Source organism: Manihot esculenta, chromosome 3, assembly GCF_001659605.2.
Source record: "Manihot esculenta cultivar AM560-2 chromosome 3, M.esculenta_v8, whole genome shotgun sequence".
Lineage (NCBI taxonomy): Eukaryota > Viridiplantae > Streptophyta > Magnoliopsida > Malpighiales > Euphorbiaceae > Manihot > Manihot esculenta.
This window is the reverse complement of record NC_035163.2, coordinates 15586293-15658381: the sequence shown is the minus strand read 5'-3', so window position 1 is coordinate 15658381 and position 72089 is coordinate 15586293. Positions and strand designations below refer to the sequence as shown.

At 37.6% G+C, this 72089-nt stretch overlaps 2 protein-coding genes across 3 annotated transcripts; one reads left to right on the top strand and one right to left on the bottom strand.

The window, feature by feature from the left end:
- The first annotated feature begins 19098 nt into the window (after window positions 1–19098).
- Window positions 19099–32773, top strand: LOC110611463. The gene is made up of 12 exons (XM_021751829.2): window positions 19099–19845; window positions 22632–22748; window positions 22877–23069; window positions 24065–24231; window positions 24341–24515; window positions 26518–26579; window positions 27620–27701; window positions 28171–28228; window positions 28403–28527; window positions 31376–31459; window positions 31549–31619; window positions 32351–32773. The coding sequence occupies exons 1-12, from the start codon at window positions 19382–19384 to the stop codon at window positions 32478–32480; spliced, it is 1728 nt and encodes a 575-aa protein (XP_021607521.1). The 5' UTR covers window positions 19099–19381; the 3' UTR covers window positions 32481–32773.
- A 19406-nt stretch (window positions 32774–52179) lies between these two features.
- LOC110610979 (importin-4) lies at window positions 52180–62548 on the bottom strand. 2 transcript variants are annotated; one of them, XM_021751063.2, is made up of 21 exons: window positions 62167–62548; window positions 61520–61652; window positions 60502–60638; window positions 60354–60399; window positions 59379–59591; window positions 58600–59103; window positions 58336–58470; window positions 57768–57983; window positions 57601–57690; window positions 57273–57517; window positions 57075–57163; window positions 56176–56216; window positions 55723–55753; window positions 55491–55613; window positions 55178–55395; window positions 54984–55079; window positions 54773–54885; window positions 54389–54548; window positions 54195–54299; window positions 52759–53056; window positions 52180–52432 (listed from the first exon to the last, which is right to left on the bottom strand). In XM_021751063.2, exons 1-20 carry the CDS (start codon window positions 62439–62441, stop codon window positions 52856–52858), a joined length of 3171 nt encoding a protein of 1056 aa, XP_021606755.1. In that variant the 5' UTR covers window positions 62442–62548; the 3' UTR covers window positions 52180–52432; window positions 52759–52855. The 2 variants fall into 2 exon arrangements, with proteins under 2 accessions (XP_021606755.1, XP_021606756.1); XM_021751064.2 differs by having other exon boundaries at window positions 54389–54524; window positions 62167–62547.
- Window positions 62549–72089: the final 9541 nt, after the last annotated feature.

Here is a 72089-nt window from a genome sequence, read left to right as displayed (position 1 = left end):
AATATTTATTAAAATTTAAATTTCATTGCAACACTTTTAAATCACTGTTGTTTTAATGCTAAGGTAACAATTTTATCATTGTTACTGTAATACTGTTACATAAACTTTGAAATGTAGTAAGGTATACACTCCGTTTATTAGGATTGATAATTGTAAATATAACTAATAAACAGACTGATAATTGTAAATATAACTAGTAAACACGATATGAAGTTAAACTTATTTATATTTGTGTCAACTCATTCAAACTCTGTTAAATATATCATATCATGTATTAATTCATTATTGAGAATAAAAATTACACATAAAAAATAAATGAGTATTAAATATTGATTATAAATATTAAATTTAACTTAATATTTTGATCCGTAAACAATTTAGTCATTTATATAAATCATATAAAATGATTTAATATTTAATATACTTAGTACTTTCTAAATTCAACACCACTAAGTCGATTTGATATTTGTATGATGATACATATTTAAAACCTTTATAGTATTTGATACCGACTCATTGAAATACAATTAAAACTTATTAAACATTTAAAATATAATTATCCTAACAATTAAATACAAAATTTTCATTTCATTAGTAACTTGTTAAAAATGTAAAGAATGATCTTATTTATTCTACTAAATGAAAAAAATATTCTCTTTTTATTGAATGTAAGTTTGTCATTTTATAATAAATTAGGCACAACTAGAAAGTTTAAAGTATATTTATCACTAAATGGAGTTTTTTATTTTTAATAAATATACTCAAAATCAATTTTTTAATTTGTTTGATTTTTAATTTTGATTCGATTTATTTATAATTTTGTATGATATATTTTTAAAAGTTGATAACTCATCTTTTTATTTTTATTTTTTTTTATTTTGATACGTATACACTTTTTGTATAGTTATTGATTATAAGCGTTGTGATAATAATACCACTAATAAATCAAGAATCACGATTCTCACCATCTGAAAAGATTAATTATTTATCATATTCCCTTTTTAATAGACCTAAAAGACAATCATCAATCTAACTAATTGAAAATGGCTAAATTTAATTTAATTTATGACTACAATTTATATATTATGCAATAAATTTAATCATTTTAAATTTATTAAATTAATTATTAACTTTCAATCTAGTTAGCATGAATATAATAAATATAACTAATTTTTTAAATAAAGAGAATCGTGCTTCTTGATCTACTAAAATTAACGTTATCAGAATACTTATTATTTATAATTATGCAAAAAGTTGCATTTATTGATTAAAAAAATTAAAAAATGAGTTATTGGTTTTTAAAAATATATCATCTGAAATTATAAATAAATCAAATCAAAATTAAAAATCAAACCAAACTAGAAAAATTAATTTGGATATATTTGTTAAGAAAAAGTTTTAGAGTATAATTGTTAAATTCATAAAACTTGGAGTTTTTTTTTAATAAGTATCAGTCATGTTAAAATATTAATTTTTTGTTCTAACTAGGATGATGGCATGACATTTCTATTAAATTTAACGATCAAATTTAACGGTAAGTCATAAATAAATTTAAGTGATTAATTTTAGGTATTGATGTTGTTGAGATTAGACCGATGATGTGCTCAGACTAGAACTGTACTGTGATTGGTTAGAACCTGCAAGAGAGAAAATATGAAACAGTAGTAAGTGTCCACGACAGTTACTCCAACGCTCAAGTCAGTATCTTGAATAATAGAGAGAATGCAATTGATTACTTAGAGTTTAAGTAGTATTAGAGATAACGTATCTTTGCCTATGTAATTGTTCATCTTTTATACTATAAAAAGATGAAAATAAATATAGTATTTTCTGAAAATTCGGCTATGATATGGCTGACTGCTCGATAAGGAACATCGCCAGTTAATAAGTCGGTGATTCCGCGATCACAGGTGAAATGGGGGTGTGCTGGATTGTACTTGATAACGGTAACTCTGTGCCAAGACTCAGTCTATTAGGAGAGGGCGAGTCTTATCGATAAAATGGGTGTTAAAGTATCTGGGTCTCTCTTTCTTGTGGTAGGACCGCGTTTCTCACTTATCAGATCCTTGCCACATGACTCCTATTTTGTGGTAACAACTCATAGTTTACTTTGGGCCGATGTTATATAACATCAGAGATCCTCCCGCTAGTCTTCGTCTCTTTAGATTCAAAGATGGCCATTTATCTTTTTTATTTAGGACACGTGGCGTGACCTCGGTTGTAAGCATCGTTTTCGCTTGCCTGTAGTCGCCTTATCTTCTACGCTGCATTCAAACCTTTGTCAGCTATTTCGCTGTATAAGAACCTTTCTTTCTTCTTTTTAACTCACAACAGTTTCTCATGGGAGAGAAGAATGGAGGTTCTTCTTCTTCTGTTCCTAAGGGTAACCAAATCTATATGGAGGATATCATCATGGTCTTTGAAGAGCAACTGAAGATGGATCTTCATAAAGATGCAAGCATATTACTTAGCTATGTGGATTGCAACCAATCTGACTATAGCAGCTTTTCAGCGCTACGACCCCCGGCGCAGGGGCTGGTTTGTGCAAGATTGATTCTGAGGGCAAGGTTAGGAAGGTAGTTGGAGAGATAACTCTTCTATTGGCCTTTTCGACAGCTCCCTTCCATAGGGTGGAATAAATTTTAAGGATTTTGATATAATAGAGATTTTTGATGTAATAAAGACTTTTGTCAAGTCTCTTTTTGACTCCTTATAACCTTTTATAATGAAAATATATGCTTTGTAAATCTTTGTGTATTTCCTTTATTGCCACCATTTTTGCAGAACGAAAGTGACTAAAGCGTATCTTCTTTAACACTCGTTTAGTCATAAAATAATTTTTAAAAAATTTACTAAAAAATAAGATTAATACTTGGGCCTATGGCCCGTGGACTGCCGTCTTTCCATCGTAAAACAACTTAGGGAGATTTGTTAATGAGGATCTTTCACTTGATCTAGTTCTTTGTTTGACACTTTCATCCTTTGTCTTTTTGGAGGCTGGCATATTCGCCTTTCCATTTGTTTGGCGTAGACGACTCGATTAATGGGACCAACGCCTAAATCCGTGGTCTGGCGAGAGTAGCCTCATGGTCTGGCCTTATTTAGTGGGACCAACGCCCGACTGACCTGGTGAAAACTATCTTATGGCTTAGCCTGATGAAAATTATCTTATGGCATTGCTTAATGGGACTAATGCCTGAATGGTCTAGCTGATATCGTCTTGCGACCTTGTTTAGTGGGACCAATGCCAAAAAAATGGCCTGGCCAAAACTACCTTATGGCTTGGCCTGGCAAAAATTATCTTATGGCCTTGCTCAGTGGGACCAATGCCCGAATGGTCTAGCTGATACCACCTTGCAATCTTATTTAGTGGGATCTAGTGGTCTGGCGGAGGCCGTCTTGTGACCTGTCCTAGCAAACATTGCTTTATGGCCTCAATTCATGGGATCAACGCCCAAGTAGTTTAGCAGAAATCACCTAGTGAACTGGCCTGGCGAAAACTGCCTTGTGGCCTTGATTTGTAGGACCAACGCCCAAGTGGTCTGCCGAAAATCGCTTTATGACTTGGCCTGGTGAAAATTGCTTTATGGTCTTGCTTAGTGGGATCAACGCCTGAATGGTCTAGTTGATATCGCCTTGCGACCTTGTTTAGTCTCTCTTTGAGGGCAGCAATCCCATCGTTCCTTGTTACTAAAGAACACCACATGTGAAAAATACCTTGTTAATTTATTATTGATAAAACTTTCTCAGATTACAGATATTCCAAGAATAGGGAATGACTTAACCATCTAACTTGGCCAGCTTATAACTACGAATACTAACTTTTTGAGGGAAGGATAGTTCAATTCTATCCCCTTCAACACCTAGCTAGCATAGTACACTGGGCTTTGCTCCCATTGTTTTCACGAACAAGTACCAAGCAAACTGTTTCCTTTGTCACAGACAAGTATATTGTAACGACCCGAAAATCAGACCGCTACCGGCGCTAGGATCTAGATCGACTTAAGGTCGCCGGGACCCGTAGCAAGCCTAACATACATCCTGTACACCTGATAAATCCCATACATGATCAAACATATACATAAAATGTAATACCCGGCTAGACTCCGGTGTCGGAATTCCTACCGTCTAGTGGAATCTCGGGTGTCGGAGACCTCTAGAAGGGTAAAACCATGTTTTTATAAAATGTTTTAATGTGTTTCATGATTTTAAGAAAAAAGGAAATTGAGTTTTTAATGAAAATAGCCTTGGAGGAAGATGCAGGTTCGGCCGCCGAACCTCAAGTTCGGCCGCCGAACATGCATGTGTTTCGGGTGTGCCTTAGGCCCCCGAAGGCATAAGTGAGGGAAACCAGGTTCGGCCGCCGAACATGGCATGCATGCAGAGGCACGTTCGGCTCCCGAATGTGGCCTGGCCAGCCACCTATAAAGGGGTCCCTTAGCCGAAATGGGCGAGCTTTTCTCCCCATTTTCGGCCAAGGTGAGCTCTCCGCCATCCCTCACCGATTTCGAGTTTCTTCCTTTAGATCTTTCACGATTTTCACAAGTTTTCACTTTGTTTTGAAGATTTTCGAGTATAAAGCAAGTTTTGGAGCTTTGAGGTTCAAGAAACTCAATCCCTCCCATCTCCGAGCTAGGGTCGTTTTCCTCTCGATCTTCAAGAGGTAAGGGCCGATCTTGAGCTCACTATATGTTTTAAACAAGTTTTAAGTTGATCCATGGGGTATAAATGTATGTGTAAGTTAGATGAGAATTATTAGGTTTTATGTGTTTTATGGACAATGTAGGTTGCTGTGATGCTTGTGATGTGTTGTAGTTGGGGTTTAAGATAGTTTGAAGCCCCTAGGAGCTTGTATGCTTGAGTATGCATGTTGTAGAATAGGAAAATGCATGTTTGGAAGGTTTGGGAGGCATTTGAGGTTGAGGAGCCGAAGTTTCTGCCCTTTGGCAGAAACCAGGTTCGGCAGCCGAAGGACTTTCGGCCGCCGAACCTGCCTGGGAGGCCAGCCTTTCGGCTGCCGAAGCCTGCCCCCGAAAAGAGACTTTCGTCTCTGGAGGGCACTTTCGGCCGCTGAAGGTGCCGCCGAACCTGCCTGACTTTCGGCTCTGGAGGGACTTTCGGCCGCCGAACCTGCTGCCGAAAGTGCCCTGTTCAGCCTTCCTTTGCATGCTTTCCATGGATGTTTTGAGATGTTTTAAGGGGGTTTTTGGGGAGTATTTTTAGAGTCATGTTCTAGTATGTTTGGTCCCTCATTTGAGTCCACCTGTGTAGGTTCGGACCCGAGGAACCGAGGACTCCAGCAGTGATTTAGCTGCCTCAGTCATTGTCAAAGCTAGCTGAGGTGAGTAGAATAAACTCTTATCTTTTAAATAAATGAAAATCTTAGCATGAATCATGCATCACGGATGCCATGGGATATTTTAGGTTTTTTGCATTAGAAATCACGAATATGTTGTATTGCATAATATGTTGTTGATGTGGATGAATGTTGGATGATCTTTTAGCCGTACTACGTTATGATATGATGTGGAAAGACCAGATGTGGCCTGCACTACGCCCCTGGCATTATGTAAGAGAAAGACCGGAAGTGGCCTGCACTACGCCCCCGGCATGATTGGATATGTTATGATATGTTATGTATAAGAGAAAGACCAGATGTGGCCTGCACTACGCCCCTGGCACTATTGGATTCAGTAGTGGGCTATTGGTGACAAGTTCATCCTTGATGTGAATTGTTTGTGATATGTTGCATTTCATGAAAGCATGAAAAATAAATTGAATGTTATATTATTCTGCTCACTGGGCTCTTGTAGCTCACCCCTTTCCTCCTTATCCCCCAGGTTTGCAGGTACAGGGTAGACCAGGAGGTCGGCAGGAGTAAAGTCTGATTTCATGTAATAGTTAGAAGTTGTGGACATGATGAAATTATAATGTAATGTCTTATGTAGTCATGATATGTAATAATGATATTGAGGATTAGAGGTTGTGCTTGACCCTATGTGTATGGTTATCCCTTTTGATACATGATGTATAGAATGTTTTTATGATGTTTATGTTTAACCAAGTTTAATGTATGCATGTTGGGTTACCCCATTGGAGTATTTGATGAGAGCTCCAGTGTGTGGGTTATGTTATGTTATGAGTATATATATATATATTCAGGTTGAGCTTGGTTTATGGAAAGAAAAAGTTTACCGGTTCTTTGAGTATGTATGATCATGTATGGGATTTGACAGGTTCACAGGTTATATGTCAGGCTTGCTACGGGTCCCGGCGGCCTTAAGCCGATCTGAATCCTAGCGCCGGTAGCGATCCAGTTTTCGGGTCGTTACAGAGTGGTATCAGAGCCCTAGGTTCATATGGTCGGACCTAGAGTGTCGGGCTCATAGATGTTATAGAAGGTCAAGCACAATAGGAAAGATCATGTCCACTAGGATAGGATGTGGAGTCCTGCCTTGTATAATGATGTGAAATGCCATGATAATATGCATATGCATTAATGTTATGATTGTTATGTGATGTATGTGATGCGGGTTCATGTGTTGACACATGAACCATTTGATGCTAATGTTTGTGTGATTTGTGCTGTTTTTCAGAAAACAGGATGAGAGGAACTCGTCGATCTGCACGATTGACTGGAGTGCCACCTGAGGATGAGGGCATGAGCGCCCGTCCTCCTACATTGCCTAGGGCAATGTCTAGTAGGTCTAGCAGAGAAAGAGCAGTAAAAGACCCTAGAAGGTCTCTGGATCTGGGTAGAAGCAGATCAGTGAGGAGAACAGTTCAGGGAGGAATGTCAGAGGACATGGGGGATGATATGGACGTAGAGAAGAGGAGAGATGGCAGTCTGGGAGTTAGCATGTCAGAAGAGGGAATGGGAGAGTCCCAAGGAGGCACTCAGGCCTCGGGATTTGTTCAGCCACCCCACTACCCACACTTCTCACAAAATCCCGGGTATTCGATGGGAGGTACATCGAATTACCCTAGCTTTACCCCTTATCCCACACACATGCCATACCCACCCTACTACCCACCATACCCTCAGTACCCAATGTATCCACCCCCACCCTACTATCCAAATCCAGCTAACCCTACCTTAGAAAATGTTGCACCTCCTCCACCATCAGCAGAACCCACAGTTCCAGCAACCCATATACCTAAGCCTAGCTCATCTGGTGGGAGCAAGGTCAAGATGACTGACTACATGAAGCTGGGTGCTCCCCAGTTTGAAACCGGTGATGACCCGTTTGAGTACCTTGAGAGGGTCAAAACAATTACAGATGAGATAGGAGCTGATGACAGCAGAGCCATTCAGATGGCTGGGTTCACACTCAAATGCAAAAAGGCCCGTGAGTGGTTTAAGAACTATGTGAGCCCGAGGTTGGACAGCCTATCATGGGAGGAGTTTGCAAATGAATTTACAGGATGGGCTTTTCCTGACAGTTCAAGAGAATTGAAGATGATTGAGTTTGAACAGTTAAGGCAGACAGAGGAAATGAGTGTAGATGAGTACACCGACAGATTCTTGGAGCTGTTGCCGTTTGCAGGGCAAACTCTTGACACAGACCAGAAGAAGTCAAGGAGGTATATCATGAAACTTCACTCCAGGTATTCCTCCTTGATCCAGTCCGCAGATAAGGAGAGCTTCCATGCCATAGTGGATATGGCTAGGAGGATGGAGGCTAGTGCTATCATCGAGGGGAAAGTCAAGCAGTCAGTGGCACAGCCTTCTGGTTCTAAGACCCCAGGCTCTTCTTCAATGAGTGCAATAGCTTCAGGTAGTAAAAAGTGGGACAGAGGCCCCAGGAAGTCTAAGAAGAACAAGTTCTAGAACAAGGTTAAGTTCAGTTTGGGATTTGGAGGTGGCTCAAGCTCTGGTGCGGATAATGCAGTTTGTGCAAGGTGTGGTAAGCCACACAAGGGAGTATGTCGGTTTAGGACGAAAGCCTGTTACAGATGCGGTCAGGAGGGACATATGGCTCGAGAGTGTCCGAGAGCGGTTCCGATGGCACAGTCCCAGCAGACAGCTTCTGGTAGTGTAGCACAGCCAGCAGCTCCAGCCACGACTCAAGCTAGTGGCAGAGGTAGAGGGAGAGGGGCAGCCTCTTCTTCAGCGGGTTTCAGAGGTGAAGGTCCATCAGCTCCAGCACGGATCTTCACAATGACACAGCAGGAGGCAGATGCATCTAACACTGTGGTGGCAGGTAACTTAGTCATCGGTTGTTCAGATGTGTATGCCTTGATGGACCCTGGTGCATCTCATTCTTTTATTGCACCGAGAGTCGTTGAGAGGTTGGAGTTGATGATCTCTGGGTTAGAGTGTCATCTCTGGGTCAGTGGACCCAAGTGTGATCCATCAGTGGCAGAGTCAGTCTACCAGTGTAGTCCTGTGTTTGTTGAGGGAAGATGCTTGTCCGCCGACCTGGTGGTTCTAGATTTGACAGATTTTGACGTCATTCTAGGGATGGACTGGTTATCTACCCATGGTGCTACCTTGGACTGCAGGGACAAGGTAGTCAGGTTCAGAGGTCAGGATGGGTCAGAGGTCGTCTTCAGGGGAGACAGGAGGGATACACCTAGAGGTCTGATATCAGCTCTTCAGGCTCGTAGGTTGCTTGGGAGGGGATGTCAGGGGTATTTGGCTCATGTAAGAGAGCTTAGCAGTCAGGTTAGAGAGCCCGCCTCAGTGCCAGTGGTCAGAGAGTTTTTAGATGTCTTCCCAAACGAGCTGCCAGGTTTACCACCGGCTAGGGAGATAGAGTTCGAGATAGAACTGATGCCTGGAACCCGACCGATCTCTATCCCTCCCTACAGGATGGCACCAGCAGAATTGAAAGAGTTGAAAGAGCAATTACAAGAGCTGGTAGACAAGGGCTTCATCCGACCGAGTTCCTCACCCTGGGGTGCTCCAGTTTTGTTTGTGAGAAAGAAGGATGGATCCCTCAGACTTTGTATCGACTACAGGCAGTTGAACAAAGTCACTACCAAGAATAGGTACCCTTTGCCAAGGATCGATGATCTATTCGACCAGCTAGCAGGAGCGGGTTGTTTCTCCAAAATAGATCTGAGGTCCGGGTATCATCAGCTGAGGATCAGAGAGGAAGATGTGCCAAAGACGGCTTTCAGGACCAGATATGGGCATTTCGAGTTCCTTGTAATGCCGTTCGGATTAACCAATGCCCCTGCAGCATTCATGGATCTCATGAACAGAGTGTTTAGCCAGTACCTGGATCACTTCGTTATTGTCTTCATAGATGATATCTTGGTGTATTCAAAGAATGCAGAGGAGCATGCCCATCATCTGAGGTTGGTTCTACAGACCTTGAGGGAGCATGGCTTGTATGCCAAGTTCTCCAAGTGTGAGTTCTGGCTGAGGAGCATTTCATTCTTGGGGCATGTTGTGTCAGAAAATAGAATAGAGGTGGACCCCAAGAAGGTAGAAGCTATGGCTAACTGGCCTAGACCCACTTCAGTGTCAAAAATCAGAAGTTTCTTGGGTTTGGCAGGTTACTATAGGAGGTTCGTTCAGGACTTCTCGAAAATTGCAGCTCCTCTGACCAGGTTAACCAGGAAGAATCAGAAGTTTGTGTGGACCGACCAGTGTGAAGAGAGGTTTGAAGAGCTTAAGAAGAGATTAACGTCAGCACCAGTGTTAGCTTTGCCAACTAGTAATGAGGACTTCACAGTGTTCTGTGATGCATCCCGAGTGGGTTTGGGTTGTGTGCTAATGCAGAATGAAAGGGTGATTGCTTATGCTTCTAGACAGCTAAAGAAGCATGAGTTGAATTACCCCACGCATGACCTGAAAATGGCAGCAGTAATCTTTGCACTCAAGATGTGGAGGCACTACCTCTATGGGGTTAAATGTGAGATCTTCACAGATCATAAAAGCCTACAGTACATCATGAGTCAAAGAGATTTGAACTTGAGACAGAGAAGATGGGTAGAACTGCTGAGTGATTATGATTGCAAGATTCAGTACCATCCGGGTAAGGCAAATGTTGTGGCAGACGCCCTAAGCCGGAAATCACTAGGCAGTTTATCCCACATCACGGCGGAGAGGAGACCAGTGGTGAAGGAGTTTTACAAGCTCATTGATGAAGGTCTACAGTTGGAGTTGTCTGGTACAGGTGCTTTAGTTGCCCAGATGAGAGTGGCACCCATGTTTCTGGAGCAGGTGGCTCAGAAACAGCATGAGGACCCAGAGTTAGTGAAGATTGCTAGGACTGTTCAGTCAGGCAAAGATAGTGAGTTCAGATTCGACAACAAGGGGATCCTCCGCTATGGGAGTCGTTTGTGCGTACCAGATGACATAGGGCTAAAGGGAGACATTATGAGAGAGGCTCATAATGCAAGATACATCGTTCACCCTGGAGCCACCAAAATGTACCAAGATTTGAAGAAAGTTTATTGGTGGCCAGCTATGAAGAGAGAAGTGGCACAGTTTGTGTTAGACTGCGAAGTGTGTCAGAGGGTGAAGTTGGAACATCAGAAGCCGGCTGGAATGCTTAACCCGCTACCTATTCCAGAGTGGAAATGGGAGAATATAGCTATGGACTTCGTAGTGGGGTTACCGACGACGTCCAACAGATTGGACTCCATATGGGTGATTGTGGACAGACTCACCAAATCTGCTCACTTCATCCCTGTCAGGAGTGGCTATTCTGTGGACAAGTTGGCGCAGGTGTATGTTGATGAGATCGTCAGGCTGCATGGGGTTTCTGTTTCAATAGTGTCCGATAGAGGATCCCAGTTCACCTCCAGATTTTGGCGGAGTCTGCAGAATGCCATGGGTACCAGGTTGGATTTTAGCACTGCTTTCCATCCGCAGACGGACGGACAATCAGAAAGGACCATCCAGACAATAGAGGATATGCTCAGAATGTGTATGCTGGACTTTGGCGGTTCTTGGAGGCAGCATCTACCTTTGGTGGAGTTTGCCTACAATAACAGCCATCATGCTAGCATCGGGATGGCTCCATATGAAGTTTTGTATGGGAGGAAGTGCAGATCACCTGTTTGCTGGGAAGAAGTTGGAGAAAAGGCCTTGGCAGGGCCTGAGCTAGTAGAGATTACCAGCAGGGTGGTACCCATAATCAGAGAAAGAATCAAGACTGCTGCAAGCAGACAGAAGAGTTATGCAGATATCCGCAGAAGACAAGTAGAGTTTCAGGAGGGGGATTTGGTATTGCTCAAGGTGTCTCCAATGAAAGGGGTGATTCGGTTCGGGAAGAAAGGTAAGCTAGCTCCGCGGTACATCGGACCCTTTGAAATCTTGCAAAAGATTGGGAATGTATCGTACAAGTTAGACTTACCCGCTTCAATGGAGAGAATCCATCCGGTTTTCCATGTTTCTATGTTGAGAAAGTTCGTGTCAGATCCGGGCAAGGTTCTTAGTGAGCCTGATGTGGAGATCCAAGAGGATCTCACCTATGTTGAGCAGCCGGTACGGATCCTAGACACCCAGATCAGAAAGCTAAGGAACAAGGAAATCTCGATGGTGAAAGTCCTTTGGAATCACCACAATATTGAGGAGTGTACCTGGGAGACACGGGAGTCCATGCTCCAGCAATATCCCCATCTTTTCTAAAGTAAGTTTTATGTGCTTTGTATGTATGTTATGTGTATGACATGTTGTATGCTTTGCATGTGCTAGTTGAGGAACATTCGGGGACGAATGTTCTTAAGGGGGGAGAATGTAATACCCGGCTAGACTTCGGTATCGGAATTCCTACCGTCCAGTGGAATTTCGGGTGTCGGAGACCTCTAGAAGGGTAAACCATGTTTTTATAAAATGTTTTAATGTGTTTCATGATTTTAAGAAAAAAGGAAATTGAGTTTTTAATGAAAATAGCCTTGGAGGAAGATGCAGGTTCGGCCGCCGAACCTCAAGTTCAGCCGCCGAACATGCATGTGTTTCGGGTGTGCCTTAGCCCCCGAAGGCATAAGTGAGGGAAACCAGGTTCGGCCGCCGAACCTTATGTTCGGCCGCCGAACCTTATGTTCGGCCGCCGAACATGGCATGCATGCGGAGGCACGTTCGGCTCCCGAATGTAGCCTGGCCAGCCATCTATAAAGGGGTCCCTTAGCCGAAATGGGCGAGCTTTCCTCCCCATTTTCGGCCAAGGTGAGCTCTCCGCCATCCCTCATCGATTTTGAGTTTCTTCCTTCAGATCTTTCACGATTTTCACAAGTTTTCACTTTGTTTTGAAGATTTTCGAGTATAAAGCAAGTTTTGGAGCTTTGAGGTTCAAGAAACTCAATCCCTCCCATCTCCGAGCTAGGGTCGTTTTCCTCTCGATCTTCAAGAGGTAAGGGCCGATCTTGAGCTCACTATATGTTTTAAACAAGTTTTAAGTTGATCCATGGGGTAGAAATGTATGTGTAAGTTAGATGAGCATTATTAGGTTTTATGTGTTTTATGGACAATGTAGGTTGCTGTGATGCTTGTGATATGTTGTAGTTGGGGTTTAAGATAGTTTGAAGCCCCTAGGAGCTTGTATGCTTGAGTATGCATGTTGTAGAATAGGAAAATGCATGTTGAGTAGGTTTGGGAGGCATTTGAGGTTGAGGAGCCAAAGTTTCTGCCCTTTGGCAGAAACCAGGTTCGGCAGCCGAAGGACTTTCGGCCGCCGAACCTGCCTGGGAGGCCAGCCTTTCGGCTGCCGAAGCCTGCCCCCGAAAAGAGACTTTCGTCTCTGGAGGGCACTTTCGGCCGCCGAAGGTGCCGCCGAACCTGCCTGACTTTCGGCTCTGGAGGGACTTTCGGCTGCCGAACCTGCCGCCGAAAGTGCCCTGTTCAGCCTTCCTTTGCATGCTTTCCATGGATGTTTTGAGATGTTTTAAGGGGGTTTTTGGGGAGTATTTTTAGAGTCATGTTCTAGTATGTTTAGTCCCTCATTTGAGTCCACCTGTGTAGGTTCGGACCCCAGGAACCGAGGACTCCAGCAGTGAGTTAGCTGCCTCAGTCATTGTCAGAGCTAGCTGAGGTGAGTAGAATAAACTCTTATCTTTTAAATAAATGAAAATCTTACGCATGAATCATGCATCACGGATGCCATGGGATATTTTAGGTTGTTTGCATTAGAAATCACGAATATGTTGCATTGCATAATATATTGTTGATGTGGATGAATGTTGGATGATCCTTTAGCCGCACTACGTTATGATATGATGTGGAAAGACCAGATGTGGCCTGCACTACGTCCCTGGCACTATTGGATTCAGTAGTGGGCTATTGGTGACAAGTTCATCCTTGATGTGAATTGTTTGTGATATGTTGCATTTCATGAAAGCATGAAAAATAAATTGAATGTTATATTATTATGCTCACTGGGCTCTTGTAGCTCACCCCTTTCCCCCTTATCCCCCAGGTTTGCAGGTACAGGGTAGACTAGGAGGTCGGCAGGAGTAAAGTCTGATTTCATGTAATAGTTAGAAGTTGTGGACATGATGAAATTGTAATGTAATGTCTTATGTAGTCATGATATGTAATAATGATATTGAGGATTAGAGATTGTGCTTGACCCTATGTGTATGGTTATCCCTTTTGATACATGATCTATATAATGTTTTTATGATGTTTATGTTTAACCAAGCTTAATGTATGCATGTTGGGTTACCCCATTGGAGCATTTGATGAGAGCTCCAGTGTGTGGGTTATGTTATGTTATGAGTATATATATATATATTCAGGTTGAGCTTGGTTTATGGAAAGAAAAAGTTTACAGGTTCTTTGAGTATGTATGATCATGTATGGGATTTGACAGGTTCACAGGTTATATGTGAGGCTTGCTACGGGTCCCGGCGGCCTTAAGCCGATCTGGATCTTAGCGCCGGTAGCGGTCCGGTTTTCGGGTCGTTACATAAAAATTTTGAACTTTCTCTTTCATTCACCAAACTTAACCTGTGCATGCACAACTCATAACCATAAATATCAAACCCCACACTAGAGTCCTCATTAAATGCTCCAATGGGGCGACATAACATACATTAAGCTTGGTTTACATAAACATTGATAAAACATTTTATAGATCATGTACAAAGGGATTAACCAACATACTAGGGTCAAGCACAACTCTAAACTTCAATAAACATTATTACATTACTATACTGTACTTCACATTATATTATTTTCATGTCCACGTCTAGCTATTACATAAACATGACTTTTAATCCTGGTGACTTCCTGGTCTAGCCCGTACCTGCAAATCTGGGGAATTAAGGGGAAGGGGTGAGCTACTAGAGCCTAGTGAGCAGAATAGTAAAACATCATATTAAAATTCATGCTTTCATGGAATGCATCACATCACAAACAAATCACATTAAGGATGGACTTGTCACCAATAGTCCTCTACATAATCCAATCATGCCAGGGGCGTAGTGCAGGCCACACCTGGTCTTTCTCTTACACATATCATATCATACATATCCAATCGTGCCGGAGTGTAGTGCAGGCCACACCCGGACTTTCTCTCACATTGTGCCAGGGGCGTAGTGCAGGCCACACCTGGACTTCCACATCATATCATATCATATCTCATCATACGAGAATTAATGGGTCATCCAACATCCATCCACATCAACATCAAGATATGCAATGCAACATATTCGTGGATTCTAATGCGGACAACCTAATACATATCACATGGCATTTATGATGCATGAACATGCACAAAATTAATTTATCTTTGAAACATAAAGATTCATTCTACTCACCTCAGGCTAGCTCTGAAAAGTCTCGGAAGTAGCTATCTCACTGCTGGGACTCAAATGAAGGACCAAACATACACTAACAAGACTCTAAACATCTCCCCAAAAACCCCCTAAAACATCATAAAACAATCATAAAAATCGTGCAAAGGAAGACTGAACAGGGCACTTTCGGCGGCCGAAAGTCCCTCCAGAGCCGAAAGTCATGCACCTTCGGCGACACTTTCAGTGGCCAAAGGTTCCTTCCAGATTCGAAACTCATGCATGTTCGGCGGCACCTTCGGCGGCCGAAACTCCCTTCCAGAGCCGAAAGTCCACTTTCAGGGGCAGGGTTCGGCAGCCAAAGGCTTGCCTCCATAGGCAGGTTCGGCGGCCGAAAGTCCCTTCGGCTGCCGAACCTGAGTTCTTTCAAAGTGGCAAAACTCAACCATTCAATACACATTTGCCTCCCAAACCATTCAAACATGCATTAAGCTATTCTACAACATGCATACACAAGCAGATAAGCATATAGGGGTCTCAAACTATCCTAAACCCCAACAAAAACACATCAAACATACATATACAACATACATTAACCAAAAACTCAATATTAACCTAAACATGCATTTCTACCCCATAACCCCTCAAAACTTGCTTAAAACATACAAGAAAGGTAGGATCGAAGCTTACCTCTTGAAGATCTAGAGGAGAAACGATCCTAACTTGGAGATGGGAGAGATCTAGCTCCTTGGGTCTCCAAACTCCAAAACTTGATCTTATCTTCAAAAACTTCAAAAACCAAGCAACCACTTGTTAAAACTTGAAAGATTTGAGGAAGAACATCAAAACCAACCATGGGAGGGCATGAACTCACCTCTGGCCGGAAATGGGGAAGAAAACTCGCCCATTTTCGGCCATGGGGCCTTTTATAGGTGGCTGCCAGACCACCTTCGGAAGCCTAAAGTGCCTCCAAAACTCATGCAAGTTCGGCGGCCGAACCTGGATTTCCCTCCATGGTCTTTTTCATTCAAAACTCAATTTCTTTCTTACTTAAAACCATGAAATACATGAAAACATTTTATAAAAATATGGTTTTACCCTTCTAAAGGTTTCTGACATCCAAGATTCCACCGGACGGTAGGAATTCTGATACCGGAGTCTAGCCGGGTATTACATATATAAACAAGACTTCACCTTCAACGGGCGAGCTTAGTAGTAGAGGGGATGATAAGAAAGTTTTTAGACTTTCAAATGTGTCTGCACATTCTTCTCCCCATTCAAACTTGCTTTTGCCTTTTAAAGCTTTGACAAACGGAAGGCACCTTCTGGCCGAGCTTGATATGAAACGACCCAAGGCAGTGACCCTCCTATTCAGCCTTTGTACCTCATTAACAGTTTTGGGTGCTTCCATATTTTGGATGGCGTTGATCTTCTTAGGGTTTGCCTCTTTACCTCTTTTCGAGATTATATATCCCAGGAACTTCTCAGCTTTTACTTTAAAGATATACTTTTTAGGGTTCAACTTCATACCCTCCTTGTTCAGAACATCAAAAACTTTTCGGATATCTTCTGGATAGTCTTCCAAGGATCGAATCATTACTACCGTGTCATTCACATACACCTCAACTATTGATCCCATTATTTCCTTAAAGATTTCTGACACCAGCCTTTAGTACGTTGCCCATGCATTTTTTAATTCGAAAGATATTACTTTGTAGTAGTAAACTCCTTCATCTGTTATGAACGTGGTCTTCTCTGCATCTTCGATATCCATTATGATTTGGTGGTATCCTGAAATGGCATCAAGGAAAGAGACTACTGCATGCCTTGAGGTCGAGTCCACTAATCTATCAATGGACGGTAATGGGTAATGATATTTCAGACATACTTTATTTAGGTCAGTGAAATCCACGTATATTCTCTAATTTTCGTTAGCTTCCTTTACTAGGACCGCATTGGCTAGCCATGTGGGATATTGGACTTCCTTTATCAACCTTGCACTTAGTAACTTATTAACCTCTTCTTTAATCACCTGCTGCCTCTCTGGTGCAAACTTCCTTTTCTTTTTTTAGACTGGTTTGACGGTCTTATTAATGAATAGCTTATGGGTGATGAAAGCCGAGCCCACGCCTATCACATCTTTTGGAGAGTAAGTAAAAGTGGTTACTCGACTATTCGATAATTCTATTAAATGAATCTTCATTTTCCTGGTTAATGCAGTGCCAATTCGCACCTTTTGCTCCTTTCCTACTTAGACCTCCTCTACCAGATCCACTGGTTCTAACTTTATGTGAGATTTCGGCTTCTCCAGCAAGATGATGGGCATGATTACTTTTCTGAGGCTTTTATAGGGTATCCATAATCTTCTTTGGCTGACCTCAAACTGTCTTGGACCACTGCTATTCCCTCGGGAGCTGGAAGCTTAAGACACATAGCACCCATGTTAATAACGATACCATGGCAGTTCAGGATTGGATGGCCAAGTATCACGCTGTATGCAAATAGAATGTCTACTACCACAAAGTTTGCATACAACTCTTGCCTATATTTTTTATTCCTGAGTACCAGGGAAATGTTGATTATGCTCAGTATTACCACGGTCTTATCTCTGAACCCTACTAAAATGTAAGAGACTCTGACAAGATTGTTTTTATCCAAGCCTAATATATTAAAAACATTTAGGATAAGAAGGTTAACAGAACTATCTGTATCTACCGGTTTAGGAGGATCTTAACGACCAACGGATCATTTTGGAAGAATCCGATAGGTTTATTTGCGGGGCCGAACCTTATCTCTTGCCTAGTTTATGATTTTTGATGGACAAATAGGACATCTTCTGCTACCCGCTTATTTTTTTTTTTATTCTTGTCAGGTCCTCCGGTGACGACATATACAATTCCAACCATTTTCAAGAACAGGGAAGGAAAGTTCTTTCTTTAGAAAGAGAAAGGGAACAAGAGCCTGACATAAATCCAAATGATCAGGGCGAATCCAATGGGTTTCTCGGCAACATAACCAAATGATGTTATTGAGATTAGACTAATGATGTAGCCAGACTGGAACTGTGCTGTGATTGACTAGAACCTGCAAGAGAGAAAATGCGAGGCGATGGTGGGTGCCCACGGCAGCCACTCCGATACTCAAGTTAGTATCTTGAAGAATAAAGAGAATGTAATAGATTTCTTAGAGTTTGAGTAGGATTAGAGATAGCGTACATTTGCTTCTATAATAGTTTTCCTTTTATACTGTAAGAAAATGGAGATACATATAACATTTTTTAAAAATTCAGCGATGATGTGGCCGGCTACTCGATAAGAAATATCGCCAACTAATAAATCGGTGATTTCGCGATCACAGGCGAAATAGGAGTATGCTGAACTGTGCTTGATAATGATAAGTCTGTGTTAAGACTCGACCTATCAGGAGATGTCGAGTCTTATTAATAAACCGGATGTTAAAGTATCTGGGTCTTCTTTTCTTGTAGCGTAATCACATTTCCCACTTATCATATCCTTGTCACGTGACCCTTATTTTGTGATAACAACTCATAACTTGTTTTGGACGGATGCCATGTATAGTTTTGAGTATATATGTTAAAATGAAATAATTCATGATTTTTTTTACCATAAAATGTTGATCAGCTTGCTTGTTTTGTGTCAAATTCTATATTTTTTAAATATTATTAATTTATAGATAGTTATTATTAATGTATAAATTTAATGTAATATACTGGTGAAATATATATTTGCATATCTTTGAGATTAACCTTTAAAACTAGCCAAGTCTTTAAAAAAAAAAAAATCAAATAAGCCATTAAGAAATATAAAAGCATTCATATTTTAAAATAGAGAAATTAAGTACTTCAATGTTTAAAAATATATTAAAAGAGATTGAACTATTGACTTGCTCTCATTTCTAATCTAGCCAAGTAAGGTTTTAATTAGTTAGTCAAGCATATCTAATTTATAATATAATGATAGATATCTATTGCGCATATTGATAAGTTGTTTTATCAAATTATCAGAGGTTTATTTACAGCTTCATTATTTTTTTCATAGTATCATAATAAATTTAATTATGATCTCTCTTTATAAATTATTTGTTAAATCAATTGTGATCCTAATAAATTATTACGTGTAAATAGCTATCCATACATACCCCATGCCCATGAAATATTTAAATACTAAAGTTGGCGTATAGAAAAATTAAATAATAAATTTTTTAAAATTTTAAAAATATTTTAATATATTTTTTAAAATGAAAAGTAACGGACGAGTTTCTCATATTAAACAAAACTTCTCAAAAAGAAAAAGATAAAAGAAAGGAATTAATTGCAGTTTTAATCATAATTTAAGGACTAAATTATAAATATTTCAACTTTAATTGGAAAAAAAAAAATAAATCAAAGGAAAACGCGCAGCAATGCCTTGGCCTGCAGCAAACTCCACTCAAGCTTCTCCAAAATAGACGCACAATCACAGACACTGTCTTCCTCTTCTACTGCTACTAAAGCCCCAATCCAAAAAAACCTTAATTTTAAGCTCTCTCAATCTCTCCTCTACCAGTATCAGACGCCTATACACATTCACAGCTGGGTTTTCCTTTTCTCTCCCAGAACCAGATGAATCATTCAAAACCCTGAATCCCATCTTCTTAAATCCTCAAAACCATCTCATCAGAATGATAAATGGTGGTTGTGATGATGATGCAGCCGCCGCCGCTGACTTCCTCTGGACTGCCTACACAGCCCAATTCCTCCACACTTAGATCCCCTACAACCCCTACTCAATCCCCTATTTCTCTCGCTCCGCTCTCCATTTCTCACCGCCAACCGCTGTCTGCTGATCATGTAATCGCTCCGCCCATTACTGCTGTGCAACAGTCCGGCGACCCAGCGCTGATGCTGGCAAGGGTCAGGCTATCTGATATAGTACCATTTGATGGGGCTCCGGCCGGACCTTATATGAAGGCGGTAGAGGCGCTTTCTGGGTCCTTGATGAGGCATAATGCTGTGGTTATTGAACTAGGCAGTGACGACGCTGCGCTTATGAGGTGTGGGTTGGAAGCGGCGCGCATGTTTTTCAGGACTCGGGTTCCGAGCGTAGGCAGTAAGGGAGGCAGCCGTGGGGTATACATGTACAGGGCTGGAAGGTAAGTGCTTGTCTTGCTCTTCTACTTTTTATCTATTATTTACATGAAGAGAATCGTAGTGCGAGTGTAGTATTGGGAAATTGAAAGAATTTTATCCGTTCTTTTCTTCAAATAGCTTCAAGAGACCAGTAGCGGAAAGTTGAAACTATCAAATTACATCTTCTTAGCCTTTGCTACTCATATAGCTTCATACTACGAGTAAAGGTGTATTCGCTGTATGTATTTGGAGATTTTTTTTTGTTTTTTGTTTTTTCAATCTATAGTTGCCGCGGCACTTGAACAAGCTTTTAGCTCTATATTATGGTTCAAGTGGATTGCGAGGCGACGTTTGAATTTGTTGGGTATATATATATATATTGAATTGTGGGCATACTCTTCTTAATATTTAAACTTTAGGTAATGGACAAAACCATTGAATACCTAGAGAATAGTTAATCTACTGAAAAGTTAGTGTAAAAGATGTTGAATGGAACTGTCCTTGTTAAACCTGTCAAAGAATGGTAATTGATATGCTTGAACCTTTGGAGGAAGATGTGATTCACATGAGATGTGGCAGTGCCTACTTGCCCATGAAATCGTAGGGTTGGAAACTATGAAGATTCCATGTCTGATGAAGCAATGGACATAAATGTGCATAATACTTATTTTTTATGGTCATTGGAATACCTTTATCTAAACTTTTTAAAGTGCCTATTCATCATATTTGCTTGAAATCATTGATCCTGAAGCAAACATCCCAATGAAAAGTTACAAATAGTATTACATGGTACATTAAAGAAATAACTCAACTTAATTAAACCTTAATTTCAAAATTGTTGGAGTCAGATATACGGATTAATTTCCTTCGTTTCACTCAGTTTAGGACTACATATTTTGAAAGATCTAGGGCCTCTAAGAACTTTTTCACTACATGTTGTGTCATCTTAGCTGCCACTTCTATTTGTTTAGGCCGGCAGCTGAAAGTAGCATTTACAGCCATGTGTTCTCCTTTCTCCATTTTTGAGAACAACCTTAACCATTTATACTCATGGTTTTTTAGATTGCAGTTGCAGCTATGTTCATGGTCACAAGTAATTGAAACAAGCTTGTAACAGTCGAAACGTGATGGTAATATAGCTGTGCAAATCTTTTGACAAATTTGCAGAGTTCATGAAATGAGTAGATATTTGTAGATATAAATAAAATTAAGAAACACAATTAGCCAAATACATATTTGCACCTCTGAATTTTACCACAAAGAACTTTGTTGGACCTTGAACTTTGAGAATGTTGTATGACATATACTATTCAAAAGTGTAGTTAAGATGATTTTATAATTTTAGTACAAGATAGCATGGAAACACATTGACATATATCCATAAGACTAAAAATTGTTGCCTAATTTTGTCACTAATAGTTAATAGTCTAATGATAATAATTATTCTCAATTTACAAATTTTGAAATTGAAATCGCCCTATATTTTCTATACTCAAAGAATCTTTTCTTTGAATTCATATTGGTCTAAGAATGCTATAGAACATTCATGCTAGCTGTTGATTGTGATTGTGAGGTCATCTTAATTCCACTTTTAAATTGTATCATGGGACATTTTTAAAATTCAAGGTGCTACTAGGCTTTTCTGATAAAGTTCAAGGGTACAAATAAGTATTCTGCCATACACAATTATATAATAAGCATGAATACATCAAATAAAGACATTAGTATTGTACTTAGCATTAGCAAATGTTAATGAAGTTTAAAATTTTGTTTGATGTTATTTTATAATTAATAAAGTAATTTTAACAAAATTAATTATGAAAGAGAGTTCAAAATGAGAAAAAAACACAAAGCTGTAGATTGGGCAAACTAATGGTTCAAACCATAAATGTAACAACAAATTTAATATAAATAGTAATTTTATTTAACAAAAAAAAGAAGCAAAAAATAGCAAATAACAGAAAACTTACAAGAACCAGCTGTGATTCATAGCTTAAAAAGAAGAGATATGTCGGAAGACATAAATTTGAATCAAATTTTGAGAGAATGCGATAGAAACTCTAGGTTTGGATAGTTGGAACATGCAGAAATGAAAAAATAAATATGCAAAAATAATGGCCATTACAGTTATTGGGGGTAACAGCCTTTACCTTTACTTGATAGTAAATAATGGCCATTACAGTTATGGCAGTAATGGCTGTTACCCATACAACTCACAAAACCCCTAAATAATGGGGTAACGGGTAAGGGCTTTCCAAAAGCTTGTAAATATTACATAACGGCCCTTACATAACATAAATGCCATTATTTGAACCGCCATCATTTCCGTTTTCTATATTTCTAAATTAATTAACTTGAAACCCTTAGATTCCACGATACATTTTGATGGGGGAAAAAATCAGAATCAATAATTAAAAGTATTTCCTAATTCTTTTACTTGTTTGTGTAAGAGCAGAAGTATTTTATTTTTCATATTTTTTACTCTATGTAATTATTTTTTGATGTCTACAAAAGGCACTTTGGATGAACCATTGAAATTATGCTATTTTGATTGATATACTTTTTGGTTTAGAAAATTTTCTAATGCTTTCACCTTTCATTACCTCTTTGAGTTGGAGCTGCAGCATCCGCATGTTTGGACTTGGGACTAGTGTAGATCTTCTAGATGTGCACTCTTTTCTTTTGAGCCCAAAGCGAGTTCACTACTATCCATGATGTGGACTTGACCTGTTTCTTTAATTTAGATGTAGATCTGCCTGAAGTTGACTTTTCTCATTGTGATTTGACATTTACCACTTTTTGGTGTTAGGGCTTTGGAAGATTATGATTCATCTCCTCCATGCATGGCAGAAATATTTAGATGCATGGGAAAGGCAGCTCGTGCTTCTCTATGTGCAATAGCAAGGCATCTTCGTCTGCGAAGCGAGTAAGGATGCAACTTTGGAGATTTGTTTCTGAATTTAATATGCCCCTCTTTTTTCCTTTTCTCTCTCTCTTCTATTTTGCACATAATCATATTCACCAACATCTGCTTACAATCTATATTTCATGCAGTGTTTTCAATCATTTACTTGACGATACCCCGTTACCTGCAAATGAGGTGTCCTCATCAGTGCTTCTTGCCACCTATTCCCTTGCTTCCTTGCAAAATGGAAAGGGGGCTATTGGAGGAGGGAAGCCAACAGTTAATGGTGAAGTTGAGAAGGGATTATTAACGCTGGTATCTTCAGATAGCCCTGGTCTACAGGTATCTGTGTCCTTCAAAAAAATCTCTAATATCAAGACGTACTTGTATTTGCTGCCCTAGTTTTTCGTAACTAATATGGTGCTTATGTCAAATGCTCTATTCATAGTTCTGAGTTGTTGATGTAGCACCCATGCAAATAGATGAGAAACAAATTGTCAAAGGGCAGGGAAACAAATTCTCAAAAAGAAATTGAAACAAATTGTCAAATTTTATTAGTCCTCTTTAGTAATATCATAATAAACTCTATGGGTATTTATAGTTTATCAATTAGCCATATTAGTAACTAATCAGGAATATTAAACCAAAATGAATTAGGAATACTAAACAAACTCAAATGAGAAATATAGTAAACCTATAATTCCTGAATATTAATAATAGAATTCCTAAATAATAGAAATCAGTACTTCCTAATTTTTACGATGAAAAATTAAATCAACATAAATTATAAATTGAATCTTCCTCAACTACATTGTTCTTCCCTGATCAGAGAAAACTTAGCCTTGAGTTTTATAGTGCAAAAGAATCTGAACTGAATTCAGAGAACAAACTACTCTATCTTCTTGAATGATCGCAAGAAGAAGTAAACATTCCATGCTTTCTTTCTGAACATAGAAATCAATCAAAACGACAGTTGAAAAGACTCTTCAACTTAGAGTTAGTGTCTAGGCACTGTTTTTGTTTCCCGAGGAAACCCAGGAAGGAGAAAGTGAGGAAGACAGTTGAGGTTTCTGTCCTCAGCAGGAAATAAATGCAAGGAATAGTAAGCCAATGATTTTTTTTTTTCACGAGAGCTAGAACTAGTAGTAGGTTCTAATTGTTCACGCTAGATCAAAGAGTCTTTGGTAGCCCTTGTCTTTTCAAAGAATTTGAAGTTTCTCTGTTCTCTGATTTACATGATTTATTTTGGCATGGTGATTAATTTTATCATTACGATGCCTAATTTTGATCAGTTAGATCTCCCTGCCTATAGATCATCTAAACGATTTTGCCCTTAGGTTTGTGACCCCAATGGTCGGTGGTACCTGGCAGATTGTGGTTCAACTCCTGGGGATCTTTTACTGATTACTGGCAAAGCACTTAGCCATGCTACTGCTGGCCTTCGTCCTGCTGCTTCATATAGAGCTGCCCCTGATTACTCATCTGGCACAAACAATGGTGGGAGGTACAATCATATTCATTAAAGTTAGTTCTTATTATGAATTTTGAGAAAAAAATTTATCAGTTATTGCAATTCAATTTCAACTTTGATTCATTGAACTTTGTGATTGCAGGACATCGTTAGCATTTAGGCTTATGCCACAGGGTAATGCCATATTAGATTGCTCTCCAATTGCAGCAGCTGGTCATGTCATTCCTCAAAGCTATGTGCCAATATCTGTGAGCCAGTTTATGGATGACCTTTCTGCTGAGGAGGATGTAATGTGCAATCGACATGAAAATAACCTTGTAAGTAGATTTGTTTGTTCTTCATATTTTTAACCTTTCGGATTAGGTTCTCCTGGAGTGAGTAGTAGTCTTTATCTGTTCAAAATTATTGTCTGTTGTGCCTAGATTATAGTGGCCTTCTCCCATTGATTAAGGTGTTCCTTGCTGATGTTTGGCTCTCAAAAATATTCTTCTGAGCAACACAACATGACTTTATTCCATCTGCATTTGCATTTTGTTTGGAAAAACTATAGTGCTTGATGGATTTTATTGTTTGGAATAATGAAGCAAAGGGATAAGGTTTTTGGCTCATGGTAGTGAGATTTTCAAGTGAAAAAAAAAATCAAGTGCTCAATCTGATGTGATAAGTTTCAATAGAGTGGAATATTCCAGAAGATGAAGAGGAACTGATGAGATTGCAACAAAGCATAATTGAGTGACAGAAGATGAACTATATCCATTGGAGGTACTTATAAAGTATAAAAAATTCTAGAAAAAGACTAGATTCCACAAGTGCTTGAAGACTTGTAAGCTCTTTAGCACATGTTTCCCAGAGTAAAAATTGATACCCACGATAACATTCTTTTAGTGGATCAGAAATTTTACTCCATACCTGTAATATATTATATATCATACAATCTGCATATTTAACTGAATTATTATGCATTGCTTTCAGAAAATGAGGAATAAAAGGAGATTATTGTAATATGAATGTGGTAATTTAACGCCTTTTCAAAGAATGATTTTTATTTATAAATATTTTATTTTATATACCTTTAATTTTAAAGGTGGTATATTTTTAATTGGACTCTGACTAAAATGTGTTTTTGATGGAGGAAACTTGGTATCATGGAGAAATAAAAATTAGATTGTAGTCTTTGGATATAGTGTTGATTGAAAATATAGAGCTATGGTGCAATGTGTGAGGTAATGAGGATACTCAATTATTAAATGAAGTTGGTTTTCAAACTTTGCTGTCTGCAAAGTCGTGTTGTGTTAATCAAGATGCTCTTTACATTGCTTCTAACCTTATGTTCTATGAATGAACCAAACACATCGAGATTGATTGTCAATTTATTTGTGAAAAAATTTAATCGAAGTCTATCTCTACAAGATATGCTAAGGATCGGAGAACAATAGGAGTCATTTCCACAAAAGCTTTAAATGGAGCTTGAGTTAACGGCATTTGTAACAAGTTGGACGTGATTAAAATCTATGAGCATGTTATAGATGGGAAAGTCAATATTATATATAAGATAGATTTGGATTTTCTTTTTATTTGGTTAGTACAAACGCAGGGCAAATTGTATATAATTATGTACTCAAATATTTTGAGAATATATTGAAAAAAAAATTATTCACACAAAATTAACATTTCTAAATTGTTTCTATCTCGTTATAGTGGATTATATAAATCTTTTCAAGTTTAAGTGCTTGTAGCAAAGTGCAAGCCCTACTAGTAAATATTGTGTAGGAAATAGACAAAATAAATTCCTAATTGGGAAAAATTCTTCCATGAATATGAAAAGTTTTTGAATAAGAAGATTCCCTAATTAGCATAATTAATTAAAAAGATTGAAACTACTTCCATAAATAAGATACTAGCAAAAAATCCTAACAGTAAAATTTACTAAGTACTTATAATTTTGGAATTAAGAAACAATAAAAAAATAATTTTGAATTTTTTAATTGCCTGGTAATTTTCTCACCTTTTCTAAGTTAAGACCCAGGGATTGGTGCTTGTACAACCTTGTGCCTTGTGCATTCGTGCCTAAGGTGCCCCTTTAAGAACTATGCAATTAATGCAGACATGCCATTGGGACAACCATACTACTGAATATTGATATCTTTATATCTCTATTCTTTATTATAATGCATTGAAAGTTTCTTCCTTATCATCAAGTTTGATTCCAAATTTGCCCTCCCCCCCCCACCTCCCTCTCTCCCTCCCCCCTGTTTATCATGTGAATTTTCATTTCATCTGCCTATCATGTGAAATGTGATAGTGAATTTTAAATTACAGGTTGGTCATTATAACTTGAATAAAGAACCATCATTAAGAAGTGTGCTCTCAGATCCATTATCGTAAGTTATTCTTTGTCTTTGCTTGTGCTTTTTTGTTTTTGCCCATTGGCTTGGGCATGAGAATCTCCAAGTTTTATTTATTTTTAGGATTTGGATTAGATCATTAGAATAATGCATTGCCAATTCAAAGTGATAATAATCTTCATTTTGTAATGATTTAATATTGCTAAATTCATTCCACGGGCAATATACTTCACACCAAGTTTCTTTTGATGTGAATTTAAACTAATCATCTTAAGAATGCATACCATAAGATGAAAATTTGAAATGCATATTAGTTGCATTGATCTTGTTGTTTTCTTATAGTAACTTAGCATTTAAAAGAAATATATGCAAGTCCTTTTAAAGGCAATCAATCATTATCAACTTTATTTGCATTAGATTTTACGTGTTTATATAAGTTACTAAGGAGAAAAGGCCTCATGAAGCTGTTGAATTTTGCTTATGGTTGCCAAGATGGTTGAAGATGTGAAAGGTTAATTATGTTCTTCACATGCAATGCAAGACCAAATCACTCGCAACATAACATAGGTTGTTGGTATTGGATGTGAATATTAAAAGGTGGGCATAAGGAATTGAAGAACCACACATAGAAAACAAGGAAGTGAAGTTTAAAAAGAGAAAGTAAAGAATAGTATGAAACTTGAATACTAACAAGTAACAACAACAAATAAGCCTTAATCTCCAACTTTGGGGTTGGCTACACAAATTGTTTTTTTGTCTCTCAGCTTTCTATGGCATCAATTTTGTATCAATATCCAAAAATTATAGATCTTTTTATATGTAACCTCTTATTATGAAGTTACCTTCATTTCTAACCGATAATAAATTCTTCCAATTATTCTTTTTATTAAATCTTCTTTCTAAAGTTGCTCTTTCTACTCCTTTTGTTGATTTTTGTTTCTTTGATTTTATCATTTAATGGATAAATAAACAATTTGATTGCCGTCTTCTCTTGTGCCATGTTTATTCTAAATGGACATCTTATTTTCATTTAGCTGATTTTTTGTTGTTATTATTATTATTATTATTTTTTGCAGTGGTGCATTCCTTGAAGATGCAGTGTTTGTCTCATGTGGACATTCCTTTGGTGGTCTTATGCTAAGAAGAGTCCTTGAAATGGTAAGCAAGATGCCTGTTGTTCTCTACCGAAATTAGAAGTATTTCCATAAAGCTTGGAAGACATTAGTGGAATATGATGCAAAGATAGCATTTGCCTCTTTTATGAGTGTAAAGGATAAACTACATGAAATCCACACTAAACTAGTGTGCCCTTTTGTTACTACTAGTAGTTATTGGTTGCGAAGATAAATCCCATGCAAAGATGTCATTTGTTGTTTTGTTTGAAACATATAAAGTTGGGATTTCTCAAAATGAGAAATACCATTAAGAGTTGCTGCATCTTCTTCAGTTTAAGATGACTGGAGAACTTTGTTTTGATTATTTGATATGCATGTAAATTAGTTGATAGCCCCTTCCATTAAATAATATAAAATGCTCAGTTTATGCTTCTCGTGTTCTTGGGCGGCACCACCTTTTGGTGTCCTTATTAATATAGTCTTACTTATCAAAGGCAATTATCGTTTCACAGTCAAGATGTACCCTTTGCAATTCAGAAATTGAGGCTGGGTCTTTGATTCCTAATTTTGGTAGGTTCCATTTAACTTATTTAATCTGTTTGCATCTTGATTTTTATTTAACTTGCACTATCAAGTACATTGACTTTGTCAAGTTTTTTATGCTTAGCGGCTGCATAATAATGTCATTCCTAAGCGTTTTTTAATTCTATTTTTTTTTGTTCTTATGTTTTTATTTGCCTGCAGCTCTGAGAGCAGCCGCAGCATCCATAAAGCAGGAGGATGATCGGAGGCTATTTCATAATGCAGCTCTTCGAAAGCGTCGCAAAGAAATGGGTGACCAAACAGATTCAGTGAGAAGATCAAGCAGGGTAAGGTTGAAACAAGTGCCTTATATTTTTATATGTTGGACATTTTATCCCTTGCATGTACCCCCACAAACTACTCAGCTACTTATTTTGGATACAGACGCGGGATACAAGGTACACACAAACATTATGTGACTTAAAAACTTGTGGAAATTGTAAGATGGAAAGGGACTTTATAAAATATTAGGTGATGTTGATAATAGTCTAATGATAACTTAAATGACATGTGAAGCATTAGAAGTTGTTATGAAAAAGAAAGGATTTCCAGACTCTTAAACATATTCAAAAAAGAAAATTCACTTTCATCTTTTAACAAATTTTTGGTAAACATATGAAATGTGTAGAATACTTGTATTCAGGTATTCTCAGAGGACACAATCTAAAAAATCTTGAACATATTTAATAAAGTACATTTCACCTTTATTTTTTTCATAATTACTATAATTCAGTAATTTTTATTGTGTAAAATAAAATAAAAAATTTTGGTCCATATTTTTAATAAATACACAAAACAATACTTAAAGTTTGAGAAATTAAAATGTTCTATAATATTTGTTTTGTATTCAAAATATTCTATGTTCATAGAAGGGCTATCATCAATTTTGCATTGTTGTGGAAATGCACAATTTTCATGTCTATCTCCAACATGATTATTTCAATTTTTTTCTTGATTATTTTTATTTACAACCGACATATTGCATCTAATGCTCATTTTATGCAAGCATTTGACTACAATGTGACATTACTAGTACCTATGGTGAATCTTGATTCAAATGAAAAAGAAGTTTTATTTTCTTGTCATTTTTTAATACAAAAGCAACAATACTAATAACAACAACAATAATTAAGCCTAGTTCTAAACTAGTTGGGGTCAATTATATGGATCACTTTCACCATTTAGCTTTATTTGAAACCAATCGTGCATCATCATTCCAAAATTATAAACATTTGATACTAGTTTCCTCCATGTCATTCTAGCTCTTCTGATTTATATTTTTACTCCTTCCATCATTTTCTTTTCACATGTTTTGTATTGGGATATTTGACACTTAATGTTGGACGTGACTAAACTATTTAAATTGAATGTCTCTTATTTTATCTTTAATATGTGCTACATGTACCTTTTTTGTGGATGTGGTCATTCTAATTTTATCCATTATCATGCTACCAGACATTATTTTTCAAAATACATTATACTAAATTTCATATTAATTTCTTTGTTTAGAATTTTCCAAATATATGGATTGGCTACTAGATTAATTGGGAAAATTCTATTGCATCTCACTCTTCTATTTAGTCCAATCACACTATTTAGACTTTATTTTTGTAACCAATAAGAATGATTTTATTTAGCTCATAAATAGATAATGGGATAAATACATAACTTCAAATCTCTTTCTTTCAATTTAAACCTGATGATTTATTCTGTTATTCATTGATGAGTTGGAAAAATATTGCATATTTGCTACAAAATAAAAGTATTGAGGGTACAGTAAGGGTAGAATAGGTTGAAATATAAGGTTAGGGGTGCAGTAAATTTTTGGGATTAGTTTATAATTTTTTTGTAATTAGGCCTATAGAATTTTACTATGGGTGCAGGATTAGTTTATAATATATTTTTGCAATAAGGGCTGTAGAATTGTACTATCATTGTGGAGATACCGCACATACATCATAAATGCAACTAATGACATTTAGCAGAGTTGTGAGCTATTTGCTGAAATCATAAAATAAAAAAAGAAAATTAAAAGACTGTTGAAATAGTCCAACTGATTCATTTATGATAGGTGTTTGTTGGCTGTTTGAAGTGTAACAATTGCTGAATTTCTAAAATCCCTGAAGATGGGACACTATGTGGTGTGTTTCTTGATACCTACTGTATAATGACCATGTCATGTAGCACCGTTAGTCTGATACCCAGTTCTGTATTGCTTTTGGTGACCCAAAAAGAATCAAACAGTAATAGGTCTTCCATAATTTTTATGAGGTTATATTATGCAAATGAGACTGACATCCTAGAAAACTGGCTTTTAGCATATGCTGCTTTCTCATCTATGGTAACTCCAAAATTTTTTTTTTTGGTACCCATTATGTGGTGACCATGTTGTGTAGCACCCTTTCTTTAATACCTGTTTGGTTCTGCTTGTGGTGATGGAAAAAAAAAATAGCAGTAAAGGATCCATAATTTTTTGTGAAGTACTTTTATGCTCTATAAAACTGGCATTTACTGGAAGCCATTAGCCATTTTATCATCGGCGGTAACCAGAAGTTGATATGGTTTTTGGTTCAGTTTATTTTTTTTCTTTTTTTTTCTTAAAACTGGCATTTACTGGAAGCCATTAGCCATTTTATCACTGGCGGTAACCAGAAGTTGATATGGTTTTTGATTCAGTTTAGTTTGTTTGTTTTTTTTTTTTTTTTTTTTTTTTCCATCAGAAGAAATTTTTTTACCTGCCTGCATTAGCTACTTGCATAATTAATTCATTAATGTTTGGTGGAGAACTATTATTTATTTTCTGAAACTTCTTGTTGTTAAGTGTACTACACTCTTTGATCATTTTTGAAGTCACTGCTTATGGATGATGTCTTGATAAGGCTAGCAGACATGCTTCATGCATTGAATATACTGAGATGATATTATTATTGGCAAAGAAAGGAAACAAACGTAATAGTAATGCAATAAATAAGCATGTTTCAGCTGTAAAATTCAATTGAAAAGAAGTGCTGTTATTGCCAAACTGTTTACCCTCAATTTTACTCATGTCATGCCCTAATAATGTAATTTTGATGAATAAACTTGCGCGTATTTAATTACTCTGTTGTGATTTTAAAAAAAATGTTGTTTCTTTAGGAGAATGGAGATATTGCTGCAGATGATGGCTTGCTTAAGGGAGTGCAGTATCCTTTTTCTGTCAATGAGAAAGTAGTAATTAAGGTCTTCTTAACACTCTTTCTGTATTTTATTTATTATTGCTGTTGTATTCAGTTAGATGAGGAATTTGAAGGACATGCTGAATCTTACAGGGAAATAGGAGGACACCGGAAAAGTTTGTTGGAAAGGAAGCAATTATCACCTCACAATGTCGCAATGGCTGGTGAGTTTAGGGCTCATTCTTTCACTGGGATGTCAGATAATTTAAATGTTGCAATAATTAGGATGGATCTTTGTGATTCAAGCAATCTGAAGACATAGCCTTTAGCACACTTCTTGCTCTTGAATGCCTCAAAATTGTGGGTGAGTCTTTTTTTTGTCTAAATTGTGGTTGAGTTGGGTGCAAGAAATGGACAATATGGAATAAGACAAGTTGTTCCTCTATCTTGTGTTTGATGTACTCAGGGTACGGCAAATTAATCATGCAAAGTAATTGTTGATATATTAAGTAAATAAATATCATATTGAATAAACAGTATATAAAATATGATGTAAAATAAAAATGATAAACAAATATTAGAAGTATTAAATAAAAAATAATTTTTTCGAAATATAACATGTAAGAAGTGCAATTTTTTTTTTATTGGATACTTTTAAAATATAAATTGCATTCTTGTTGTTCTATGGGACTAGACAGGCTATCTCATGGAGTGAAGGAATGGAAAAGTGATGGCTGGACAAAGAAAATAAAAGGGAAAAATTCTTCTTGCCTTGTTTTCTTGATCACTAAACCAAATGCACCTTGTAATGAAAGGGGAGACTTTTACTTGGTGATTTTGATTCTTGGGACTACTTTTAATTTGTAGATTGATGTAGCTTGTGGAAAATCGTCTCACTAAGGATGTTGTTTTCATTAGCATGTGAAACTCTATTGATTATTCTTCTTTCTTGCAGGTACTTGCTTAAAATTATTGGAAGTGGTGAGAATGTTCGTCTGCAATACCGCTCTCTTAGGAAAATTCTGAGCTCTCAGGCCATTGAAGATAGATGTCCTGCAATGCCAATTCAAAATACCAACTCGTAAATTTAAATTTCTGCAGGTAAAATTATAATCTCCGTGGAGCGCGATACGTATAAATATAATACATATCTTCCTGTTCTTGCCAAGAATGTGATATGGTTTCTTCCAGATTACCGAATCTGAATATGTAGCTAGGGTTAGAGGTTAGGTTATAGTTCTGCATTTAGCAGCATGTAGAGAGAGGGGATTTCTGGTAACACGGCCTGCTTTGTAACACGAGGGTATGTGTAATTTTCTTTTAATTGTATTTTTATTTATTTTTTTCTTTTATTAGAAGAAAGCAGCATCTTCTCTTACTCTGATTTCATTTTTCTTTAACATTTCAAAATCAAGTGACTTTACAAATATGCAGGATAATTAGAACTCAAGTTGGAAATCCTAGGTAAGAATTTGATCAAACACCCCCCTCCCCCTCCTTGATTTTCTTTTCATCTTTTTTAATATTTGATTTTGTCGGATATTGAGATACTTCAATTTGATTAGGCTCGAATCAATCACTAGAATTTCAAGTCTATTATTTCTTGTGAAGTGAGATTGAGTTAGGTCAAATTAAAACACTACTTTTTAAGGGAAATTTACATTTTCTTTTTCTACTGGAATGAAGTATAGAAAAGTTTATTAATTAGATTAAATAATATATTAAATTTTTTTAAAAAATTATTAATTAATTTTTTTTTATTAATTTTAACTGTAATATTTTATTATTATTATTTTTTTTTAAATAACAAGAAAACTTCATTTAATTCAATTCAAAGAGAACAAAGAAACAATGTGAGGAGGAGGGATATCAATCCAAACTCCTTGACCTGACTCAGAATGAGCCGATGTTGCTAGAACATGAGCGACATCATTCGCAGATCTATGAACAAAAACACACTTTGCTTCCTCATAACTAGATAGAACCAGTTTACAATCTTGAATCAAAAGGCCAAAAGACGATAAATCATCTAACAAAACACAATTAACTGACATCACAAGTACCTGAGCATTCAATTCGAAAAGAATTCGATTTCATCCACACTCTTTAATCCAGCTCAATGCTTTCCGGAATGTTATTGCTTCAGCACACTTTGCATCCATTTGGCTATAAAAGGAGCTTGCTCTAGCAGCCACAAAATTCTCATCATTCTTCCGGATTACACAACCGAAACCTACCGAACCTCGTTGCAAGCTTAAAGAGGCGTCAATGTTCGCCTTGATCCAACCGTGCGGCGGAGGAGACCAGATCGGGCGAGCCGGGTCGACAATGGTGCTTACTGAGGACACAACCCGGGCTGTTTTCCATTTATTTAGTTACTAAAATTTTATTAATTGAGCTGGATGTGATGGATATGAATTGGATCAAAAGAATTCCAGAATTAAGTATTTAATTCCAGGGATAAATAGAAATTTTTTTTTTATTGGTTCTTGAAGGAATGGATCCTTTGATCGAAAGATAAAAATAATGGTGTTAATCACTCATGGGAATGATTTGGAAGATTTGAAATAAAAAATAATTGCTAGTGACAACATGCAATCAATCAATGGGTTTGATTCTAAATTTAATTCAAATATTCACTCTTATCATAATTTTTATTAATTTTTTTCTTAAAATTATTGTTTTTTTAAATTATAATAAATTAATTATTATAATTCTATTTAATTTATAATTTTTTTAAAAATCTCTTAAAATTTAATATGCTTAAAATAGTATAATTAAAAAATTATATTTTTTAATATGTATAAATAAAAGTGTACAAAAAACAGAAGAAATGTGTCTGTTTATGGATACAATTAAAAATTAATTATCTTTAGTGAATAGATGCCATTGCAATTTCGAAGAATCGAATTCAAAGGAATTAAGTAAGAAATGATAAGAGATCTGCGATAAGGCAACATTTATTATATTTGAAATAGAATTTGTACCAAGACATTAGGCTTACAACCTTTTCGGTCCAAATTAATTAGAGAAATATTTCTCAAAGTTTTAGAAATTCACAAGAGCAACTCCAGCAACCCAAAAATATGATCCCTAGCGGGACATGGACACTTTCTTCTAACAAGTTTGAGGTTTTCTAAATTACCTTTTTCAAAATTAACATTTACATTTTTTAATAATAAAAAATAAAGTAGGATAAAAAAGTGGGACTTAACATTGGAGAGGTTGGGCCCCACTTTTCTATGCTGACATGGTATTATTGAGATAAAAAAAAGTGACGTTACGAATTTAAACCACTATAGACGCTCTAACTTGACGGTCAAAGAAGCCGTTAAAGTGGTTTTTTGTCCAAACAAACATTCTAATTAAAAAAAAAATCCTATAAACCTTTTAAATTTGAAAAAAAAAAGGGATAAGTCCTTTGCTTCCATTTTGTACTCTTTCTTTAATTTCTACTTCATCTTGTTGCAACTATCTTTATGCATGATGTGGGTTGTGGCTAATTTTCTTTTATGATAGATTAGAGTGTGCTGTATTTGGTTCAAATAAAAAAAATCGATTGAATCAAATTAATTTAAAATTTTAATTTGTTTTTTATTCATTTCTTTTCAGTTTGAATTTTAATTTCAAAAATTTCAATTATCTCAATTCGATTTAATTTTAATAAAAAAATAAAAAAATCAAACTGGTAATATATTATTTTTAATAATATAGAGAAATCAAATCATGTTAAAATTAAAATATTTTAATTAAATTTTAAAATATTTATTTTAAAAAATAAAAAATTTATTAAAAATTTAACCGGTCCAATTAAATTAAATAAGATTTTAATTTTTTATTTATTTAATTTAGTTGAATTTTAAACTGTACATACCAATGCTGGCCTGTCTATTACGTATGAGCTTATATACCAGTTCGCCTCCATACTCCAAATGTTAAAACTCTGCTTTTTATATTTCTACCCCTCTCTTCGCTGCAAATTATAAATTCAAATCCTAGCCTATGATTCAATTAAGATTTAAATGTTAGATTTTCAATTTGTTCTTTGGGAGAAAAATATTGAGGTGAGCAGACAATGTACACGTACATGCATACGAAAAGAAGTTAGAAATTATAAATAAAGGTGTATTTAATCAATTTTTTAAATTAGCCAATTCAACAATAAAAACCCATGTTTATTTATTTTTCTATTTTAATCAAAATATTTTGATATTGAACAATAAAGGACCAATAATTATAAAATTTAACTAAATTGCATTAAAATGAAAAGTTTGTGCCTTTATTGTCCAAAATTAAAATTTTATAAGTATTGGTCCTAAACATTAGGCTTTATTCGTTGACTTCTACTATTTAAATTAACAGGATACTTCTTCTGAGCCATAAAATTATGGAAAAATTGAATAGCTAAGATACGCTTCTTTCCTTCTAGTGAAATGCTTGTTCTGTGAAACACCATCAACACTATAGCCACCAAAGAGCGATACTTAAAATCTGAATAGGAGTAGTCGTTACATAGGAGACAATCAAAATCATTCTCCCTATCAAACCAATCTGCAAAGATCATTTCTGTAAAATCCTGAAGAGAACTCTGGCACCAAATCACTGCCCACACTTCAGTCGCAACACAAAAGTCTCAAAAAATGTGTAATAAATCCTCCATAGCCGTACCACAGGCTACACAACTCATATTTTGAGTAAATCCTCATTTACACCTTTCAATGTTAGTCATAAGTTTGTTCTTCAATAGCAACCAGAAAAAAAAAAATCGAATTCATTGAGATATTTTTACCCACCATAACAATCGCCAAACAGTTTTATGGTTGCTACTAGTAGTCACACTTACAAAATTGAATATGTCATTTTTCTGAAACGAGCTTAAGTCTAGCATTCAGAATGCATCTGATATGGATATTAATATTGCTGTTATAATTTATTATAACATATTATAAGTTGTATTAACAGAGAATACACCTGAGGATGAAGCTTTCCATGCAAGCTTATTCATTGAATGCACATCAGAACTGAGGAAAATTCCAACATTCCATTGACAAGCTTCAACCGAGAGTTAAGGACTGATGATCTCCCAATTCCATGTACTCCTAGACCAAAATTGTGAAACCATCAACCAGGTGCGATGGAACGGAAGTGAGCAAGAAATCTTGCAAAGGGCCATGTCCCACCCAATCATCGTTCCAGAACGATGTGGACATACCATTACACACCACCTTATAACAACCTTTTCGAAGTAAAGGCAAACTAATACCTCTCAAGACAAAAGAACTTCCTTAGGAGCAAAAGCATGAAACCTAGATGAATGGCTAAAATATTTGCCCTTTAGAATACTAACCCACAACACTTCCTCCTCATGCAATAAACACCAACCCATCTTAGCCATAAAAGAAGAGTTCATTCGCCTACAAGTACGAATGCCCAAGCCACCCTTCCTCACTGGTATAATAACTTGCTCCTAATTGACTACATGCACACGCTGTCCACCCTATTAATCACTCCAAACAAAACTGCGTTCTCGTTTATCAACAGCATCGCACACTGCTTTTGGAAGATATGCAGACTGCATAAGATGATTTGGTAATACAGAAAGGACAATTTTTGCAAGAGTAACCCTTCTATCACTAGATAACATCGTGGTCTTCTATCTAGCAAGGTGCACATCAAGTTTGCTCAATAATTCCTCAAAATGAGATTTAGTAACCCTGCTATGGATCAATGTGACGCTAAGGTACTTATCCAATGCATCGATAATACATATTTTAGCAACAACACATATAAGACTTTTTAACTTAGAGCTGACATTAGAGAAAAAAAAGAACCTTAGACTTACTAAAGTTAACCTGTGGTCTTGAGGCTGGCCCTAAGACCTCCAAATACTCTTTTATCATTCATATCTGTTGAACTTTCCAAAAAAAAAGGGCAAATCATCTGCAAAAAAAAAGGTGAGACAGAAAAGGACCACTCCTCGAAAGTCTAATAGGTTTCCATGCTCCTGAAGTAATTAACTTCAAGATCAAATGCCCCAACCTTTCCATAGCTAGCACAAAAAGATATAAGGATATTGGATCCCCTTAACGGACCCCTCGTGAAGGTAGAAAACTATAAAAAATTATATTATTCCACAAAACTCGCATTTTAGCATACTGTAAACAAGTGTCTGTAATAGAATACCAATTAGCTGGGAAGGAAGCTTGCTAAAGTGATTTCAGAATGAAATCCTATTGAAGCCTTTCATAGACTTTTTCCAATCAATTTTCAACACCATCCACCCTACTCATATTGTTCTCTTACATATTGAATGGATGACTTTCTAAAGAATAATAACATTATCATGCGATTGCCTACCAGGAATGAAACAACATTGGTTTGGGGAAATCAACTGAGGGAAGACTCATTTCATTCTATTCACAGGAACTTTAGAAATAAGCATGAAACCCACATTGCATAAACTGATTGGTCTGAATTGAGACATAAGCTCCGGAACTGGTACTTTAGGAATTAGAGTAATAAGAATCTCACCCATACCCACTGGTAAAGAGCCACCTTTAGCACATTTAAAACCATATTAGAGAGGGAAGGACTAAAAACATCCCAAGATTATTGAAAGAATGTAGTGTGAAAGCCATCGGGACCCGGTGCTTTATTAGGATCCATAGAGAACAAAGCATGTTTGACTTCCTTTGCCCCAAACTCTCTAGAGAGTATGGATAGACTCTCCTTATCCATTTGAGGGAAACCATGATCTAGCACAGGTTGACACACAGAGACAGTATCTGCTGTATATAAATTTTTTAAAAAAATTAAAAGCCATTGACACGAGCTCATTTTGATCATTGCACCAGTCACCTGTGCTAGTATGAAGAGCGTGAACCCGTTTCTTAGCTCCCTTAATAACTACACTCGCATGGTAGAAAGATGTATTTCTATCCGCTTGGATGATCCACTTTTCTCTAGATTTTTGATACCACATTATCTCCTCCTAGTCCAAGAGCATCTCTAATTCAACATTATTTTTTTTTTATCTATAGTAATTAGCCCATTGTGAGGGGAAACACACATAGCTTTTTGAATACCCTTTATTCGCCCAAGAAACCGCTTCTTACGTTGATAAATGCAACCATACACCTCTCTATGCCATAGTAAAAACTTAGCAATGCAATAGAGAAAGGAGAGATAGGATCCCAGTTTTATGCTAAAGAAGCACGATAAGCCGGATGCTTAATCCAGGCTGCTTGAAATCGAAAGGATGTAGGCAATGGACTAACAGTTTTAGCACAAATAGAAACTAATAATGGACAGTGATCAGAGCATACCCTTTCAAGAAGTTTAACAGAAGCAGAGGGAAAAAAAGAAGGTGCCAAGAAGAAGTTCATAGAGCCTTATCTAGCCTTGCAGCTCTTACATAATTCAGAGTTTTCATGCCACCAAGTATATGCTAAACTAAAATATCCTAAATCTAATAATCCCATATGAAAAATCCATTCTCGAAATTGCATACAGCGAATACCCATATACATATTAATACTGGTAGATTCTGAGACCTCTGCAACCTTATTAAAGTCCCTAGTCAGCAACCAAGGAGAATTAGCCAATATGCCTAACATGCAGAGAGAAGAAAATAATCGATTCCTCAAGTGCTCTTTGGGACTACTATAAACAATAGTTAAAAACCAACTATGTCCTCTCAGAACATCAATTCAACATTGAATAAATTGGGAATGGGTATACAACACTGAGATATTAAAAGAAGCATCATTCCAAAACAACCAAATCCCCCCATTGAATCCAAAAGCCTTAACACGAACCCAATGATCAAATTCCACTTCAGCAGAAATCAAATCTGCTCGAAATCCACTGATTTTGGTCTCTAGAACAACACAAAACTGTACAATAAATCTACAACATAAATCTTTGAGGGTCCGTAAGCTACGGTTACTCCCAATCTCTTGAATATTCTAGAAAAAAAAGTTCACATTAAGAGATAAGGATTAATCACTTTATCCGCAATGAGTGGTAGGCCACTACCATCACTATCACCACCAATGGCTTCAATAGCAATTGGTTGCTCACCCAACAAACTGCCAACCTCATTTTCTTTACCCGGAAAAGAATCTAAGCCGAAGTCCTGCTACCATCCTTTACCCTTAAATCAAGCAAAACCATAGAGCTCACAGTACCCACACCAAGCTTTCCAAAGACAACCAGATGATCTTCTACAACAACTACATCAGAAGCTCCTTTGCAGGCATAAGTTTGAGTCCGTAACGACCATTTGGTTCCAGATGGGCCTACTTTCGAAAGAGTAATAGAGTCTACCCCTAGGGGATCTTCATACAATTATGCTTTAAGCTAGGACTCAACACATGCCGATTCTGGATGTTGGTAGTCGATAACAATTTCTTTTGGGCTAAGCCTTCCTAGTTTATAGACACCATGGCCTCAGAGGCAGGCCCAGAAGAAGAAGGAAAAGAGCCTGGAAGGCCCCCCACATCCTATCTATCAAGAAGAACATGGAAGCGGGATCCAGACACCAAATCCACATTAGAGCCATGCTTACCTTCCTTACCTCAAAGACCATTAGAAATAATCCACCCAGGATGCTTAGTTGATTGCAAATTCTTATGCCATACTAGTTTCTTAGCAAGCATCCAAGGTTTGAAGCTCTCAGTTACTTCCTTTGGGATTTTAGTCACCGGAGCTACATCTGGAATAGGCGCATAAAGAATCCTATCGTCATCCGAATCACCAACATTCTCAGCTACAAACCTATTACCACCTTTTTGCAAAGAAGAATCTAATCTATGCCCATAACAACCACAAGCAAAGTAAACTTGGTGTAGCCCTTCATAGTCAAGGCGTTTTACACGACGACGGAGTCTGAACTTAGCAAGAAGAGGATGTGACAAATCCACCTCAACACAGAGGCGTGCATACCTCCCTCGTGCCCCATGCAAAATATTGTCATCCACTTTCACTGGCCGACCAATTTTATGCCCAACCTTCACAAGAAAGTCTCCACTGGAAGATCAGGAATCCTTATCCATATTCTTACAGAGTTAATAGACGCATGCTCAAGGTCATAGTTCGGTTGCCACTCTTGAATCAACAAGTAATGGTCCACTATCAACCAAGGTCTCCCCAACATAACCTTGTCATAATCCTCCTTATTGGAGAACTTAAAACAAAGAACCCGCTAGGAGATCTACTAGCTCAAAAGAGGCCGTTAGTTTCCGAATTTACTTACAATGGCGAAGTAAAAAATTAAGGCCAATAGAACGACCTAAAACCTTAGCCACTAACGCGTAGTTTCAAGGCTCACACATTCGCTATTTATCTTGCTTCGATACTGGGATTGTAGGGCAGGTAGGATTATCATCTTCATCCAATTCACCCTTAGATTCTTCCTCAGATAAATCATGAAGAGCTCTAGCCATATCAATCATAGGAATGTCAGAGGCAATCCCCTCTCGCAAAGCCTCCCTAAAAGAAATCTTGCATTTTACTGCAATATCAAGATCTGAAACGTCCAACTCCAAACCCACTACACTCACCTTATCACTAGATCCATCCTTCAGCTTAGCTTTCTTAGCGCTATGTGTTTCCTTAGAAGCATGCACAACCGGTAAAGCCCGACTTAAAGAGTCTTGCGCTGTCAATGGAGAAAGGGTTTCCATCATCGCTCTAATTTTTTTTATATGGTTAGTTGATTTTAGTTTTGCATCTTCTCCATATTTGTTTTCCTTTGTAAATAATTAGCGAATATATAATTAATTGCTAAGAAAAACTTATAGGAATTTGCTAAGCAAAATTGATAGGAAACACACATACAAGAAGAAAGAAGATGATGTTGAGGAGTCATTGAGCGTAACGATATTTTTGAGAATTTAACAAGGGGAGCCAAATCAAAGGAACACTTTCCTAATAGCTTGGTACCTCTACAAAATGAAACTAGTTCTCTAAAAGGGAACCTAGCCTAGTCCTCCCAACAAATAAGTCTTTTCTCGAAAAATTTTAATTTTGTTAAACATATAACTATCTATAATCACGTTGATTAATTATTGGATAAATTACTATGAGATCCCTAGATTTTAGTAAAATTAACTAGTCAGTCTTTATAATTCGGCAAACTAAAATATCCCTCATTATTCTAAAATACAACCGTTTAGTCCTTTTGTTAATAATTGTTAACAGATTCTGTTAGTCTTGAATGAAAAGTCATGAATACCCTTTTTAATTGAAAAAATTAATAGAAGTGTGTAACGACCCAGAAACGATACCGCTACCGGCGCTAGGATCCAGATCGACTTAAGGTCGCCGGGACCCGTAGCAAGCCTACATACATCTTGTGCATTAGATAAAATCCCATACATGATCAACATTTCATAAAAACTTTAAACTTTTTATACACCAAGCTTGACCTATGCATACACCAAAACTGTAAACATAAAACCCCACTCTAGAGCCCTCATCAAATATTCTAGCGGGGTAACATATCATATGTCAAGTCTGATTCAACATAACTCATCATTAAAACATTTCATATAGATCATGTACAAAAAGGGATTAACACTACTATTAGGGCCAAGCACAACACTAAACCATAAAGCATTACTTTATATCGTTACATTACATCATTTTACATTACATGTCCACTACTAATCTAATACACTTAACATAGCCTTCAACCTTGACAACTTTTCGGTCTATCCTGAACTTGCAAGCCTGGGGGTTAGGGGAAAGGGGTGAGCTACTAAAGCCCAGTGAGCAGAACAATAAAACAATTTAAATAACATATGCTTCCATGAAATGCATCACATCACAAACAAATCACATCAAGGATGGACTTGTCACCAATGACCCTCATGGCATTTATGATGCATGATCATGCTTAAAAGTTTATTTGCTTGCAATAAAAAGAGTTGTGTTCCACTCACCTCTGGCTGACTCTAAACTAACTCTGAAGCAGCTATCTCACTGCTGATCACCTCGGTTCCTCGGGTCCGATCCTACACAGGTAGACTCAAATGAGGGACCAAACATACTCTAAATAACTCCCCAAAAACCCCTTAAAACATCATAAAACATTCATAGAATACATGCAAAGGAAGGCTGAACAGGGGATTTTTGGCGGCAAGTTCGGCGGCTGAAGGTCCCTCCAGAGCCGAAAGTCAGGCACTTTCGGGGGCAGGTTCGGCAGCCGAAAGTCCTTCCAGAGTCGAAATTCACCCACTTTCGGGGGTAGGTTCGGCGGCCGAAACTCCCCTCCAGAGCCGAAAGTCCAAACTTTCGGGGGCAAGTTTAGGCGGCCTAAACTACCTTCCCTGGCAAGTTCGGCAGCCGAACCTTGCTTCGGCGGCAGAACCTGGATCCTTCTGAGTGGCAGAACCTGATTCTGCCATCCCACATTCAGCCACCCACAACAACCCAACATGCATCAAAACTATACTAAAACATGCATAAACACATTTCCAAGCATATAAGGACATAAAACTAACCTATACCCCAACAAACATCACATTAAGCCTACATTTATCATAAACCCTAACATTTTACCCCTAGCCTAAACATGCATCAAAACCCTTAACCCCTTCTTAAAATTTACTTAAAGCATCATAAAAGGTATGGATCGACACTTACCTCTTGAAGATCGAGAGGAGGGTGATCCAAACTTGGAGATTGGGAGAAATCGAGCTCGGGGGTCTCCAAGCTTCAAAAACTTAATATTAGCTTAAAAATATTCAAAACAAAGTAAAAACTCATCAAAACTTGAAGGGATTGAAGGAAAACAACAAATCGACCATGGAAGGGCGAAATCTCACCTATACCCGAAAATAGAGAGAGAAAACTCGCCCATTTTCGGACAAAGGGCCTTTTATAGGTGGCTGGCCAGACCACATTCAGGGGCCAAAGGTGCCTCCGCAAGAGGCCAATGTTCGGCGGCCGAACATGAGGTTCGGCAGCCGAACCTGGCTTTTTCCTTCCTTGGTCTTTTCTTTAAAAACCCAATTTCTTCCTTTATTAAAACTATGAAAACACATGAAAACACTTTAGAAAACTATATTTTACCCTTCTAGAGGGTTTCGACATCCGAGATTCTGCCGAAAAGTGGGAATTCCGATGCCGAAGTCTAGCCGGGTATTACATTCTTCCCCCCTTAAGAACATTAGTCCCCGAATGTTCAACACACAAGCATAGCAACAAGGAAGCACACATAAAACATAAAACACTAACCTTAGAAGAGATAAGGATATTGCTGGAGAATGGACTCCCGTGTCTTCCAGGTACATTCTTCAATGTTGTGGTGATTCCAAAGGACTTTCACCATCTGGATTTTCTTGTTCCTCAACTTTCTGATCTGCGTGTCTATGATCCACATCGGCTGCTCAACATAAGTGAGATCTCCTAGGATCTCCACATCAGGCTCATTAAGAACTTTGCCCGGATCTGAATGGAAACATGGAAAACCGGATGGATTCTCTCCATTGAAGCAGGTAGGTCCAGTTTGTACGATACATTTCCAATTTTCTACAAGATTTCAAAGGGTCCGATGTACCGTGGAGCTAGCTTACCTTTCTTCCCAAAACGGATCACCTCTTTCATAGGAGACACCTTGAGCAACACCATATCTCCCTCCTGAAACTCTACATGCTTTCTGCGGACATCTACATAGCTTTTCTGCTGACTCGCAGCAGTTCTGATCCTTTCTCTGATAATGGGCACTACTCTGCTGGTGATCTCTACTAGCTCAGGCCCTGCTAAGGCCCTTTCTCCAACTTCTTTTCAGCAAACAGGTGACCTGCACTTCCTTCCATACAAAGCTTCATATGGAGCCATCCCTATGCTAGCATGATAGCTGTTATTGTAGGCAAACTCCACCAAAGGTAGATGCTGCCTCCAAGAACCGCCAAAATCTAGCACACACATTTTGAGCATATCTTCAATTGTCTGGATGGTCCTCTCTGACTGTCCATCAGTCTGTGGATGGAAAGCAGTGCTAAAATCTAGCCTGGTACCCATAGCGTTCTATAGACTCTGCCAAAACCTGGAGGTGAACTGGAGTCCCCTATCTGACACTATTGAAACGGGAGCTCCATGCAGCCTGACTACCTCTTTCACATACACCTGCGCCAATTTGTCCACAGAATAGCCACTTCTGATAGAGATGAAGTGAGCAGATTTGGTCAGTCTATCCACAACCACCCATATGGAGTCCAACCTGTTGGACGTTACCGGTAAACCCATCACAAAATCCATAGTTATATTCCCCCATTTCCACTTTGGAATCGGCAGTGTGTTAAGCATTCCAGCCGGCTTCTGATGTTCTAGCTTCACCCTTTGACATACTTCGCAGACGGACACGAACTGTGCCACTTCTCTTTTCATAGCTGGCCACCAATAGACTCTTTTCAGATCTTGGTACATTTTGGTGGCTCCAGGGTGAACGTTGTATCTGGCATTATGAGCTTCTCTCATAATATCTCCCTTCAGGCTCACGTCATCTGGTACACATAACCTGTTCCCATAGCGGAGGATCCCTTTGCTGTCAAATCTGAATTCTTCATTCTTGCCTGACTGAACAGTCTTGGCAATTATCACTAACTCTGGGTCCTCATGCTATTTCTGAGCCACCTGCTCCAGAAACACGGGTGTCACTCTCATTTGAGCTATCAAAGTACCTGTACCAGACAACTCCAACTACAGCCCTTCATCAACGAGTTTATAGAATTCTCTCACCACCGGTCTTCTCCCTGCTGTAATATGGGATAGACTGCCAAGTGATTTCCGGCTTAGGGCATCTGCCACAACATTTGCCTTACCCGGATGGTACTGAATTTTGCAATCATAGTCACTAAGCAGTTTTACCTATCTCCTCTGCCTCAGATTCAACTCCCTCTGACTCAAGATGTATTGCAAGCTCTTATGATCTGTGAAGATCTCACATTTAACCCCATAAAGGTAATGCCTCCACATCTTGAGTGCGAAGATCACAACTGCCATCTCTAGATCGTGTGTAGGATAATTCAACTCATGCTTCTTCAGCTGCCTAGAAGTATAAGCAATTACCCTCTCATTTTGCATCAACACACAGCCTAGTCCCACACGGGACGCATCACAAAATACTGTGAAGTCTTCATTACTGGTAGGCAGAGCTAACACCGGTGCTGACGTTAACCTTTTCTTCAGCTCTTCAAAGCTTTCCTCACACTGCTCAGACCACACAAACCTCTGGTTCTTCTTGGTCAATCTGGTTATAGGAGCGGCAATTTTGGAGAAGTCCTACACGAACCTCCTGTAGTAACTTGCCAATCCAGAAAGCTCTTAATCTCTATAACTGTAATGGGTCTAGGCCAGTTAGCTACAGCTTCTACCTTCTTGGGGTCCACTTCAATTCTCTGTTCTGACACAACATACCCCAAGAATGAGATGCACCTTAACCAGAACTCACACTTGGAGAACTTGGCATACAAGCCATGCTCCCTCAGGGTCTGCAAAACTATCCTCAGATGATGGGCATGCTCCTCTGCGTTTTTGGAATACACTAAGATATCGTTAATGAAAACGATAACAAAGTGATCCAGATACTGACTGAAAACTATGTTCATGAGATCCATGAATGCTGCAGGGGCATTGGTCAGCCCAAACGGCATCACTAGGAACTCATAATGCCCATATCTGGTCTTGAACGCCGTCTTCGGCACATCTTCTTCTCTGATTCTCAGCTGGTGGTACCCGGATCTCAGATCTATCTTGGAGAAATAACCTGCTCCAGTTAGCTGGTCAAATAGATCGTCGATCTTAGGTAACAGATACTTATTCTTGGTAGTGACTTTGTTCAACTGCCTGTAGTCGATATAAAGTCTCAAGGATCCATCCTTCTTCTTTACAAACAGCACTGGAGCACCCCAAGGTGAGGTACTCGGTCGGATGAAACCCTTGTCTACCAACTCTTGCAACTGCTCCTTCAGCTCCTTTAATTCTGCTGGTGCCATCCTGTAGAGAGGGATAGAGATTTGTCTGGTTCCAGGCATCAATTCTATTTCAAACTCTATCTCCCTAGCAGGTGGTAGTCCTGGAAGCTTGTTTGGAAAGACATCTGGAAACTCTTTGACTACGGGCACTGAGGCAGGCTCCCTAACCTGACTATCCAGCTCTCTCACATGAGCTAGAAACCCCTGACAACCCCTCCTGAGCAACCTACGAGCCTGTAGGGCTGATATCAGGCCTCTAGGCATGCCCCTCCTGTCTCCCCTGAAGACAACCTTTGACCCATCCTGATCTCTGAACCTGACTACCTTGTCTCTGCAATCCAAGGTAGCACCATGAGTAGATAGCCAATCCATCCCTAGAATGACATCAAAATCCGTCAAGTCTAGAACCACAAGGTCGGCTGGAAGGCATCTACCCTCAACAAAAACTGGATTGAATCGGCAGACTGACTCTGCCACTGATGGGTCACACTTGGGTCCACTGACCCAGAGGGGACACTCTAACCTAGAGACTATCAGACCCAACCTCTCTACGGCTCTCGGAGCAACAAAAGAATGAGATGCACCAGGATCCATTAAAGCATACACATCTGAACAACCAATGATGAGATTACCTGACACTACGGTGTTGGATGTGTTTGCCTCCTGCTGTGTCATAATGAAGATCCGAGCTGAAGCTCATGGACCTACACCTCAGGAACCTGCTGAAGAAGAGGCCGCCCCTCTCCCTCTGCCTCTGCCACTGCCCTGTGTCACGGCTAGAGCTACTGGCTGAGCCACACTACCAGAAGCCGTCTGCTGGGATGGTGCCATAAAAGGTGCCCTAAGACACTCCCGAGCTATGTGTCCCTCCTGCCCACACCTGAAGCAGGCTGTAGAACCCAACCGACAGACCCCCTTGTGCGGCTTCCCACACCTCGTGCATTCAGAATCATCTGAACCTGAGCTCGGGCCACCACCTAAACCCAGACCAGACTTTAACATGTTCCAGAACTTATTCTTCTTGGGCTTGGCTTTACCCCACTTTTTACTGCCTGAAGCTGCTGCACTCAGAGAAGAGGGATCTAACTTTACCCCGCCTGGGGTCTTGGAACCCGAAGACTGTGCCACTGTCTGCTTAACTGATCCCTGAATAATGGCACTAGCCTCCATCTTCCGTGCTGCATCCACTATGGTGTGGAAGTCCTCTCTCTCTGCTGCTAAAATTAGGGAGGAATACCTAGGATGGAGCCTCATGGTATACCTCCTACCTTTCTTCTGATCTGTGTCATATGCTTGGCCCACATATTGCAGCAACTCCAGAAACTTGTCTGTATACTCATCTACACTCATCTCTTCTGTCTACCTTAGCTGCTCAAACTCAACAACTTTCAGCTCTCTGAAACTGTCTAGAAACGCCCATCTTGCAAACTCATTTGCAAACTCCTCCCAGGATAGGCTCTCTAACCTCGGGTCCACATAGTTCTTGAACCATTCTCTTACTTTCTTGCATTTCAGCGTGAACCCCGCCATCTGAATGGCTCTACTATCATTTGCCCCCAACTCATCTGTAATCATCTTTACCGTTTTGAGATACTCAAATGGATCATCACTTGTCTTGAACTTGGGAGCATCTAGCTTCAGGTAATCTGTCATCTTTACCTTGCTCCCCACAGATGAGCTAGGTTTAGGTGTTTAGATTTCAGGGGCCACTGGTTCTGCTGGTGGAGGAGGAGGTGCAGCATTCCTTGGGTTAGGGTTTGCTGTATTTGGGTAGAAGGGTGAGGGTGGATACATGGGGTACTGGGGATATGGTGGGTAAAAAGGAGGGTAAGGCATTTAGGAGGGATATGGGTTAAAGCTGGAGTAATCCGATGTACCCCCCATCGGATACCCTGAGCCCTGAGGAAAGGGTTGATACTGGAGTGGATAACCAAACCCTGAGGCCTGAGCGCCTCCTTGAGATTCTCCCATGCCCTCTTTCGACATGCTCATGCCCAAGCTACCATCTCTTCTCTGCTCATCCTCCTCTAATCCCCTTTCATCAGCTGACATACCACCCTGAACTGTTCCCCTTTCATCAGCTGACATACCACCTTGGACTTCCATACCATATCATATTATATCATACCAAGGGCCAATGGGTCATCCAACATCCATCCACATCAACATCATATTATGCAATGCATCATATTCGTGAATTCTAATGCAAAACAACCTATTTCATACATGACATTTATGATGCATGATCATGCTTAAAAGTTTATTTGCTTGCAATAAAAAGAGTTGTGTTCCACTCACCTCTGGCTGACTCTGAACTAACTCTGAAGCAGCTATCTCATTGCTGATCACCTCGGTTCCTCAAGTCCGATCCTACACAGGTGGACTCAAATGAGGGACCAAACATATTCTAAACAACTCCCCAAAAACCCCCTAAAACATCATAAAACATTCATAGAATACATGCAAAGGAAGGCTGAACAGGGGACTTTCGGCGGCAGGTTCGGCGGCCGAAGGTCCCTCCAGAGCCGAAAGTTAGGCACTTTCGGGGGCAGGGTTCGGCAGCCGAAAGTCCTTCCAGAGCCGAAAGTCACCCACTTTCGGGGGCAGGTTCGGCGGCCGAAACTCTCCTCCAGAGCCGAAAGTCCAAACTTTCGGGGGCGAGTTTAGACGGCCTAAACTGCCTTCCCTGGCAGGTTCGGCAGCCGAACCCTGCTTCGGCGGCCGAACCTAGATCCTTCTGAGTGGCAGAACCTGATTCTGCCATCCCACATTCAGCCACCCACAACAACCCAACATGCATCAAAACTATACTAAAACATGCATAAACACATTTCCAAGCATATAGGAACATAAAACTAACCTATACCCCAACAAACATCACATTAAGCCTACATTTATCATAAACACTAATATTTTACCCCTAACCTAAACATGCATCAAAACCCTTAACCCCTTCTTAAAACTTACTTAAAACATCATAAAAGGTATGGATCGGCACTTACCTCTTGAAGATCGAGAGGAGGGTGATCCAAATTTGGAGATTGGGAGAAATCGAGCTCCGGGGGTCTCCAAAATCTTCAAAACTTGATCTTAGCTTAAAAATCTTCAAAACAAAATAAAAACTCATCAAAACTTGAAGGGATTGAAGGAAAACAACAAATCGACCATGAAAGGGCGAAATCTCACCTATGCCCGAAAATAGAGAGAGAAAACTCGCCCATTTTCGGACAAAGGGCCTTTTATAGGTTGCTGGCCAGACCACCTTCGGGGGCCAAAGGTGCCTCCGCAAGAGGCCAATATTCAGCGGCCGAACCTGGCTTTTTCCTTGGTATTTTCTTTCAAAACCCAATTCCTTCCTTTATTAAAACTATGAAAACACATGAAAACACTTTAGAAAACCATATTTTACCCTTCTAGAGGGTTCCGACATCCGAGATTCCGCCAGAAAGTGGGAATTCTGTTGCCGAAGTCTAGCCGGATATTACAAAGTGAGTAATTAAAATAAAAAATCAAACCAATCGAATCAAACCGGCTATATATATATATTCTTGAAGAAACCCTATCTATTCCGCCATCCAACTGTACTCTCATCTCTCATCTCTCTTACCCTTCAATTTCTTCTCAGATATGTCTTTAAGCTGAAAAATCATTCCTTCATCCATTACAATGATCATGGTGTTGAATTCTTTGAAGCTCTAGGTAATTGCCCTATGTCACAATATATTTCAAAATTCAGAAAATCTTTTGCTTGAAAAGTTTATTTCTGTTGATCTCAATTCCATAGAATCATCATTCAAAGATGTTGTGATTCAAGCCAACTTCTTCACTTGTGGTGGTTTAACAATCGGAGTTAGCCTTTCACACAAGATCGCATATGCAGCTTCCTTAGTCACATTTCTCATGGCTTGGACTGCTGCATCTCTAGTCAATGAAACCCTGCATATGGTGGTACCACATTTTATTTCTGATACCATATTTCCTTTCCTGGCGAATTGGAGAAGGGCAAAAAGTTAGTTATGACCCATTAATTAAGACTACCGGTTACAAATCTGAAATCAAAGAGAAGAATCCAATAGAAATGGACGGTCAACAGGTTTTGGATTGATGGGTTTCATTAGATGAGGATAAACAAGTGAAGATTTGGAAGGAGAAGGTTATTTTTAAAATTTGAAATTATTCTCTCTTCTGACTGAAAGTTTTAATAGAATTTTCCCTTAATTATTGTAATTCAAAAGGAACAAATAATTGTAATTCAAAATAATGATTAATATGTTAATTAGCTCTAAAAATTATAAGTAACTAATTAATTTCACTAAAATCTAAAGATTCTATAGTAATTTTCCCTTAATTATTTATCAGTTAGCAGTGTTTCAAACATAACCCTTCATTTATAAGATGATTAGAGGATTTTTAGATTCCCTTTCCATTCCTTATTGAGAGCACTTATTTGGATATATAAAGAAATAGTCAAAATTAAATTTATTATATGATTAATTGTCAGAAAAATATTATATTTTATAATTTTTTTATTCTACTCTACTTTAAAAATAATTAATTTAAATCTATATTTTTAATTTTTTGAAAATTACATCTAACTATTAAAATTTTTATTAAAATTTTCATTAATCAACTATCAAAAATATATTTTTATGTATTGCCACATCATTACAATATAATAAAAAATAAAAAATAATTATTAAAAAAATTTAATATTTTATAATTCTTTGCAATTTCGTCCTATACTTTAAAATTAACTAATTTAATCTTATATTTTTAAAATTTTTACTAATTATATTAATCCGTTAAAAAATCACTAATTTTCTATTATGTAATTAAAAAAATATTATGTAATCATGCCACACTATAAAATTAGCTAAAAATTGAAATTTAATATCAAATTATATAATAATTTTAAAATATTAAATTTCAATCTAAATTTACCCTTAAATTATTATTAAGAGGCCAAATAAAACCATTACTTATTTTTTCTATTGACCTATTTAATTTTATTTAATTTATTTAATCTTTTAATAATATGTTATGAACAAATTTAGACTAAAATATAAATTTTTACACTTTTAATTTAGAGATAAATTTGACTTCTTTTTCTATAAGATTACCAATTAAATTTTTATTAATTTTAATAATTATTTCATAAACATAAATATCATCCACATAAATATTTCACTTTGATATGATAACATGACAATGACTTTGGAATTTCTATCTTTTTTTTAAAACACTGACGTTTTTATTAATAGATTAATGGCTGTTTTATCAATTCAGTGTAATTAACAAAAGTTTTAAAAATATAGAATTAAATTAACTATCAGATAAAATTTTTAAAAAGTTAAAAATATAGTCTTAAATTGATTATTTTTAAGGCATAAAGTAAAATTAAAAAAATTAAAAAATATAAAATTAAATTATAAAAATCCGTAAAATATATGATTTTTTTAACGATTAACCCTTTATTATATTCTAAACATAAAATAATATTTATTTATTTATTTTCAATAGCATTTAAATATGATGCTCTGCGTGGATTTACTCCCCACAAAATTGGACACTAATTACATGCATTCACCACCAGCCATGTGCAAAGCCCTAGCTCACTCTCATCTTGTCAATATTAAAGACAACTCTTATCTATCTAAAATCAATAAAGGGAAATAAAATCTGTCATACAACTATTTACTCCCTTTATTAAATATATCATAACAACCAAGACCCAGCAAACAAAACTTTAATTTTGTATGTTAATTGTGCTTTATAGACAAAAAACTCACTGCTCTACAATAAATTAAATGAAATCCGTATATTTATATAAACTACTTTCCTGCTTCAAAATTGAGGACAAGGCATGAATTCATATAGCTTTGGAACACTCAAAACACTGATATAACTCAACCTCAAAAAACCAAAAAATTGAACACTCATGGCTACAATAAATGAAATAGGGAAAGAGTAACGTTGAAAAATTGAATACCACAAGGTATAGAGTAGAGGAAGCAATGATTTGCATGAAACATGGAGAAAGCAATCGCAATCCAAACCTGTCATAAGAATAAGCAAACTTGTATTAGCTTGTGCTAATGAAGCAGATACAGAAAAAGAAAAAAAAAAGATGAAAAAAAGATCAGCACCCATAAATGCAAATGCAAAACCAAAACAATGCCTGAATAGGACTTGAGGTTTTAAAATTTTGCCAACTTTTAACAGAATTCAATTTGCCATCATCAGGCTGGATGCTTTACGCAATGCTAAATTTTGGAGATGCATTTATTGATTGCCACCTCAGAAATCCACAATTAATGTATCACACACGTGTTTTCCAGACATTAGAATCGTGAATTATCCCCTTGAAGTTCTTCTCACATACCTGGTGATGAGCTAATGAGCTTACGAAAAAATTCCTTGATAAACAAGCTTCACAGAAAAAACAACACGACAAATAGGCCAACTGATATAATCATGCATCAACATTTGGGGGCAAATGCAGCTAGAGCATTTGCATGTGCTGGTGAAAGGTTGCTCAATAGAGGCTGCATTTGATGGCCATACAGTGAAATCAGATGAGAAAATGCTCTTCCTACTTGCGCCTTAACTTCTGGGGTTTCGACTGGAGACACCGCAACTTGAGCAAAAAGATTAACCAATTCAGGGACAAGTGCAAGGATCTGCATTGCATTAAAAAGGAAACATAATAAACTAAATAATATTAAACTATAAAAGCAGGAATTCTCATATTTATATGTTTATGCATCTGAATGCAGAATAAGCTATTACCTCCCAATTTCTTTTTGCATCGTCTAATTTTTCAACTCTCTTTAAAATGATGTTTACATAGACTCGGTTTGTTTGAGAGTTTTAAATCATTAGTAGGTCGATGGGTGTAAAAGAATTGGGTTAATCTTTGGTTGCTAAAATGGAACTTCCCATTTGATCAATGCTCTAAGGAAATGGATTCCTATTTGGCCAAGCAATTGGGGACATGAAAGGTAAGTAAACTACTTTTGACAAAAAAAAAAGAAAGAAAAGAAAGGTAAGTAAACTAATTAAATTATTACAATACGTCCAATACTTTCTTTTAGAATATTTACGTCATTGCTTGATTTGGCTTGTTGAATAATACCATTTGTGTGAGCATAATTTCAAAGGGCCCTTCTATCTCCAGAAATGCACAATTCTGTTTTTTGATAAAAAATTTTATTCTCTTTTATTATTTTTTTACATTAACTTTAAAAAATACTCTTTTTGTAATAAATTTTAACATTTTGATTATCAATAGTACACTAATATATAATTACATCAAGAATATTTTGAAGGAATTTTGTAAATTATCTCAAATAAATAAATACATAAAAATTGTATTAACATGTAATTTGTATGGGTTCATATCTATATAACAATACTAGAAGATTCTAAATGCTGAATAATAAAAATGATTCTAGCAATCAAATACACCCATAGCTGTTGCTAAATTTTAAAGTCCACTTAGAATTTGAAAAATCAACAAAAGCAGGATTATTTTGATGAATAAAACTCATGAATATGTTACAGGGTGCCTGTTAAGAGTGGTTGCAAAAAAAATAATCACATGCTCATAGAAGGGGGGAAGTTTCCAAGAAATAAAAGTGAAGGAAATAGCTTCAACTAAAATGGAAATACAAATCAAAGCAAAAAGTAATTAGTAAATATACTGAAGATATTACTCCAACAAACACAAATCTAAAGAGGATTATTGCAGTTTACGCTTGATATGGACAACACTACATACAAACATGATTAGCTTGAGAGTAGGAACTAGACAAATACCTGTGGATTAGATGACAAAACAAGAGTAGAGACGCAACTGTATACAGCCATCGACTCTTCATGATCTTCTTTTAATGGAAGAACTTTTAAGAAAGCAGGAAGAACCTGGGAAAATTGAACCAGAGATACACAGATGATCATTGTGATAACATTAGCTGTCATCCATCTGGAATAAGAGAAAAAAGAAGATTAACCTGATTCAATGGGATGGACTGGGGATGCACCATTATCATCCTTGCCACTGCACCAGCTGCGTTATCCCTGACAGCATCATCCAGTTCAGATTCCCCAAATAATGGGTAAAGTCCACGTAAAATATCACCATAATATCTGGTATTGATGCAAGGAAAAACTCCATGTATAGTTTAAAGAAGATCAAATTCAGTGTCAAAATAATTCCAAACACCTTAAATTTTTTAACATATATCATTGCATAAATGCACTCTAGCTTCCCACCAGCCTTAGCAGCTGAGCGAATGATTAGCAAAGACAATTCAGAAGCCTTGATGAGGGAGAAAGAAATAACAATATAACATTAACAAGATACGGATGGAGGCTGGTATGTATACAAAGGATACTTCAAAGTTGATTCGCCTCCATTTTTGCACAACTCCCCAACACAAAATGCAGCATTCCTTCTATTGGTGGCCTCTGATGATGCTAGTTCTTTCAGTACCAAGGGCATTATCCTCTGAAATATTAGAAGGGGCTTCAGAAATTAGACAGAACTTGAGAACTGATTGGGATCCAAAGTTTTAAAATACATGAGTTCATATTCTGATTTATTACATCAACATAGCTGGCTATTGGAGGACCCATATTTTGAGCAACTTCAGCAAGGCAAGCAACCACCATAGTCCGATCTTGTGGAGGACGTGAAGATTTCTGCAGTTCCCATTAATCAAAATAGTAAAATTACATAACAAGAAAGTCAAGGCATGGACAAAGAATAGATATGCCATAAATATAAACTGCTAACTCACTGCAAATTTCATCAGAGGTTCAAATAGGTTGACAAAGATCGGAGCAAAATGTGCACCCATAGATTTTGCAAATGCAGGAAGAAGGTCAGAGACTGCATCCATAAGGACTTCATCATGTTCAGTATCAGCATCATCATCGTCACTATCATTATCTGATTGCTGACAAGCTGATTCTTCTCTAAGCAATACCAAGGTTGCATCAATAAGCTGAGACATATCTGAAATAGGACCAAATTAGAATCCAGATGCAGCAGTAATGTGCAAAAGTTCCTAATTTCAAAAGTAGAATGAAGCCCACTACAGCAGCACTTACAAGGTTCAACAGCTACGAAACCATAATCTTTAAAAATGTCTGCTACACTCATGCAAGCTTGAGCAACAACTTCTTTGTCATCATCATCAGTCATAGTCTTGATATAAATACGCATCACATTATCTGTCAATTTTATAAATGATCAATTGGAACTTAATGATGAAAACAAGGCCAGGCCATGCCAGGTAATTACAAATAATTCAGATATATTACAATCAGGATGTGTTCCTACCAAGAACTTCTCGTGCCTTTGCTGGTCCATCCTGAAGAAACAAAAAATTTAAAAAAAAAAGAAACATTATCTTGCAACAGCCATCTGACTCTTCCAAAAAAAAAAGTTGAAAAAAACAAGCAGAAATCTAGCAACCTCATTGGTGTTTTTCATTTCATTCTCAAAAAAATTGTTTACAACATCGACCACACAAGGGAGCATGGCAGGAAATACGGTAACACTAATTTCAATAATCAAGATAAATAAGGTAAAACTGTATACAAAGTAAGACCAAAACTGACACAGCCAGATATCATGGAACATAGAAGACATCATATAAACATTCAGAAGTCACCAGTGCAAGCAGGACAAAGAGAAAGGAGGTGCAGAAGCGGGGAGCTGGCTCTAGAAGGCCAAGTAGTGTTTATCCAGAAAAAATAAAAAAGACAGCATATCAAGAGCTTGCATACTTACATTATGACTTTGGAAGATTGCATATGCTGCTGTCAAAATGTCTGCAATGACAATGAATCAATCAAACAACAGAATTAGCATGAGTATGAGAAGACAGAATATATTCTAAGGAGCAGTTAAGGACTTTGATCTGTTCCATATTTTCCTACAAGTGACAGATACTTGAATGCTTAAAATACAAGAAGTCCATGAATAAAATTAGAATAAAAGCTACAGTTTCCACATCCAAATTCCCAAACTACTCTGTATTTCCATTGCCACATAAAAGTATGATATCACTTCCCATAAAAAATTTCACCATTTACATTATCATTTTCTCTTCTCATTTACCCATGTGGCCGGTTGTCCAAAACCTACTCTGTTTTTACTCTTATAACAACCATACAAAGCATTCCTGATGAAATACCCAGATTATGTAGGCAGTATTTCAGAGTGCAGCTTCCAGCCAAAATATATTGAAAAAATAAAATTATCTATTTCTCAACAGTACTCTATATCCACTTTATTTTCTTTTTCTTCTTCTTCTTCTCTCTCTCTCTCTCTCTCTCTCTCTCTCTTTCTTCTTTTTTTTTCCTTCTTTTTTTTCTCTTTTTTTTTGCAAGTGAAGGCTTCTGAAAAAGTGAGTAGTAGGGGAAGTTCTGATTATAAAGAAACCGATGAAAAGCAAACAAGAGATATGCCAAAATTTAAAATAGCATACTAATAGTTGATCTTAAAAGTAGAGATTTAGATGTTTCCAATAAAGCGTCGAAATGCCAGTGTTTCCACTTGGTTATCTACCATCTAAGATAAAAATCAAAAGAATTAATAAAAAGAAATAGCCGTCAAACTCAAAATCACCAAGTAAAAACACAATAACTTATCGAAGGCTGTTATTACATATGTGAATTTTTACTCACATTTTAGAGCAATGATTGCCTGAAGCCGAACATCTTCATGAAAATATCCTGAATGTCTTACCAAAATCTTTAATGACTCCTCAAAATAGCTTGAAATAGTTAAGGAACTAGAGAAAAAAATCTATATTATTTTAATTTGATTTTTTTAGTGCTGATAAGGGAAATAATAGTAAAATAAATACAATAATAATAGGATACGGTGCATAAAAACTCTTCGTGTGCAGTGCAAATAAGCCAAGTGCTTGAGTTGCAGCTGCCTTTTCATCCAATACTCCTGTTCTTATACTGATATTTCTTACTCTTGGCTCATCATGGGCTTCATCATCAGATGAAACTCCACCAAAGCCATTAATATTTTCATCATCAGATTCATCAATATCCACAGCCGAGCCATCATCAAGATTGCAGGACAAGAATGCCAAGGGTACAACATGAGGAAGATACTGTGAACAAAAATGAAGTTTTACATGAATATGTCTTAACAAAAGAATTGAATAAAGTTTTGTTCCATCAAAGTCAAACAAACCTGTGCAAAGCTCTCATCCAAAATTTCAGCTACATTGCTAAAGAATCCATGAGTATACTCCCGAAGCTCACTGAACTCCAAGCTGAAACCCTGAAACAAATAAAGACACTGGTCAATTAATTAAAGGATATGTTATGATTCTGCAGGGGAAGTGCCAATGTAATTACAGAAATTGCAGCTTCCATAAAAGGGGGTAATATTGTTTCCATCCTTGTTCTTCCAACAGACATAGCAACTATTCCAACAAGCTCAGTGGCCCTTGCTCGTGATAGAAGATCCTCATCATTTGTGAGTACCATGAAAGACTTCATCAACTCCAGAACCCTTTCAGCATATGGTATGAAAGCTTGCTCTGCAGCTGAGGCAACTGAACCAATTGCAGACTGCAAAAACATTAAAATGAATACAAATTACAGCAGTATAAAAAATGATACGCTGTCAATTAGGGGTCTGATTGATTCAATGGTTGACTCCAGCAGTTAGAGTCAATGTTTGTGGCTAGTAGCCAATGACAAAAGCTAACAGCTAGAAATCCCAGCTTTCAATGCCATAGTTAAAGACTTTTGCACCACCGACCCCTAAAAAGTTGCTCCAAATACTATTTTATAAACCACCCAAATCTTGGGTAACATGAGATTCCAAAAACCAAAAGCTAGCTACCACTCAACTAAACAGGTACTAAATGTCAGATTAAAGTTGTACACTTTTAGGATACATATACAGTATCTTTCATACCATGCATGTTTCCTGCAGATTACGGGGGCTATTTTGAAGAGCCCCAAGTAGCTTCACCATCAAAGGATCAAGGAAAGGAAGAATTTCTTCACCCATGTTCTCACAGTATGCTGCTAAAGCATAGTACGACTTCTCCTATATACAAGTGAAGGAAAACGATCAAATGAAAATAAAAAAATAATTGAAGAAAGACCTTAGTTCGTACAAAATAATTACAAAACAAGTGATAATTTATACCACATTAGATGTTCTTTGAATGCTTACCTTTACTTCATCAGATATGTCTTCAAGGGCATTTAAAATGCAGGGAAGAACACTTTCATAGTGTGACACAATTTCAGGCTGTAAATGCTCAGCAAATTGGCCCAAAGCAAATGACGCGGCTCCTCTAACCATTTGTTCTGGATCCCTCAGTGCCCCTAACACAATATGAAGAACAGGTTCTATCTTATCCTTCATCAAGTCCAAACAACCCTCTGAAATAACACCTAGAGCTGTAACTGAAGCTTCCCGATACTTGGGATTTGCATTCTGACTATTAAATGAAGCAAACTCAAAAACAGGGGGAAAGACATGTTTTGAAAGGTTCAAAGCCATAGTGTCAATAACTTCTGCAGCAGCTCGATCTGGAGCAAGATCATCATCTTCATCAGCATCGTTTGATTCTGTAAGCAAGGGGCACATCACTTGCAGAATGGGGATGACCAACTTATACTTTTTCAGGGAAGTGGATTTGTACTTGGCCAGCCATGAAATTATTTGAATAGCCTAATGTTTAGACCAACTATAGAAAGTAAGCAAAAGATGCATCCAAAAAAACTAAGCAGAGCATAGAAGAAGAAATTCAATATGTGAAAAAACAATTAACTCATACACAGAGCATAGAAGAAGAAATTCAATATGTGAAAAAACAATTAACTCATACACAGCTGTTTCTCCCCCCCACAAAAAAGTATAAAATATAAAAATTATATGCAGCTGTGTTTCAAGTACCTATGCCAGCAAGTGAAAGAAAATACAACGAAATTTTATGATGCTAATACCTGATGACGTGTATTGGATTCCAAATTTTGACTTGAGCAAACTTCAAGGGAGAACTGCACAATGGATTTAACCGAGTCTCCAAGAAGTGGAGCCGGAGATTCTATAAGCTCATCAAAAATTTCAAAAGCAATTACTGCAACATCTTCCTCACCGGAGGCAAGGCATTGTCTTGCTACATTCAAAATGCTTGGAATGAACTGCCGAAACTTTACCTGGATAGATATTTATCAAAATCAATCCCAAAAACCCTGCCGAATTTTCATAAGAATATTCAACCAGCAAGTGAACATCTAGATTTTCTATTCCGTAACAGCCAAGCCATGGAAAAAAAAAATTTACGAGTAATTCCGCCAAACAATTCAGTTTTCATGATAGAAATTCAGCTACGGCAACACCTGATGCATGACTTTAATATAACTTTTTACTTTTTGTTCTCATTTTTTTAAAACTAAAACATTTTATGGTATGGCTTTTGAGTGATAAAGAGCCTTCATGAAATCAAGAAACACATGCATTACCCAATAATTTAGAAGTCTAAGTCTAACACATCAATTTCCAATACTATGGTTTCTCTCCTAACATAACAATGATCAGCATTGAGCACTTCTTTTGGCTATCATCATGGATGAAAGGAATACCATATATCATAAAAAGGTAAGAAAGCCAATCACAGTTGATGAGTTAGCATCGGAGCTCAAGGGAGCTCTAGAGTATGCTGAAGGTTAAAGAATGTGCCCAGATGGAATCCCAATTTCGTCTAGAAGCGACTAGGGATGCTGGACAGCACTAGTCATATGGTTGACTAGACTGTTTTATAAGATTCTGATGTCAAAGTAAATGTCCAAGGAGTGAAGGACCTCCCTCATTTTCATATTTAAGAATAAAGGAGATATCCAAAGTTGGAATACCAAGCCCAAGGACAAAATCCCCCCCCCCCCCCAAGGTCCCATGGTTTTTTAAGGAAGTAAACTTACCACTTCAGCCCCATCATTTGTAAATTCTAGAAAAGAACCTACTGCCCTGTTAAAAGACAACAAAATTCCAGTTAGAAACCAGCCAATATATTTTCACAATGAAAACAGAAGCAATAGAAAGTCTAGAAAAGAACGGTCTGGTTAGTACTTAAGAGCAGCGACTCTAACACGGTTGCTAGTCTCATCTTGCAGGCACTTGAGTAAAAGAGCTTGCAAATCTGTGAAATGAGGTTGAAATGCACTTCCGATTGTTTCAGTTAAAGAGCTAAAAAGGATCAATGCCACCTTGTATCCAAAGAAAAAAAAAACATAACTAAACTGGTTCTTTTAAATGTGATAAACAAGTGCTCACATGATTAAGTATTAGTATGGATAAATCACGGAAGATAAAAGAATTTGACAACTAATCAATTACTGACTATAGCACATACTGTAAGAAAGCTAGTCAGGAGTTGGCAAAGATTTTTCTAAAAAAATGAAAATATAAATGTGAGACAAAGAAAAACAAAAATTGTACTCCTTTAAAGGAGTACTCAAAGTCATAGTCTAGATAATGCAAAAGTTACATGCAACAAGAGAGCAATGACATAAAGCAGAAGATAAAAATAAAACTTAACCATGTTAGGAGACTCCCCCAACCTCTGAGAATCACGCCATAAATATATGAAAGTACTGATTGAGACTCTGGCTTACAGCATCAAATTTGCAGTTCAATGCCCAGACTTAAACTATAAATCATGAAATTTTGACCACCTTAATTAATTAAATCATAAAAGAGTATGTTATTAACAAACTGAAAACAAAAAAAAAAAGAATTCTTTTAAATTCTCTTTTCCAATAGAAATTTCAGATAGGTGTGGAAAAAAAATTCAGTCATCAATGCTTTCAATAAGCTGCAAAGGACTTGCCCCAATCATGATCCCATTCACATAGCTCCTAAGCTCTTATGTGACAGAATCATAACTCAGTTCACACATATAGTCAGAACAATATTGCCAGGAATATGTACACTCAGTCAAGATTATAATCATAACACCCATTTACAAGGAATGGCTTTATATGCTAGAATGTTAGATTAGGCCACTTTGGGAAAAAGATAATAGTGGATCCACCACAACACAAGAGAACATATAGAACAAGAAAGCCTTTAAGTGTTATAAACTTACTTCTCTATGGTCTTCTTGTGCACTTTGACTACATTGGAACAGAAAAGGAAGTAAATCCGGCCACTCTCCTGCTGGAACAGCATATTTTGCAATGATACTCACAACGTTTGCACTTGCTCGCCTCACTGGTGGACTGCAACAACATTGCGTTAGTTAGAAAAAGGTTGTAATTGCAACACTGTGTTAAAGGTGATACTCACAACTGAGCACCAAAGGCCCTTGGAGCCCAGTCGAAAGGCACCAATCATTTGCACTCCATTGAGTGTAATAGTACTTTTAATTACTATCAGTTACATAGACAACCACAAGTATCCATAAGGGTAAAAAACACCCTACAAAAGCATTAAATTCTTAATGTTGTACGATGACAATTGCAAAGAATGATGCTTAAGATAGTTAAGCGCTATAATCTTTAAATTAGTTACTTCGTAACCAACTTGACATTTGTAATGGAATTCTTGTTGGTGATCCTCGAATAACCTTTGAGCTTCTGGACTTATCAAATTCACAACAGTATAAGGAAACAATTGGATGCTACGAACTGAACAAATTCAATAAAAATATAATTGATTAAACAAGAAAATTGTAATAAACCTAGAAAAAAAATGTAAACCAGTGATAGTTCAATCAAAGAACAAACGAAGAACCTGTGCTCCAGAGTGATGCTCTCAATGAGGGAGTTCTTGACAACCTGCTTGAGTTGAGGGGAGAGCTTGGCCCAGTGGCCGGTGATCTTCTTACGGAGAAGAACAGCCGCTAGCTGGCGTACGTTGGGGGTCTTGGCGGTGCGGAGGTGCTGGACAAGGGCGGGAACCACCTGGGGATCCTTGGCCAACCTCTTAATCTGCTCCTCAGCCTGCCTCCGAGCGTCGTTGTCAGGCATCAAGAATTGAATAAGCAACAATTCCAGAGATTGAGCCATTCTTCGTTGAGATTTTGGAAGTCTGTGACGGCTCAGGCTCTGAAACGCAGCCGCTATGGAAGGGTTTTTGCTTTGCCTTCACTTATTTTTCAAGTCTACAGTTTTATAGCCTCCGACAGCACATCTTTGCTTGCGTTTTATATTATTATTTTTACTCTTTTTTTTACAGTAAATTCCGGGTACCCAATGTTCTAGGACCCAATAAATGTGATAAATTTTAGGTGTTTTTAGAGGAAAATTTATATTTAAAAAATATTTTTTAAAAAATATTATTAACGGAAAATATTTTTTAATAAAATAATTTATTTTTTATTATTTAATTTTAATTTAAAAATAAAATATATTAATAAATTTATGTATAAAGGCTTTAATAAGACTCTTAAAAAGTGCAGGAAATAATTTTTTAAAAAAAATAATTTATTTTTTAAAAAATAACTTAATTGTTTTATGAGAAAAATATTTTTTATTAATTAAAATTTTTAAGTGTTTAAAAATTAGAAATGTATTTTTTTAGGCGACACAAATAGAATCTTAATAAATTAAAATTTAATTTTTATGTTTGATAAATTAATTTTGAATAATTTATTTAGCCATGATTTGTTATTCCAAATGAAAAATTAAAGCGGGAACTTGTGTTTAATTTGAATTAAGCGATTTTATTTTAATAAAATTAAATTTTGAAAACTAAATTATTATATTTTCAATCAATGAAGCTAAAATATAGCTTTTAATAAATTTAGATATCATTTAAGTTTGTTTGAGTATTTATATTAACAAACTTTAGAGTTTCTAATTTCATTTGCAAAATAAATATAATTGGTCAATTATCTAATTAAGCCTCCACCATAACTTCCAAAATTAGTTAAATCCTTTGATTAAATCTTTAAAATTATTGATTGAGGTGAAAAAAAATTTATAAATTATACAATACATGCACAGTAATCTATGTTAAAATATAACCCTCTAAAACCATTATTCGAATTATTAATTTCTAATATAATTATATACATTTAATACGAATAATATTAAAAATTTCACAGTCTAAATTTACATCTTATTTGCAGAACCAAAATATTCTATACACTTGTATTTGATAAGAGTTTTCACATACCAAATACTAAAATCCCTCCGCGCTATCTTTGTATTCTATATTAAGTATTTTTATATAAGTGAGTTTTAGACTTTAAAATCTAGATATAAAGTTTAAGGGTTATATCGAAAGAATGTGACTCTCTAAAAAAACTAAATAGTAAAACTCTTTCTCACGTTTTTTGTACACTATTTTAAATGTTTTTACATGAGTGAGCCTTAAACTTTAAAACATATATAAAAAGTTCAAGAGTTACATCAAAATCGAAAAGATGTGCCCGCCATATTTGATCTAAGGATATTGTCTCTTTGTAAGGTCATATTCCCTCGTAAGGGCATATTTTTTTATGGAATTGGATTGACTCACATGAGTGACCCATTTCAATTTTCAAAATCTTCCACTCTTACGTAGTGGGTCAACTCTCATGTCAAATTCTACTAATTTCATACCTCACAAATAGACTATATAATCATTACATACTTCGAGAGCTTATTTGCTATATATATGTTAGGATGATATAGCATCTCGATTGATGGAACTTAGAATAAATGCAATATGTAGTACCCTGAATCATTTATCACATTCATATTTCTCACAATCTCTTTTTAATATTTTTGTGTTCATAATTATATTTTTATCTAAAAAATAAACATAATTAATTAGTCAATAAATACAAATAAATATAATAGTATGTAATGAGTTTTTTGTCTCATGATTCTCTTAACCTTAATTTAATTTATTTTTATGAAATGTTCCTTTGAATCGAATCGTTCATAGACCTTTAAGAATAATCTAAGAAAATAAAAATTAAATTAAATTTCGAGTAATTGATTGAAGTTATGAGAGTGCAAGATAAATATTACTTATAACTTTTAAGGTTTCACATGATATCAAGTAGATATTAAACTTGTATTACTCTTATTAGACACTTATCAGATACGTGGTATGAATCATATACTATAATATTAATTTCTCTTCTCAAGGAAAGTATGTCTATATATTATTCAATATTATGTTAATGATAGTTTAAATATCAAATATCTAACTTTGAGTTCATATCTACTCCAAGTCACATGTAACAAAACTGACATCTAGTATTAAGACATATTATTTAATTTAATTATATATGATTAAATACATTTCCAAGTGTGATATTAATGTTATAGACCTTAAACTTTCTAAATTATCATTATTGATAATATTGAGTTCATAATTATCTCATCATTAATCACTTAGATAATTAATGAAGGCGATTATCTATGTAAAAATGTCAGTATTTTATTTGTCTAACATACTTCTCAAACTTAATATATGTTCTAAAATATATATACAATAATATATATATGAATCACAAAATAATTTAGATATAAATAACAATATCTTTAATAATGTAATTTACATGAATATGCTTAGAAAAATTTCATATTGCAAATACATTAACATCTATGCAAATACAATGACTTTGCATGCTTATCATAAAACACTTCTATGATAAGCTTAGTATAGAGATTTGTAGTCATATTATACATAAATATGTACTTCATGTTCACTTCTTTCTTTGTATCTATGTCTCTTACAAAATTATATTTAATATCAAGATGCTTTATTTTTTTCATAGCACTTGAGATTCTTAATATAAGCTATTAAAGCTAGATTATCACAATAGAATATTACTGGTTTAATAGCTCTATTGTATGCACCCAACTATGCTAGGATTCATACTTAGCCACTAAGCTACTTATAGAGCTATATATAATGCTAAAATGAGAAGTCATTTGTTCTCAATAGCTTTTCATACTATTAGTGGGCGTCAAAACTAAAAAAATAACCTATCCAAATCTAACAAATAAAAATTGCATATAGTGTGAATAGAATCGAATCCACAAAGAATCAACACTAAAAATCTTCAATCAATGACTAGCAAAAATAAACAAGTAAAAAAAAGGGGGGGGGGTGTTTAATCAAGATTAAACTAAAGAAAAAAGATCAAAACAATTAAACAAAGCAATAACTAAGAGAAAATCAAATAAAAGACTTGAGAGAAAATCAATGCAAACAGATTCCAGTTGAAGATTAGGATCTGTTTCAGTTGTGAGAATTGATCATTGAAGCAAAATTATCTTTATTCATTTTAATAAATTAATTCTTGTTATGGAAGATGCTCCTCATAACCAATCTCTCCTTAGGTGTAAATTAATTAGGAAACATTTGCTAATTAACCCTAGTCAACAAACAACTCAAAAAACATCTATTGAATTTAATTTATCAACTGCCTTTGTAATACCCAGCTAAGTTCCGGCATCTGAATTCCAACCTTCCGGCGGAATTTCCATTGGAATCCGAAATCCCGAGGTCGGAATCCCTTAGAAGGGTGAAAGTAAAGGTTTTCATAAAATGTTTTAATGTTTTTATGGTTTTAATCAAATAAAGAAAATTGAGTTTTGAAAGAAAACACCATGGAGGAAAAGTCCAGGTTCGGCCGCCGAACATAGTGGAGTTGCGGAAGCTTTTTTAGCCCCCGAAGGTGGTCTGGCCAGCCACCTATAAAAGGCCCTTTGTCCAAAAATGGGCGAGTTTTCTCTCTCCATTTTCGGGCATAGGTGAGATTTCGCCCTTCCGTGGTTGATTTTATGTTTTCATTCAAATCCTTCAAGTTTTTTATAAGATTTTTCCTTGTTTTGAAGATTTTTGAGCTAAGATCAAGGTTTTAGAAGTTTGGAGACCTCCGGAGACCTATTCTCCTAATCTCCAAGTTTGGATCGCATCTCCTCTCGATCTTCAAGAGGTAAGTGTAGATCCATACTTTTTTATATGTTTTAAGTAAGTTTTAAGAGGTTTTAAAAGTGTTTAATGCATGTTTAGAGTAGATCTAAATGTTAGGGTTTATGTTAGTCTAATGATAAATGTGATGCTATGTTGATGTTTGTTGGGGTTTAGGCTAGTTTTATGCCCCTATGTGCTTGAGAATGTATTTATGCATGTTTTAGAATAGTTGGATGCATGTTGTGGGAGTTTTGGTGGCTTGGGGCATAATGGCAGAATCGGGTTCTGCCACCCAGGAAGGCCTAGGTTCGGCAACCGAAGCAAGGTTCGGCCACAGAACCTGCCAGAGGAGGCAGTTTTGGCCACCTAAACTCGCCCTCGAAAGTTGGACTTTTGGCTCTGGAGGGGAGTTTCGGCCGCCGAACCTGCCCCCGAAAGTGCCTGACTTTCGGATCTGTAGGGACCTTCGGCCGCCGAACCTGTCGCCGAAAGTCCCCTTGTAATACCCGGCTAGACTCCGGTATCGAAATTCCAACCGTCCGGTGGAATCTCGGATGTCGGAGACCTCTAAAAGGGGTAAAATCATGTTTTCACAAATGTTTTCATGTTTTAATGATTTTTAAGTAAGAATGAATTTGAGTTTTCAAATGAAAAAGACCATGGAACCTTTACCAGGTTCGGCCGCCGAAAGTCATGTTCGGCCGCCAAACGTGGATAGGTTTTGGGAGCACTTTTGGCCTCCGAAAGTTTTATTTGAAAGAAACCAGGTTCGGCCGCCGAACCTCATGTTCGGCCGCCGAACATGCATGAGATGTGGGGGCACGTTCGGCCCCCGAACGTGAACTGGCCAGCCCCTATATAAGAGCTCCATGGCCGAAACGGGCGAGTTTTCTCCCCATTTTCGGCCACGGTGAGTACTTGCCCCTCCATGGTTCGTTTTTGATGATTTTCTTTCAATCCTTCATATTTTAACAAGGTTTATGTCGTTTTGAAGAGATTTGAGCAAGTTTTGGAGCTTTGAGGTTCAAGAACTCAAAATCTCCCACCTCCGAGTTTAGGACGTCTCCCTCTCGATCTTTAAGAGGTAAGAGCCGATCTTAAGCTCATTTTATGTTTAAAGTAAGTTTTATGCAAGATCTATGGGGTAGAATGCATGTTTAGCTCATAGTTAGGTTTTTGAGTTAATGTTATGCTTTGAGCAATGTATGTTGTTTTGTGTTGTTGTTGTGTGTTGTAGTTGGGGTTTAAGTTAGTTTGAAGCCCCTAGGAGCCAATGTATGTATATTTGCATAGTTTGGATGAGTTATATGCATGTTGGAATGGAAAGGAGAAATTTTTGTGCAAGGGAGCCAAGTTTCTGCCCTTTGGCAGAAACCAGGTTCGGCAGCCGAAGGAACTTTCGGCCGCCGAACATGGCTGGGGAGGCAGGCCTTTCGGCTGCCGAAGTTGCCCCCGAAAAGAGACTTTCGTCTCTGTCTGGGACTTTCGGCCGCCGAAGGTGCCGCCGAACCTGCCTGGGTTTCGGCTCTGGAGGGACTTTCGGCCGCCGAAGGTGCCGCCGAACCTGCCCTGTCCAGCCTTCCTTTGCATGTTTTTGCATGATTGTTTTGAGGTGTTTTAGGGGGTTTTTGGGGGATGTTTTAGAGTTATGTTCTAGTATGTTGGTCCCTCATTTGAGTCCACCTGTGTAGGTTTGGACCCGAGGAACCGAGGACCCCAGCAGTGAGTCAGCTGCTTCAGTCAGTGTCAGAGCTAGCCAGAGGTGAGTGGAATGACTCTTATGCTTTTAAATAAATCAGTTTTGAGCATGTTCATGCATCACGGATGTCATGTGATATTTTAGGATGCTTGCATTAGAAATCACGAATATGTTGCATTGCATAATATGTTGTTGATGTGGATGAATATTGAATGATCCATTAGCCCTCATATGTTATGACATGATGATATGATATGGAAGTCCAGGTGTGGCCTGTACTACGCCCCTGGCACTATGTAAGAGAAAGACCGGATGTGGCCTGCACTATGCCCCCGACATCATGGATTATGTATGTTATGTTATGTTATGTATAAGAGAAAGACCAGGTGTGGCCTGCACTACGCCCCTGGCATGATTGGATTATGTAGAGGGCTAAATGGTGACAAGTTCATCCTTGATATGATTAGTTGTGATGTGATGCATTCCATGTTATCATATGTTTTAAATGCTTTACTATTCTGCTCACTGGGCTCTAGTAGCTCACCCCTCTCCCAAATTCCCCAGGTTTGCAGGTACGGGTTAGACAGAGAAGTCAAGAAGAGTAATGAAGTCTTATGTATGTAATAGTTAGAAAGTGGACATGACAGATTGTATAATGATGTATAGATATGTAATGTAATGATATTGAGGTTAGAAGTGTGCTTGACCATAGTTTAATGTAATCCCTTTTGAAACATGATCTTAATGTTATTGATGTTCATGTTTAGCCAACTCAACTCTTGTTATGCCACCCATTGGGGGCTTTGATGAGATCCCACAGAGGGATTAATGTTTAAGTTATGTTTATGTATAGTGCATGCACAGGTTGAGTTTGGTGTATGTTGAAGAGGAAAAGTTTTAATTTTTATGTATGTTGTTGATCATGTATGGGATTAATCAGGTTCACAGGATGTATGTTAGGCTTGCTACGGGTCCCGGCGGCCTTAAGTCGACCCGGATCCTAGCGCCGGTAGCGGTCCGATTTTCGGGTCGTTACAGAATGGTATCAGAGCCCTAGGTTCATATGGTCGGACCTAGAGTGTCGGGCTCATAGATGTTATAGAAGGTCAAGCACAATAAGAAGGTCATGTCCACTAGGATAGGATGTGGAGTCCTGTCTTGCATGATGATGTGAAATGTTATGATATGAATGATATGCTATGATGTGTGATGCGGGTTCATGTGTGCCCACATGAACCATATGATGCTAATGTTTATGTGATGTGTACTGTTTTTCAGAAAAACAGGATGAGAGGAACTCGTCGATCAGCAAGATTGACTGGAGTACCCCCTGAGGATGAGGGCACGAGCGCCCGTCCTCCAGCATTGCCTAGGGCAATGTCTAGTAGATCTAGCAGAGAAAGAGCAGTGAGAGACCCTAGAAGGTCTTTGGATCTGGGTAGAAGCAGATCAGTCAGAGGAACAGTTCAGGGAGGAGCGTCTGAGGGCATGGGGGATGATATGGATGTAGAGCAGAGGAGGGATGGCAGTCTGGGAGTCAGTATGTCAGAAGAAGGAATGGGAGAATCCCAAGGAGGCACTCAGGCCTCGGGATTTGTTCAGCCACCTTACTACCCACCCTTCTCACAAAACCCTGGGTATTCGATGGGAGGCACATCGGACTACCACAGCTTTAGCCCTTATCCCACACAGATGCCATACCCACCCTACTACCCACCATATTCACAGTACCCAATGTATCCACCTCCACCTTACTATCCAAACCCAGCAAACCCTACCCCAGGGGATGCTGCACCTCCTCCCCCAGCAGAACCAGTAGCCCCAGTTACCCAACCTCCTAGACCTAGCTCAGCCAGTGGGAGCAAGGTCAAGATGACCGACTACATGAAGTTGGGTGCTCCCCAGTATGAAAAAGGGGATGACCCGTTTGTGTATCTGGAGAGGGTTAAGGTAATCACAGATGAGATTGGGGCTGATGATAGTAGAGCCATTCAGATGGCTGGGTTCACACTTAAGTGCAAGAAGGCACGAGAGTGGTTCAAGAATTATGTGAACCCGAAAGTGGATAGCATGTCTTGGGAAGAGTTTGCAAACGAGTTTGCAGGATGGGCTTTCCCAGATAGTTCAAGGGAGCTGAAGATGATAGAGTTTGAGCAGTTGAGGCAGACTGATGAGATGGGTGTAGAGGAGTTCACAGACAGATTTTTGGAGCTGTTACCTTTTGCAGGGCAAAGCCTTGACTCAGACCAGAAAAGGTCAAGGAGGTATATCATAAAACTCCACTCCAAATATTCCTCCTTGATCCAGTCAGCAGATAGGGAGAGCTTCCATGCCATAGTGGATATGGCTCGGAAAATGGAGGCCGGTGCCATCGTTCAAGGGTCAGTTAAACAGTCAGTGGCACAGCCTTCTGGTTCTAAGACCCCAGGCTCTTCTTCAATGAGTGCAGCAACCTCAGGTAGCAAGAAGTGGAACAGAGGTCCCAGGAAGTCTAAGAAGAACAAGTTCTGGAACAAGGTTAAGTCTAGTCTGGGACTAGGGAGTGGCTCAAGCTCTGGTGCGGATAATGCAGTTTGTGCAAGGTGTGGTAAGCCACACAGGGGAGTATGTCGGTTTGGGACGACAGCCTGTTACAGATGTGGTCAGGAGGGGCATATGTCTCGAGAATGTCCAAGAGCAGCCCCGATGGCTCAGTCCCAGCAGACAGCTTTAGGTAGTGTAGCACAGCCAGCAGCTCCAGCCATGACTCAGGCCAGTGGCAGAGCCAGAGGGAGAGGGGCAGCCTCTTCTTCAGTGGGTTTCAGAGGTGAAGGTCCATCAGCTCCAGCACGGATCTTCACGATGACTCAGCAGGAGGCAGATGCATCTAACACCGTGGTGGCAGGTAATTTAGTCATTGGTTGTTCAGATGTGTATGCCTTGATGGACCCTGGTGCATCTCATTCTTTTATTGCACCGAGAGCCGTCCAGAGGTTAGGGTTGATGATCTCTGAGTTAGAGTGTCCTCTCTGGGTCAGTGGACCCAAGTGTGATCCATCAGTGGCAGAGTCAGTCTGCCAGTATAGTCCTGTGTTTGTTGAGGGAAGATGCTTGTCCGCCGACCTTGTGGTTCTAGACTTGACAGATTTTGACGTCATTCTAGGGATGGACTGGTTATCTACCCATGGTGCTACCTTGGACTGCAGGGACAAGGTAGTCAGGTTCAGAGGTCAGGATGGGTCAGAGGTTGTCTTCAGAGGAGACAGGAGGGGTACACCTAGAGGTCTGATATCAGCTCTTCAGGCTCGTAGGTTGCTTAGGAGGGGATATCAGGGGTATTTGGCTCATGTGAGAGAGCTTAGCAGTCAGGTTAGAGAGCCCGCCTCGGTGCCAGTGGTTAGAGAATTTCTAGACGTTTTCCCAGACGAGCTGCCAGGTTTACCACCTGCTAGGGAGATAGAGTTCGAGATAGAACTGATGCCTGGAACCCGACCGATCTCTATCCCTCCCTACAGGATGGCTCCAGTCGAGTTGAAGGAATTGAAAGAATAGTTGCAAGAGCTGGTAGACAAGGGCTTCATCCGACCGAGTACCTCACCCTGGGGTGCTCCAGTTTTGTTTGTCAGAAAGAAGGATGGATCCCTTAGACTTTGTATCGACTACAGACAGTTGAACAAAGTCACTACCAAGAACAAGTACCCTTTGCCAAGGATCGACGATCTATTCGACCAGCTAGCAGGAGCGGGTTGTTTCTCCAAAATAGATCTGAGATCTGGGTACCATCAGCTGAGGATCAGAGATGAGGATGTGCCAAAGACGGCTTTCAGGACCAGATATGGGCATTTTGAGTTCCTTGTAATGCCGTTCGGGTTAACTAACGCCCCTGCAACATTCATGGACCTCATGAACAGAGTGTTTAGTCAGTACCTGGATCACTTTGTTATTGTCTTCATAGATGATATCTTGGTGTATTCCAGGAATGTAGAGGAGCATGCCCATCATCTGCGGTTGGTTTTGCAGACCTTGAGGGAACATGGCTTGTATGCCAAGTTCTCTAAGTGTGAGTTCTGGCTGAGGAGTATTTCATTCTTGGGGCATGTGGTGACAGAAAATGGTA

Bases quoted from the DNA above. Each gene is read 5' to 3' on its own strand.
- LOC110611463 (XM_021751829.2), top strand. From the start codon at position 19,382: ATGGTGGTTGTGATGATGATGCAGCCGCCGCCGCTGACTTCCTCTGGA. The intron at 19,846-22,631 runs GTAAGTGCTTGT...TTTTGGTGTTAG, and splicing joins TACATGTACAGGGCTGGAAG to GGCTTTGGAAGATTATGATT. The intron at 27,702-28,170 runs GTAAGCAAGATG...ATCGTTTCACAG, and splicing joins TAAGAAGAGTCCTTGAAATG to TCAAGATGTACCCTTTGCAA.
- LOC110610979 (XM_021751063.2), bottom strand. From the start codon at position 62,441: ATGGCTCAATCTCTGGAATTGTTGCTTATTCAATTCTTGATGCCTGAC. The intron at 57,164-57,272 runs GTATCCTATTAT...AACTATTTCAAG, and splicing joins ACGAAGAGTTTTTATGCACC to CTATTTTGAGGAGTCATTAA. The intron at 55,754-56,175 runs GTAAGTATGCAA...TTGTTTCTTCAG, and splicing joins CAATCTTCCAAAGTCATAAT to GATGGACCAGCAAAGGCACG.